Here is a 72,089-nt window from a genome sequence, read left to right as displayed (position 1 = left end):
TCTTTCTCCCGGTAGGCATCTCAGCTAAAGACCTTACTAAGATATGTGAAATCGAACTTCCAGAGGCCCTAGGTATTTCAGCCCGCTGTAAAGTGGAAAGAGCCCACAGAGTGGGTCAAAACTTCCCCCCAGCTGCTATCCCCAAGCAAAAAAAGCATGATGCAGCATCGCCTCGGAGCAATAGACCGAGGCAAGTTATTGTGAAATATCTGAAATATGCGGATAAAGCAGCTATACTGAGAGCCTTGGTACGTAACCACTGGATTCTTATCTTTGGGGACTTCTCCGCGGAAGTTACACACCGTAGAAGAGCCTTTGCCCCAATTTGCACCGTGTTTTTTAAAGAGCAAGTCCGCTTTACCCTACTATACCCGGCCATCCTAAAAATCTTCCGCCCAGATGGATCGTCTACATCCTTTACAGACCCAGCGGAGGCTACTCGTATCCTGAAGAACTCGGGACAACGGGACAAACAATTGCCAGCTCTCACTTACCCCAGGGACCTGCCAAGACCAAGTGCCTCCGACACACAAGAGGCAGGCTGAACAAAGAATAAAGTATCAGCGGGAGAGATAAGTAACTAACTTCTCAACTATTCGTTTAATACGTTATCATCTTATGTTGTTACCCGACAGGGAAACTAAAGATCGTGGGGTATGCCCCAGCCCAGGAAGATATATATTTATTTTTTATCTTGACAATATTGGTGCATTATGTCGTAACGATGTTTTCCTGCCAAAAAGACTCCGGCAAAGATGGTGGAGGCACCGAGCTCCCGCCGGCGGGAGAATTGGGCTGGATGTTCGCCTACCAGTGTACAGAGCAGTGCGAACAAAGCGGTGTACACGCTTACACATAATCAAGGTTTTCTCTTTCTCTCTTCCTCCTATTACACTATAACAGCCTGTACTCAGTGCTTTAAGTGGCTACCTGTGCTCAGGGTACTCCGCAAGCCTAATGGGCATCAGTACATAAGCATGATATCTTATATTATACTGTGCTTTATTATCTTTGCCCGTTATCACACGTGTTAATATGTGTTAACTCATGCTCAATGTGGCCCGCGGGCCAAGGAGGCATGCGTACTCCCACTTGATCCTCCCATAGAAGACCACCTGGGCTGAATTGAGAGTTCAGTAAATCTTTATTTTTTTGTTTTACAATTTGCAGCTGTTGGGGAGTGTTCTATCCCCAGCTGTTTCCTGCAACCACAGTTAGGGTTTTGGGTTAATATAGAGGTTTCTAGAAGGGGAAGAAGTTACGGTGCTATCCTCAACATGATAGTCAGGCTTAATAAATCTCATGACCCAATGGCTAACTCTCTGAAAGTCATATCTTGTAATGTGAAGGGACTCAGGTCTCCAAGTAAGCGAATGATGGTTTTGAAAGACTTTAAGAGATTGGGCGCAGATATTGCTCTATTGCAAGAGACGCATCTGACACTGGCAGATTTCCACCGCATGAAGCACCTATGGGTAGGGGAGGTATACGGCTCGGAAGCCGCTGGGAAAAAGGCAGGTGTCCTCACTTTATTAAAGAAAGGGCTTCCCTACTCGATAGTAGCACATAATCATGATGATAAGGTACGCTTGTCACACTTACATCTCTCATCCCCAAGGGGAGAGATCAGTCTCTATAATGTGTATGGTCCGAATGATCCTGATGTGGAATTCTTTACAGCTCTTGGTCAGCGTATAGCACACAACCCTCTTGAACTGAGAATAGTAGGGGGAGACATGAATTCTGTTGTTAGCCGGGAAGAAGATAGGAGAAGGGAAGTGAAGACACTTGATAAACAGGGCCCTGGGGAAAATAGATTATCACTCGTCATGAGGGACGCAAATCTTCTTGATACATGGAGATTGTTCAATCCTGAGGGTAGAAAATTCACTAATTTTTCACATGCGCACCGAGCTTGGTCGCGTATTGATTATATAATGGTCAATAGAGGGGGCATAGGTCGCTTTACAGACCCCAAAATCGAAGATAAGGGAATTTCTGACCACGCTCCGGTGACCATTTTACTACATAAGAAGATACCCAGGGGCACTGATTTTGTGTGGCGCTTCCCCTCAGGCATGTTAAAAGATGAAAACTTTAGAGACCTGCTCCGTGGCTGGTGGAATATAAACAAAAAAATGAGGATTCAGCAGACCCCCAGTTATTGTGAGACGCGGGAAAAGCAGTTCTTAGGGGTATTATCATGGCGTATATGTATAATAAGAAACGTACGGCTAAATTAAAGCTTAATCACCTTAGTAACGCTCTGAGGGCGGCCTATACAGCCTTTCAAAACAACCCAACCACTCTTTTACAAAAAAAAAAATGCCAGCAAACCAAAACAGAATATGAAACATGGCTCCTGACCTGGGAGAATTTAGCGCAATCAAAATAGGAGGCTCACTTGTTTACATACGGTAATAAAGCAGGTAGCCTCTTGGCTAGACTGGCGAGAGGCCAGAGACCCCTGACTACCATCCCAACCCTCGAGGATGAAAGGGGCGAGGCAAGCTCCCACCCAAAAGTAATCAATAAGATACTGAGGGATTACTATGCCAAACTATATGAAAAACCGAGATGTAGCACAACAGAAAGACAGAAGTGGTTGGGGGATAATATATTACCCTCATTATCAGACCAGGATAAGGATGCACTTAATGCCCCAAAACTAAAGAAGAGGTCCGTACTACAATAACAAAATATAGCCTTGGGAAAGGCACCAGGACCGGATGGATTCCCGGGAGAATTCTTCCAAATCCTAGCTCAGGAGATTGCCCCAACACTCTCATAAATATATACTAGCTACATGCAGGATTCAAATATACCTTTACAAACTAATACAGCACACATCAAAGTGTTAGCGAAACCAGGTAAAAACCCTATAATGGCTTCTTTTTACCGCCCGATCTCACTGATTAACCTAGACCTTAAGATAGCCTCAAAGATTCTAGCTGACAGACTGACACACATATTCCCAAAATTTATATCCCAAGCGCAGGTGAGGTTCGTGCAGGGAAGAGCGGCGGTCACAAACATCCGCAAGGTGTTGGCGGTGCTGGAGGAGATGAGGGCACATCCTACGGCTCATTCATCCCCAGCCATAGTGACAACAGATGCAGAAAAAGTATTTGACAATGTTGACTGGGGATGGATGGGCTCAGTACTGGACAGTATGGGATTTGAAAGCCCTTTTAGGAACTATCTCACAGCTCTATATACGGGTCCACAGGCTAGAATACACACCCCAGCTTTTCTCTCGGTCCCTTTTAGTCTACACAAGGGTACCAGGCAGGGGTGTCCCCTCTCGCCACTTCTATTCAATCTAGCGTTAGAGCCCCTATCCCGCTAATTAGCCTTAAGCAGCAATATTGAAGGCATCAAGATAAGTAACACAAATAAATCATGCACTTTTTGCGGATGATTTATTGCTATTTTTGGACAACCCGCATAGGGACTTAAAGCACCTGTTAAAGCTTTTAGCTGACTTTGGCAAGGTATCAGGATTTAAAGTTAATGCTGCCAAATCTAGGTTGTTGTTCTTAAATAGCGGACTTACAAGAGATAATATCCAACAGTTAGATGTCCCCATTCAAATTGCACCCGCTTCCATAAAATACCTGGGTATACATCTAGGTAGACATCCTGAGTCATTATAACACGCTAAACTATCCACTATTGTTCAAAAATATATTAACAGATATAGAGATGGATGAATTATCCTCTGTCATTTGGAGGTAGGTGTCAGCTTTTAAAGATGATGTGTGTCTCGAAACTTTTGTATCCATTACAAACCATTCCCCTACTTCTCAGGCACTCTGATTTAGCTAAATTGGATTCAGCATTTGAATCTTTCCTCTGGGCAGGGAAAAGGCCCAGAATAGCACTGACCAAGTTACAATTACCCAAACCTAGGGGGATCTAGCCTTCCCAAATCTCCGCCTCTATAATTTAGCCAGCTTAATGAGGCATTGTATTGATTGGGTATTGGAAACACATTTTTACTCTAACAGGGCTCTTGAGTCTCAGTTGGTTCACCCATGGTCACTAGGGTCACTACTACACACCAAACTGGCAATGATCCCCTCCTCAATAAAGTATAGCTTATTAGTGAGGGACACACTTGCTACATGGAAGGAGGTACACAAAATATTCAATCTCCCTTTCATGATCTCAAAAACAGATGCACGTTTGGGGGCACCCAGAATTCCCAGCGGGGATTGAGTCTCAGCACTTTGTAACATGGAGGGAGAGGGGCATTGTCAGAGTTAGGGATTTATGGAATCCACAGTAAAAACGCTTCTATTCCCACACCGAAATGCAAGAGAAATATAATCTTAGACACGCACAGCACCTTTTCGCTTATATCCAACTTATGGGGTTCCTGATGAACAAAGTACAGAACCCGGGTATGATTCTATCTCCTAACGACATTGACCATTTATTGGGTCATGGAGGGGGGAAGAGATCTCTTTCGGAACTCTACCAAAGGATTAGGCAGTTCAAGCAGAAAGGTGTGGTGCGGACTCTCTTCTCGAAATGGAAGAAGGATTTTCCTCTTCTAGATATTCAACAAATAGTTCCACAGGGATGGGACAGGGTACAAAAAGTTGTCTCAAATGAAGGATGGAGAGAAACTCATTTTCGAATGATCCATAGAGCCATATACGGGTTCCAATACTCCACTAACAACCAGGATCAATCAAGATTAACTGGATGCCCAAAATGTTGTCTTAGAGGATCTGATATGCTCCACGGGGTTTGGTCATGCCCGGAATCAAAAAAGTTCTGGAAACAGATAAAAGCCCAAATCCGTACACATTTAAAAATATCCATACCACTGGCTCCGGAGCTTATCCTGTTCCATGTCCCTCCAGGGGGGAAATATTTACCACCGGTAATACATATATCTATATTAGCAGCAAAACGCTGCCTTTTTCGTGAGTGGCTCCAACTTCGAGTCCCCTCAGTGAAGGGAGGTTTTTCACCACATCAAAAGGTGCATTGATATGGAAAGAATTGAAACTGAACAAACCAAAGGAAAACATGTCAAAGCATTTTTTCTTTCAAATTTATTTTTATTAAACAGGGTTAAGTGAGTACAGGGTAGCTGTATGAGACACGCAGTGCCCCAGTTCAGGAAGTAACATTATATTACATTCTCGCAAACTTGTAATTAGTTGACATAACTTTCGAATAATTGATATAGACGAAACAATGATAGCATAGTTTGTCTCAGTTATGACATATTTTGACAGCTCTACTAAGCATAATGATGAAATATGCAAGTTTTGCTGATGATAACAGAAGACTTAACCGTAATTAGGAAGAAGGATATGGGAGGAAGGAAGATTGGATAAGGCGGGGGGGAGGTGAGGGGAAGGAGAGAGCTACCCGAATCATCCTCGGACACAGCTTCCCAATTATCTGAGTAGTCTGAGCAAAGAATAGAAAAATGTGGGCTGACATGGCGTTCATCTTTGGACGATCTACATCTGTCACGTGACTATTTCTCTCTTAACGTGGAAACTCTATCTACAGCTTAAGAAAGCTAGTTGTCTTTGTGTTGTTCGCCTCTTCAGGGGTCATTGGTGTTTCCAGTGGTCCTATAATTTTAGGAATTTACTATGATCCCTGTTTTCCCAGTTTGCTAGCTCCTCCAGGCGGCAAATCTGGTCAACCTTGCCTTTCCATTGTTCTATTGTGGGAGCCTCCTGGTTTAGCCATTTCAGCGGAACCAAGAGTCTCGCTGCTTGAATTAAGTGAGTGGTCAAATCTCTTTTTGATGGTTGCCAATCTGGCGTAGGCAACCAAAGGAGGGCACTCTCTGGAGTTATGACTGTGGTGCAGGCTGTTATCCTGTTGATGACTCTTGAGATCTCATCCCAATATGGTTGTATTTTGGGGCAGAACCAAAAGATGTGACTAAGAGTACCCACACTGGTTGCACATCTCTAGCAACTATCCGAGTTTTGGAGACCTCTCATATACAGCTGTTTGTTTGTTTTTTGTACCAATGTGTCATTACCTTATAAGAGTGTTCCTGTATCCGAGTGCATCATGAGAACCCGTGAGAATGGGAATGGATGCGAAGGATATCAATTTCTGTAAAATCTCTACCCAATTCGTTGGTCCATTCATTAATGTATTGGGGTAATGCTTTGTCTTTAGGAGCCAGCAGGAAGAGGTAGAGTTGTGATATTAACTTTTTTGGTATGGCCTCATTATACATAAGCTTCTCAAACCCTGTTTTTTCTCTTTTTCCCCCTAGTCTTTTATGTAGTAACTTCCTGGTAGTATCAAGTTCTGAAAGGTCCATAAAGTTGCTTTGCCTGAGGGTGAGTGAATTAGGATGTGTGCCTTCCTTTGTGTTCAGGGAGTCTGCCAGAAAGGCTTCTACTGTGAGTGTCCTAAAGCTATCCCATATTGAGTAGGGATCACGCCAGTTCCTAAGGAGACCACATCTCCCTAATGGTTTTTTTCAGGCCTCACTGGTAGTTCCACTTGAGCTATGTGGTATTCTAATTAGGTTTGGGCAGTTTGGGATTTATTACTACCTTGTTTAGTATCTCACTACTTTTCTTGTCAGGAAACCCCCTTCCCCTTCCCTTCTTTTCCCTACGTGTCCTTGTCTTAGTCATGTGTCCTTGTGTGTGTAGTATACATCAGGGCTCCATTGCCTCTATATACCTGTTATCGAGATTTTGGTATATCATTTAAATGGAAGATGTAATAATCACTTGATATATTTCTCTATTTATTTTATTCATGGTCATCTGATTGTATACATATATATGTACACAGCCTCGACTTGTAATCAGGTTGTTTTTGATGTATTGTTCTTTTCTTGGCTCTTCCTAATAAAATAATTTGAACAATAAAGCTATCCCATATTGGCGCTAAGTCAGAAATACCTGTCCAGATAGCAAAAGGGGTAAGATCAGCTGACATGGCCAGTGATGGTTTGTTAAGAAGGTTATATTCTTTTTTTTTTATATTTTATGCATACCTGAAGGCTGTTTTTCCTCACATTTAGCAAATAAATGCTAATTATACACTAGGCATTGATATGTCGAAACTGTTATGAATCTGTAATAGACCTATTGCATGTTCCTTGGAACTTGTATATGCACTACCTTAGAGATCACTTATGTTTAGGTGATTCACTGTTTTCTCTCATAATACTAATGTCTAATTTTCTTTGTTTGGAAAAATGTATAGAAGAGGCATTACTCTTGTATGTTTCTTTACAAATACTTTAATAAAAAGACAATTAAAAAAAAAAAAAGGTTATATTCTTTGTTCAGGTTTCTAATCACTGATACGGTTCCTCTCAGGAGTGGGTGATTGTCTAGTGAAGCAGCAGTTAGGTCCCAAAGTCCTGCTCTTTGTTCTGAGGTTAGGGATATTAACTCTATTTCATTGGCCAGGGCCCTGTATTGGGGAATCTGAATTTGGAGCCAACGTTTCAGGTGTATTGCTCTGTAATATGTGAGGGCATCTGGAAGACCGAATCCTCCATGCTCCTTTCTCAGTATTAATCTGTGATAGGCAATTCTGGATCTCTTTCCATCCCACAAAAAGTTTGAGAAGATTCTCTGAATTTGAGAGAAGAAGGTTCTGGGCAAGAAAATAGGCAGCATTTGTAGGACATATAGCAATTTGGGCATTATAAAGGTTTTTAAGAGGTTTTTCCTCCCCATCCACGAGATGTACAGTACTTTTAGGGCTTTTAAGTGTGTCTGGATATCTTTGAGCAGGGAATATAGTTGAGGGAAAACCGTTTCCCAGGTTGTGGGGGGATTTTGATTCCCAGGTAGCTCATATGGGATTTTTGCCAGTTAAATGGGGTGGTTGTTTTAAGGGACTGTACCATTGTATCGGGCGCTGAGATGTTCATTGCTTCGGTTTTGGAGTGATTAACTTTAAAGTTAAAGAGCCTTCCATATAACTCTAATAGGTCAAGTAGGTGTGGGAAGGCCTTGACAGGGTTTATTACCATGATTAGCAGATCATCTGCAAATGCTACGTTTGTGTATCTAGATTCTTTATTGTCTACCAGTAGACTGTGAATGTTTGGATGTTCTCTAATGGCTTGTAGGAGAGTCTCCATAACAAAAAGTAGAGGGAGGGTGATAAGGGACACCCCTGCCTTGTGCCATTCTTGATGAGAAAGGGAGAGGACAGGGTCCCGTTTACTCTGACTTTAGCACTGGATTCACTATAAAGGGTCATTATTGCTTGTTGGAACTTTTCTGGGATTCCAAACTTTAATAATACGTTCTGCATAAAGTCCTGATTGACCCTGTCGAAGGCCTTCTCCGCATCAAGACCCAATAACAGCAGACCTGTCTTTTTAGCTACTTCAATTGCTGTCATGAGTCTACAGGAGTTTTGATTCCCTTCTCTACCTGGGATAAAACCCACTTGCTCCGGGTGTATAAGCTTGGGGAGTTTAACCTTGTAGCAAATAATTTGGCCCATATTTTTACATCGACATTAAGAAGGGAGATGGGCCTATAGCTCCCACAAAGCAAAGGATCCTTCCCCTCTTTCGGAAGTATAGTGACTGTCGCCTCCACTAATTGCTTGTGAAGGGGATTGCCTGACATAAGAGAGTTGCACCAGTTAGTAATTTGTGGTAGTAAAATGGGCATAAACTTTTTAAAATAACCGAAAGGGAAGCCATCAGGTCCAGGGCATTTCCCTGATGGCATGGAATTAATAATTTTCCCCACTTCCTCCTCGGTAACAAGTCTAAGCAAGGTTTCTATTTCATCTATAGTTAAGCATGTAAGGTGTAGTTTGTTTAAGAATCTATCTATGTCTTCTTTTGTATCTATTGTGTGTGGTGAACTTAAATCTCTGAGTCCGGAGAGATCTTTATAGAACTCCCGGAACTCTTCCGCAATCTCTTTGGTCTTTGTGACCATAGCACCCTGTTTGGATTTAATTGCGTTAATGAATGTGCTGTCTTTCCTTTGTTTCATAAGTTTGGACATTAATTTAGTCCCTTTGTCACCATGGGCATAAAAACTGTATTTGGAGTATTAGTATGCTTTTGCGTGGCATGTATTGAGGTGATCCTTCAACTCCCTTCTCAATCGCATCAACTCAGTATGTGCTTGTACTGCTTTTGATCTTTTGTGTATAGATTTTATGGCTGCTATCTGAGAAATAAGAGTGTAGATGTTTCTGCCTATCTTTTTTAATTTTGCTACCCAAGGCAATCAATTCTCCTCTAATTACTAATTTATGTGTTTCCCATACTGTTGCCAATGAGGTATCTGCCGGGACGTTTTCTTGAAAATAAAATTGTAGTTTCTCTTGCAACGATTTCATATCTTGTCCCCTATCCAGTAAAGTCTTGTTTAACCTCCACGCCCATTGTCTTTGAGGTAGATTGCTGAAGGACACAGAAGCCAGTACTGGGGCATGGTCTGAGACCGTGATGGGGTCAATGTTGGCTTGCTGTAGTGACTCTGTGTGTTTGTCCGAGATTAAAATATAATCTAGGCGCTGAAAAGCGTTGTGCGGGACTGAAAAGAAAGTATAGTCTCGCTCAGTAGGGTTCAGTGTCTTCCAAGCGTCTACTAGGCGTGCTTCAGAGAGAGCTTTGTTAATGCGACCCAGTGAGGCTTGTGAGAGGGCTGAGGTACCCCCTGAGGTGTCTAGTGCCGGAGATAGAGCCACATTAAGGTCTGCTCCAAAATTCCATTTTGGTTGGTCCCTATTAGGACCATATAAGCTGACCAATGTATAGTGTCCTTCAGGGTCTGTCTGTGTGAGCATGTGTGTAAATGGAACGTGTCTGGCTATAGCTATACCCACGCCACGTGCTGCTTTCACATATGGACCATGGTACCAGGAATGGAAGTGAGTACGAGGCATAGTGGGTATTTTGCCCATTTTAAAATGCGTCTCCTGAAGAAAGCAAATGTCAGCTCGGGTCTTCCTCAGGAGGCGCATTACTTGAGATCTCTTCTGAGGGGTGTTTAAGCCCCTAAAATTAAACGTTACACATCTGATTGATGCCATTTTGGTATGTTGTAGAGAGTTATGATCTTACATCTATTTGGAGCGTGTCTCCAGAGAGTAGCTAAAGAGGGTTGTGAGGGAGGGGAAAGGAAGGGTAAAGAGAACTATTTAAATACAGTAGGAACAAGAAACTGAGCACTCTCTCGACATTGAAATGAGCTGACAATGAGGAGATAGGTGTCAGCTGAATGAGACATGACCACATCCGTTGGTAATGATGCGAGTCCCATATCTCATGGGGAGGGATATTGTTTGGGTGAACCAATTGGCCTGACATGTAATGGCAGACTCTGCAGGTGACTATGAAATTGACGCATGGTGACAAGGGCAGCGCTTTAACTTATTCAGTTCCTTGGTTAGATTACTGATACCTTGGACATATGAACAGTAAAGATATATTCAACTCAACCAGAAAGTCATTAACTGTCAGAGAGACAGACATTGAACGGTAAACAGAAACTAAAACTGTCCCCGGTAGAGTCAAGGACCGTTAAGACCGACAAGTGTCCTGAAACATAGTGACCTCTGGTCATAATGTGGAAAGAACCTCCACTTTTGAGGTGCCCATTACTTACGGACAAGGTGAGATACTTAGCTACTGGTTGGCTAGTGTCTTATGGTGTGGTTTCTTCTTCTGCGGCGCTTTGTCCCAGCGGCCAGAGTCAGGCAAATCTGGGAGAGGCATATGGAGGGCCGCGATTGTATCCACGAGGGGATCTTCATCGGTTTGGCCTGGAGAAGCGACCATGCAGCAGGTAAGTCTCCTGGGGTGCGGATTGTGCATCTTCTGCCTTTATAGGTGAAGGTGAGACCGAAGGGAAAGAACCAGTTGAAGGGAATGCGACTTGATTTCAGCAGGTCCGTTAGAGGACGAAGTATGTTCATTGAAGGAGCCGCTGCAGCCGCTGAAGGAATGGCTAGGTATGCTAAGGTGAAAACGGACGAAGATATAGAGATTATGCAGAGGACAAGCCAGGCTTTTTCTGACTTCCTTCTGGAAAAAGCACAACAGAAGCTGTTCTTTAGAAGACAAAAATATTTTTCAGATGCAGGTCGTCCTGGGAAGATGCTGGCTAGAGTAATAGCAAGCCAGGATCCAAAGAAAGAGATCCGTAGTATATGTATGCCTGATGGCACTATTGTGGAAGATCAGGAGGGAATATTAGAAGTATTTATAAAATATTTCAGTGAATTGTATGAGTCAGAGAGTGTCCTCTCAGAGGCAGCGATTGACTCGTACTTGGACTCTATTTCTCTTCCGGTTCTTACAGATGGGCAAAAGGAACTTTTGGAGATGGATTTGTCTCCCCAGGAGATAGAAGATGCAATGAAGGCCTGTTCTGGATGGATGCAATGAAGGCCTGGATTGGATGGACTCCTGTACGAGTTCTATCATAAATACGGGGAGATAGTGTTCTCCCCAAGTGGGGAAAAACAATCTGACTCAATAAAAGAGTCCACAATGACGCCCTTAGACAAATTATTATTTCCCAAGGATAGTCCTCTGAACACTCTGAAAATTGCCGACTCCTTTGAGTATCTCGGCATTACAGTCTCCCCTAGGGTGGAAGATTTCATTCCGCTTAACTTGATGCCATTAATAAAAAGGTAAAGGTTAAAAATAACAACATGGCTTTGTTTATCTCTATCAAAGGCTTATAGAATATCTTTAGTTAAGATGGTGATTCTCCCTCAGTTACTCTATCTCTTTAGGAATTCTCCAGTTTGGATCCCGGATAGGTATTTTAAGGTGATTGAAAGAATTATTAATGATCTACTCTGGGGTAGGAAGTGGGTTAGACTTAAATTAAATTAGAGCATTGGTATAAGCCCTTGGAGAGTGGAGGAGTCAACCTCCCCTGTTTCAAGTGATATTTTTTAGCTGCACAGTTTTGTTTTCTCCGTGAATGGAAAGATAGCCCACTTTGCAGGGACTTAGTTAACAGATCTCCATATGATAATTTTTTTACTCTTCTGGAGTCTTGTCAATTGACCCACTCCGATAGGGAATTTAGATTAGCCAGGAATCTTTTTGTGAAGTCATGGCAGGCTATTAGATTATGGTGTGGAGTGAAAGGCTCACTAGGATGTACTCCTTTATGGTATAATCAGCATTTCAAAACTTTAGATGCACTAGCTAAGGAACAATACTGGCAAAAAAGTAATATTGTATATTTGACACAGGTAGTAAATAATGGAGATATTATTTATTTTGTAGAATTATCACAGAGAGAAAAAGCACAGAAATTATTATAAAATATAGTGGGGCACTCTCTATAGTAATGCAACCAGTAGAATATAATAATAATACATAAAAGAAATAGATAAAATCTGAGTGGTAGCTTATACAGTGTTATGATAGCAACAATAATAATACATATTGGTGATTGTAAATCTCATACATAGTCCATCAAAAGAATCCAAAGAAAGCTAGGTGGGAGGATGATCAACCAAACCTGCAGTAATATAAATGTTCACAATAAAAATCGTATCAAATTCGATAAATAATCGCCAAATGTCCTCTAAAATCCGAATCCCTATACCAGGCAGTCTCCAATCTTAAGCGCAATCAAGCGCTGACACTGAACAGAGCGGCGTCCCTCTTACTTGTCTACAACAGCGGCGTCCCGCTGTATCTCCCAAATAATGCGATCGCTTATTTAGACAAACTGTAACAGTCTTACCGGGAGGACTTGCGTGGATTCTTTTCGCCCTCGACACGGTATACCTGTAGTTGTGGGTTCCGGTCTAAAAGGGCTACCAGTCGTCAGGAAATCTCTCGCCAACGCTGCTTGTACACGTGGCCCCACACTGGATGAGAATTTCCTTTATATGGCAAGTGTTACATGCACGACTTGATGTTTCTTTGAATAATGGATTCCACTCCTCCTCAGGTAATCGATCTGTACTTTGTCTTGATTCCAATGTGTGAAAAACGCACAAAGAGGAACATGCTGCAATTTTCACGCAACGCACAAGTGATGCGTGAAAATCACCGCTCATGTGCACAGCCCCATAGAAATGAATGGGTCCGGATTCAGGGCGGGTGCAATGCGTTCACCTCACGCCCGTGTGAAATTCCGCCCGTGTGAAAGGGGCCTAACTTTCCCAGGTGCGATGTCCCTGAAGCGGACTATCTGCACATGTTTTGGTCCTGTGCAGAGCTGAAACAGTACTGGGGAGCTATTCATAAATACATTGAGGGGAAACTGAAGGTGCGGATCCCTTTTTCCGCTGAATGTTGGGTACTGGGTGAGCTGGCCAAGGTGAGCTGTCAGCAACATAAAAAAAATCTGTTATTCAAGATAATGTTTTTGGCACGTCTTTTGATAGCACGCTCTTGGTTTTCACGAAAGAGTCCTACTATGAATACATGGTTAAATCTGGTGAACACTACTAAGAGATATGAATATATTCTGTACAAGCAGAGAAACACAGAGAAAAAATGGATTGGAATTTGGGGAGACTGGAATTCATAGAACTTCCGATCCTCACTTGTCACCATTCTCCTCGGTCTTAGAACCGAGGAGTGGTGGTGAATGAAGACGCATCGCAGAGGGGGAGGTTGTGGGGGGGGGGGGGGGGGGGTTAAAAGAAAAATATGATGATAAATGTTAGTAATGATATTTTTATATAACGTGTATTGTTGGATGACTGATAAAATTTTCTTAAAATTAAAAAAAGAGCACATCCCTCCTCTCCCGCTCTGAGGAGGGCTGCGGTGTCCGTGTAGCTTAAAAGACCACCTATAACGTCCCTCGGTTGTTCACCTTCCCGGGGTCTGGGTCTAAGAGCTCTAAGGATCCGCTCTATTGTAATTGTAGAGGCTCTCTCCTTACCCAGGAGCTCAGTAAAAATGGTGTCTGCTGCTGCAGGGAGAGACTCATGTAAGATGCCTTCCGGAATGCCTCTTATCCTTATGTTCTTGCGCCGTCTCCGGTTCTCTTGATCTTCTATTAATGTGATTTGGGCAGTGCAGTTTTTACTTAGGGCTTTACTGTGCATCAGGTTGGCAGTTTGATTATCTTCAAGTGTTTCAACTCTGTGCCCGATTTGCCTTATGTCGATTTTAATCTCAGCAAGTTCTTGTAGCACTGGGGCAAGTGCTTTTGACAAAGAATCAGACAGGCTTTGCTGTAAAAATTGGCGAGATATCAGATTTGGGTGATCTGAAGTGGACTCTGAATCAGAGGCTTGTTTTTCTATGGCTACCGCCTCTTCAAGCAGTTCCCGCTCTGGACAATCCCCCTGCACCATCTTATTGCTCCATGGAGTTCTTCTTGTGGAGATATTTCTCCAGGTCAGAGGGATTCTGGACGCATCCTGTCGGGTCAGGCTTGTCTTTAGAAGAGCCCTTGCCTATTTGAACCATCGCTGGGTCGTTATGTTAGCAAAATAAATCAGCCTGCAGAGAAGTGTTCAGAGGAGCTCACCGACACACTTCCACCATGCTGAGCAGTCAGGCTCCGCTCCGTCAAAGCATTTTTTGTGAGATGGGAGAGTTTTATTAATGCAGTGTACTCAGATGCAGATATGAAGGTCCTAATGGAGCCCTTTGTGTCTTCTAAATGGTACCTAAAAAAGAAAATAGCAGGCACATTGGGGAGACTCCAGGTAGATTTAGGTTTTTATTACATATTCGCATCCTGACAACTGATTTGTTCCGTTTTGTTTCTGTTTATGATGTATCTAATCTTTATGCGAATCTCTGGGTGATATTTAACCCTAACTTCCAATACACCTATATACACAATAATAATGCCTTAATGCATGGATTATCCTTACATCATGTTAATGTACATTATCTGTGTAAAATCTCAATAAAGATTAGATTTCAAAAAACAGTACCGCGGTTTTAAGCAGGATGTTGTTAGACGGAAGTGGCCACTGAGCTTAGAGTGTCACCAGCAGGTTGCAACAGAGATATAGAGACTAGAAGAGTAAGACCTCCTGCACACGACCGTATGGCTTTTTCAGTGCTTTGCAGTCCGTTTTTCATGGATCCGTTGTTCCGTTTTTTGTTTCCGTTGTGTTTCCGTTTCTCCGTTCAGCATATACAGTATACAGCAATTACATAGATAAAATTGGGCTGGGCTGGGCATAACATTTTCAATAGATGGTTCCGCAAAAAACGGAACGTAAACGGAAGACATACGGATGCATTTCCGTATGTGTTCCGTTTTTTTGCGGACCCATTGACTTGAATGGAGCCACGGAACGTGATTTGTGGACAATAATAGGACATGTTCTATCTTTAAACGGAACGGAAATACGGAAACGGAATGCATACGGAGTACATTCAGTTTTTTTTGTGGAACAATTGAAATGAATGGTTCCGTATACGGAACGCAAAAACGGCCAGTAAACGAGGGAAAAAAATGGTCGTGTGCAGGAGGCCTAACAGAAGGGCATAGAAGTGGATGTAATTTGGTCACATCCCACACTGATGACCACTTTATTGTGAGGAATGGCCTGCGGAACCAGCTGATTAATGCCACACAACTCCAGGCACATTTAAGAGAGGTGAGAAGTACCCAAGCGTCACGTCAGACCATTTGAAACTCTTACATCAGCGCGGTCTCCGTGCTAGATTTTACCCCTATAACCTAAACATATGCTCATGTCCAGAGTAATAAGAAGAATCCTAAGCTGGCCTTATTAAACTTCACTGTGGCTCTATTTGCCCAAAAAAATGGTTTTTATAACCTGTCACTCAATTACTTAAGGTGCCCAAGGGGAGTTCCGTTAATACAGGTTGCATGGCTGCACCCCTCGCTGTCCGGTGCCCAGCACCTCCTTCCCTGTCTTCTGCGCCGCCTTCTACAGCTCAGCGCCGACTCCGCAATCCTACCCGTCCCTCTGCCAGATCCTGCGCCTGCGCACTAGGCTCAGCCTGATGCGCCGCGGACTCCTGGCAGCGGCTTCGTTGAGCAAAGTGCGCATGCGCATCAGGCCGGCCACCTTAAGTGAGTGATTGATAGGTTATAAAAACCTGTTTTTTGGGCAAATAGAGCCACAGTGAAGTTTAATAAGGCCAGCTTAGGATTCTTCTTATTACTCCGGACATGAGCATATGTTTAGGTTATATGGGTAAAATCTCATGTCAGAATCCCTTTAATGACCTGAGGTCCGTCCTTCAAGAAGAGTGGGATGCCATGCCTCAGCACACAATAAGTCAACTTAGCCTGAGACGTCGTTGTCAAGCTGTAATTGATGCCACATGACACGTTTTTGCGACACTGACATTTTTGTGGGGATATACCCACCAGTGTTGTTTGATTTTGTTTCAATAAATTGTTTGAGATGAGGAAATCACCATTGTTGCTTCTACTGTACTTAAATGCTCTACTTTCATGATATAATATCACTGTAGCGTGAACTTTTTACATTTTCCATACATTTCAACCTAAAGCCAAATATCCCAAACTTTTTGTGAGTAGTGTATTTATAATAAAGTAATATTTAAGTAATTACATTTTCTTAATTCCTGGAGAACCCCTTTAACACTTTCAAGACACAAAAGGAAAATGCTCGAAGGGGAAGGGCCCCACTTAACTTGTGTACAAGATCATTCTCAACTATACATAAATGTCTAATCCTCATTAGATAAACTCTCCATGCTGCCCCATTGAAGACAATAATGCATGAACAGCGCATGATTACCTACTGGTCTTCTTTAGTAAACATATCCCAAACATCTGATATTCTTTACCAAACCATCTTTGTCCTGTTCATTCTAATTTATAGCCCCTCATCCAAGTAAGTGCCACCGCCACCTTTTGGAATGTCTACATATGTGCAGCACTTGGGAATGTAATATCTGGTATAAAAAACGGCATTATACTTATATTTTTAATTTCTCCTTCAGACCTACCGCAATCACCTGAAAAGAAGATTGTGTTTGACATTTCTGTACAATAATTAGACAAAAGATCATCTGTTCAAAGTAAACTTGTTTGTGGACAATAGCTCTTTCTACATGAAGGAACAGTCCTAGAAACACTGTTCGTTATTTGCCCGGTGTCACTGAACATGTATTACCAGACTTGAATGATTGTAACGACCAATACGGAAAAAAAATGTGTATGTCTGCATGCGCAAAATGATCCTTCACCAGACAATCGTTCGTTCACGGTTTGACCACCTTAAAGACAGGAAAATCTCTGTACAGTGCTGCGGAATATGTCGGTGCTACACCAGCAGCAGGAAATAAAGGTATATGAGCTGACATACACCGGACTTGTCTCTGTATATCTCAGTGACAGACTACTCTTGCTCTAGGGAATCAATACAAAGCGGCAGAAGTCTTTAGTTTGCCGGATCATTTACACCATGCATCGAGATGGTATCTTGTTGTTAGCTAATGGAGCTCACTGGACGAATACTGTGCCATCCAGTCAGTAAAACAGCTTTATTACCAACCTCACCCAAGTGTGCGATACTTAGCTGCCCGGGAGACAAGACTGGTCAAGTAACTGCCTCCAGTTACCATTTAATGTATAAAATACAGATCTCCCTGTTTTTTCACCTGCTGCCTTGACTGCATCGATTGTCCAATACGTTGGTTACTGATTATTTATGTAATTTATTTTAACCAAAATGATAAATGCAGTTATAATAAAACACTCATTTGAAGACAGAAGAATATTTGTCTTCACATTAGCAAACAAAAAAGTATATTTGGTGGAATAACCATGGCCTCCAACAGGGATGTCTGATATAGTGGCTCCTTCCACACACTACTCTCCACATAACAGGCTTCCTATCAAATGCCGTTTTCCCTACGGAGCAGCTCCTATTATGCCAAGGGTGCCCTCTTATAAACCCTGGTGGTACACAGTGAAACAGTGATTAAAAAAAAAAGAAATGCATAAAGCATTAATATAACAGTAATTGATGTATACAGTATATATACACATAGATAACTCCTATATACCTTGCCACCGTAGGCCACTGGGGATTATAGCACGCTGGTCATGATAAGAGCTGTTCACAAGAAGTTCGCCTGACGCCTGCAGTTAGTTGGATAGTTTACATAAAGTGTCATGCACTATAAAGCATTTTAAAGAAAATTTATGTTTAGAAAATTATTTTAGTCGGGGCTAACAATTTTTTTATGAAAACTCTACAGGGGCATTTTTTATTTTAGATTTAAGAAAGGGTTTCCTATGCTAGTATTAAACAAGCTCTTCACAATAAAGCATGACAAATTTTGTAAGAGGTACACATGACTTTCATATGGTGTGCACCAAATTTGCAACTATTCTGCTTATACCATAAAACTGGTGCGAATCACTTATAATAAATTCCCCCCATAATGATATCTGGGTAATAAATCCTCTGTAGCCTATTACATAAACATATTGAAGTCGAAGTGTGGGTTCACATCAAGTTTTATGCCTCTGTTTGACGCATACAGTACAAAAAAAAAAAAGGATACAAAAAAGCAGCACACCACGTTCTTGTATCTTGCACAGTCCAATAATTTTTTTTTTACAATGGAACTCTATGGTGAACAGATGCCACTGTATGACATCAGTCTGAAGAGTCCGTTTAATGTATATATTTTTTGTATAAGTTAAACGGATAGGAAAAACGTGATGTGAACGCAGCTTAAGGGAAAAGATGCGATAAAAATACCATAACTAGAGCATTCTGCTTTTGAAAAAAACAACAAATGACCTCAAAAAACATTTATGTGTAAAGACAGTGATATGTTCTTATAGACTAACAGCAAACATCTGACAGCAACTTTTTGGCAAATAAAAAGCGCGAAAAAAGCTTCCGGGTTTAAGGGGTACATTACTGTGTTGATGAAATGTCAGAGGACATTGAATAACTTATACTACTCCTCATGCATGCTCAGTGCCCTCCATAAGGAGAAATAGTACGCCAGCCAAGCACTCTCAGCAATCAAATATTCTTTACTCAGCTCTGTTAAATGGTAGTTACCCAGAAAGAGCTGGATTTTTGCTATGAGACACTCTGTTTTCCTTTCCTTTTTAAAAAGAAGACTAAGGCTACATTCACACGACCGTATGTGTTTTGCGGTCCGCAAAAAAAAACAGATGGCGTTCCGTATGGCATCCGTTTTTTTGCGGATCCATTGTAACAATGCCTATCCTTGTCTGCAAAACGGACAAGAATAGGACATGTTCTATTTTTTTTGTGGGGCTACGGAATGGATAGCACACGGTGTGCTGTCCGCATTTTTTGCGGACCCATTGAAATGAATGGGTCTGCATCCTACCCGCAAAAAAAACGGAATGGACACAGAAACAAAATACGTTCGTGTGAATGTAGCCTAACTTGCATGTCCAGAGAAACATTATGTAGCTACTTAAGCACAACAATAGATTAAAAATAAATATTATGAGAAAGTTTTAGGCTACCACCAGGGAAAGATCTTATTATGAAAAAACACTGAATATTCATACTGGAGATGGGCAAATTTTTAATTTGTCCTGGTTTTTATTGTAATTTGTGTTGGGAGACTCAAGAGAGAGATCTTCATGTGAAAAACGTGCAATTTAGCACATGAACGGTATAGAGACAGGTTTAGAGTTAGGTACCCACCTGTATTGAGGGCACCTTGTTGGTGGATGGGCACAGATATTTTTTGATCATGCATATTTGTTTTACCCTGCAGGATCTACTGACTAATTCTGCGTCTGTTTTTTGAGTTTGCAGCCTCCATGTTTATTGCTATTATTGACCCATCCTCCTCACAAGCTATTTTAATTAGAGTCAGGTGTATAGCAGGGGTATTAAACTGCTCAAAGAAGGGTGTGGACACAGAGTGACACAACAAGTCATAGTCTGCTCACCCAGAGGGGTAGCAGTTGTCGTAGTCACAGTGTTTTTATGGGTTCCACTCTCCACGAATTTTAGATGTACTTCCATGTACTTCGTTATACCATAAAAAAAATCTGATAAAAAGTAGCTAGAATTCCCCACCCCCCTTCTTTATCCCCTGTCTCTGTCTGTTCATCAATTTATTGTTGGTTTATCCAGCTCAGCTGAATACGCTTCCAATTTTGTACTAAGCTATAACTTGCAGGTTATAGTATAGGTTTGTCTAATCACCCAGACCATCACCAATTATGAGAACTGGATCTCGACGTGGTACTCCTTGGTTAAATCCATCTGTTCCTTGTCCTACTTACCATTGTGATAGTCCCCTCTTGCAGCATATTAAATACTTTATGTTATTGTGGGTTGACGTCCTTGCATTGGATTTGCTTACCTGTATTGGCTTCCACTCATTGTATTGGAACATTCGAATGATCAATGTACAAAATTGGTCTTGTATACCATGTTTGTATTATTTTATACATGTCATAAAATTTATAAAAAGATTTTAAAAAGAAAGAAAAAGTAGCTAGAAAACCAAAATTTGTTTCAGTATCATAATTGTCCATGACCGTGTTGTTCTGTTTCAGTTATGCCCTATACAGCATCTAGCTTAGATAATTTACAGAAATCCCTTAAAGGGGTTGTCCTACCATTAATTAAAAAATAAATAAAAGTAATATATCTCACTAATCCTCCGATAGTCTCTGTACTGCTTGGTCCCTCTTGACACAGAGATATTACTGCTCAACCAATCGCTGGCTGTAGTGAGTCACTGCAGTGGCTACTGTCACATTTCTGCATTGAGAGGTACCAGGAGGTACAGAGACCAGGGAAGGACCAGTGAAAAGTCTAAAGGGGGGTCAGAAGATGAGTAAATATTAATTAAAGTATGCTTAGCCTTTTTTTTTATTACACTGGTTTGACAATTCCTTTAACAGAAAACACCTTTATCTGACTTTCATTTTATGAACCAATTTTTTGACAGCAGAAAGACCGTAGTAACATAAGGAATATCAAACATATCACATTTAAAATTCCTGTAAACACACTGACAATGAATGGGGACAAAACAGAAGTGTTTTACCTCGCTATTGCGATCCTATGACGGATCATAATAGCGGAAAGGGAAAACGCAGATGTGAAAGTAGCCTTACATACCTGCTACTATGGGAGAAGTTTAATTGAATTAAGCAGCAAGTGTTTAATACCCCTGCAGCGCCACCACAGGAAAATCGAAGAATTACACAGTCTCTGTTGAAATCAGTAGGCTGCGAGTATAAGGACAACCAAGATTTTCCCTGGGGGAGAGACGCTCTTTGTAAGTGTTCTCTGCTCTGGTTAATACTTGAGGTTCCTGTCTGGAGAATTCCCTAAAATAGTTTTTAAAATGGAGTTTAGTAAACCAGGCAGCCGCCTCAAGTTTGTGTGTCTTTTGCATAGTCTTCCATTGATCTGAGATGCATAGATTGGAGATGCTCTTCAATGGCTTCTTTATGATGAAGAGCCATCTTTGCTGCATAAATGACATGGAGGGATCAAAATATCACTGCTTCATGATTAAAAAAAAAATGGCTCTGCAGGGTTAAGAAAATACAAAAGGGACTTTTTCCTTTTAGCCAGGGAAGGAAGTTCCCTGTGACCTGACTAATTCTCTTAGGTTTTGCTGGAACACATACAACTTTTCTATGTCTTGTGGAACTCACTGAGCAACTCCCCATATTATTATTTATTATTAAAGCGCTGTTAATTCCATGGCGCTGTACATATGATAAGATTTATACATACATAATACAAAACAATTACAATAAACAAGACAAGTTACAAACTGGTACAGAAGAAGAGAGGACCCTGCCTGCGAGGGCTTACAATCTACAAGGTATGGGGGAAGGATGCAGTAGGGTAAAGCTGGTCATACAGGGGCAGCAGGATTACTGTAGGTTGAAGGCTTGTCTGAAAAGGAGGGTTTTCAGGTTTCTTTTAAAAGTTTTCACTATAGGTGAGAGTCTGATATGTTGGGGTACAGAGTTCCTCAGTATAGGGGATGCACAGGAGAAATCCTGGAGGCGATTCTAGGAAGAGGTGATAAGAGGAGAGGAGAGAAGGAGGTATATCTGGACTTCTCCAAAGCATTTGACGCTGTACCACACAAAAGGTTAGTATATAAAATGAGAATGCTCGGACTGGGAGAAAACATCTGTATGTGGGTAAGTAACTGGCTGAGTGATAGAAAACAGAGGGTGGTTATTAGTGGTACACACTCAGATTGGGTCACTGTCACTAGTGGGGTACCTCAGGGGTCAGTATTGGGCCCTATTCTCTTCAAAATATTTATCAATGATCTTGTAGAAGGCTTGCACAGTAAAATATCAATTTTTGCAGATGACACTAAACTGTGTAAAGTAATTAACACTGAAGAGGACAGTATACTACTACAGAGGGATCTGGATAGATTGCAGGCTTGGGCAGAGAAGTAGGAGATGAGGTTTAACACTGACAAATGTCAGGTTATGCACATGGGAAGGAATAATGCAAGTCACCCGTACATGCTAAATGGTAAAAAACTGGGTAACACTGACATGGAAAAGGAATTTTAGTGAACAGCAAACTAAGCTGTAGAATCCAGTGTCAGGCAGCTGCTGCCAAGGCCAATAAGATAATGGGTTGTATCAAAAGGGGCATAGATGCCCGTGAAGAGAACATAGCCCTGCCACTTTACAAATCACTAGTCAGACCACACATGGAGTACTGTGTACAGTTCTGGGCTCCTGTGAACAAGGCAGACATGGCAGATTTGGAGAGGGATCAGAGGAGGGCAACTAAAGTAATAACTGGAATGGGGGGACTACAGTACCCTGAAATTAGGGCTAGTCACTTTAGAAAAAAGACGACTGAGGGGAGATCTAATTACTATGTATAAATATATCAGGGGTCAGTACAAAGATCTATCCCATCATCTATTTATCCCCGTGACTGTGACGAGGGGACATCCTCTGCGTCTGGAGGAAATAAGGTTTGTACACAAACATAGAAGAGGATTCTTTACGGTAAGAGCAGTGAGACTATGGAACTCTCTGCCTGAGGAGGTGGTGATGGTGAGTGCAATAAAGGAATTCAAGAGGGGCCTGGATGTATTTCTGGAGCGTAATAATATTACAGGCTATAGCTACTAGAGGGGTCGTTGATCCAGGGAGTTATTCTGATTGCCTGATTGGAGTCGGGAAGGAATTTTTTTCCCCTTAAGTGGGAAAAATTGGCTTCTACCTCACAGTTTTTTTTTGCCTTCTTCTGGATCAACTTGCCGGATAACAGGCCGAACTGGATGGACAGATGTCTTTTTTCGGCTTTATAAAACTATGTTATGTAACTATGTTATGTCTTGTGAGGACCGGAGATTACATGTGGGGGTGCATCAGGAGATCAGGTCACAGATGTATGGAGCGGACAGGTTGTGGACAGCCTTAAAGGGGTTATCCGAGACTACAAAATGCTCCCCCATATGCTGGGCCCCTCCCACTGAATATACTTACCTGGCACCCCGCGCCGCTTCTGGTCCCCTGCTGCTTCTCCCTGTGCACAGATAAAATCATCCTAGTGTCATCTGCGATGCTAGGGAGGCTAGTCCCCGTCCGCGCCTGCCATTGGCTGCTCCCCCCCCCCTTCCCGACATAGGATGTCTTAATCCGCCCACGGATAGAAGCTGCAGCGGCGGTGCGGGAACGGGGAGTCAGGTAAAGGTATTCAGTGTGAGGGCCCCAGGCAGGCATATGGGGGCAATTTTTAGTTTCAGACAACCCCTTTAAACGTATTTGTTAGTATTTTAAACGGATTTTGCTGGGTGATGGGAAGCCAGTGAATGCTAACCTGGGGAGAGGAGGATTAGTCGGGCAGCAGAGTTGAGGATGGATTGGAGAGGTGCAAGATGGAAGGCCACAGAGTAGGATGTTACAGTAGTCTAACCGAGAGATGATGAGGGCGGATCCAAGAGATATTTTTAAGTTGGAGGCGGCAGGAGGTGGAAAGGGCTTAGATGTCTGGTTTGAAGGACAGGTGAGAATCAAAGGTTACTCCACGGCAGCAGACTTTGTTGACTGGGGAGGGTGTGCAGCTATTACCCGTGATAGATAGGTCTGTTGTGGGGGAAGGGTTGAGTGGGGGAAAGATGATAAATTCTTTTTAATCCATGTTAAAGGGGTTATCCTGGAAATAGTACTGATGACCTATCCTCAGGATAAGTCATTAATATCAGATCAACGGGGTCCAACTCAAGGGAGCCTCGAAGATCACCTGAGAAATCCGGTGCTCCGTGAGTGCCACAGCTTCTTCATAGGCCATGAGACGTCACCGTACATCAGATAGGTCATCACCATCATTTTCTGGATCACCCCTTTAAGTTTTAGAAAGAGGGCGGAGGATATAGCAGACAGGAATTGCGAAATTCTGGATAGTAAGGAGGTGATATCTGGATCAGAGAGCTAAATTTGCATGTCATCAGTATATAAGTGATAGTGAATAGCATGGGACTCTTATGAGCTGTCCTAGGCCGAAGGTGTAGAATGAGAATAGCAGGAATCCTAGGACAGAGCCTTGTAGGACAAAAACAGAGATGGAATGAGACGAGGAGGTGGTGTAGCAGGAAGAGAGGTAGGAAGACCGTTCAAAGTGGACCTGTTGTTTAAGGAGCTTGGAGGTATATGGGGTTAATTATATGGGGCAATATCTAGACAAAGAAGATTGGTCAAGGGAAGGCTTTTTGAGGATGGGTGTGATGGTAGCATGTTTAAAACAGGATGGGAAGACACCAGGGGTTATTTATAGGTTAAAGAGGTCAGGTTAGGATGAGGTGGCATAGTATCAGGTCATACGATCGGGTGGCGAGATGTAATCTGCAAAGTAGGGTAGAAAGCTTTTCCACTGTAATAGTGGGATAGCAGGTTTTGGGGGGAGGGGAATAAATAGTTGTGCAGAGGGGCTGTGGGGACTGCAGGATGAAGCTCTCTCTGATGTGGTCCTTCGCCCTGTGCAGTCCTTCCTGCCGAAGGTGGTGTCGGCATTCCATCTAAATGAGGAGATTATGCTCCCTTCATTTTGTTCGGACCAGTCTCATCTTCTGGAGCAGTCGCTCCATACCCTGGATTTGGTACGAGCTTTTCGGATCTATCTGTCGCAGACGGCATCTTTCCGGCGAACGGATTCCCTGTTCGTGATTTCAGAGGGACCGAGACGAGGGCTGGCAGCATCAAAGACTTCCATTTCCTGATGGATTTGTTTGGCTATTGTGGAAGTGTACCGCATTAAGGACCGGGCCCCGCCCTTCCGGGTGACTGCAGATTCGGCTCAGGCAGTGGGGGCTTCTTGGGCGGTGCATCACGGGGCTTCGGCCCTTCAGGTGTGCAAGGCGGCTACTTGGTCGTCTTTGCATACTTTTTCCAAGTTTTATAGAGTGCACACCTTAGCGTCTGCTGATGCGTCTCTGGGGCGTAGAGTTTAGCAGACGGCAGTTCTCCGATTGACGGGAGGGTTGCTTGTTATGCCCACCCTTGGGGACTGCTCTGTAACGTTCCCATGGTCAAAGCTTGTGTCCCCCAATGAGACGGATGAGAAAACTAGATTTTTGGACTTAAAATCTGTTTCTCTTCCGATCATTGGGGCACACAGCTCCCACCCATTCTTTTGTTTAAATGCCTTTTTGGGCCTGTGTGGTTCTGGGTTTGTACATTGTGTGATTTTCTGCTTTTGGACCAACTGATTTAGCTTGGTCCCTGTAGGAAGGATATAGCTGAAGAGGGAGGAGCTTACACTTTGTGTGCTTAGTGTCCGCCTCCTAGCGACAACAGCTATACCCATGCCTGTGTCCTCTAATGAACGGAAGAGAAACAGATTTTACGGTAAGTACAAAAATCTAGTTTTAACACTTTTAACTCTCTTCTCAATCCTCCCTAACCTTTTATCACAGTTGAGGACTTCCCCACATACTTCAAATAAAAGATTAACAACATCAGAGAGAGCTTCATCCTGCAGTCCCCACAGCTCCTCTGCACAACTATTTAGTCCCCTCCCCCCAAAATCTGCTATTCCACTATTACAGTGGAAAAGCTTTCTACCCTACTTTGCAGAGAACATCTCGCCACCCGATCACATGACGGATGAGAAATAGTTGTTTTGGGGGAGGGGGCATTAAGAGGAGACAGCAAGGGTATGATGGAGGGTGTAGTGGGCAGAGTTTTTGGAACAGGGAAGGGTGTGGTAGTTTACATTTCTGGCTCATCTTGCAGCACACAGCAATAGGGGAAGTGTTGTGGTTAGGTTTTTACATGACACCTAGGGCTTTTTATTAAAGTTTTTTAGATAATTTTTTTTTCATTTTTTAGGTTTATTTTGAGAAAATTACTATCAATTTTAAGAAAAAAAATTATAAAATTTATAAAAAGTTCATTTTGTTTGCAAACTATAGCTTTTATTCTTTAAATATGCAAACTGACACCAAGACCCAGTTACAGGGCTAAACAGCCCCCTGTGGGTGCACTGTATAAGGCCTCTTGCACACAAACGTTTTGTTTTTTTCTGGTTACGGACCGTTTTTTGCGTTCCGTATATGGAACCATTCATTTCAATGGTTCTGCAAAAAAAACGCTATGTGTTCCGTATGCATTCCATTTTCGTTTTTCCGTTCTGTCGAAAGATAGAACATGTCCTATTATTGCCCGCAAATCACGTTCCGTGGCTCAATTCAAGTCAATGAGTCCACAAAAAAAAAAAAAACGGAACACATACGGAATGCATTCCGTATACGTTCCGTTTTTGCTGAACCATCTATTGAAAATTTTTACGCCCAGCCCAATTTTTTCTATGTAATTACTGTATATGCCATATGGAAAAACGGAACGGAACCAATACTGAAAAAAAATGGAAAAACGCATCTGGGAAAAACGGCCCGCAGAATACTGAAAAAGACATACGGTTGTGTGCAGGAGGCCTAAGGCAGAGCTATTCAGGGTCTGCTAAGACCCTGCAGCTCTGCTGGTTCACGAGACACCCGGCTATCACATGATCACCAGTCCAATAGAGGAAGTGGCATGGCTGCTTCCTCTATTCAATGCATAGTAGTCATTTAGTGCTATGCACTGAGCAGAGGAAAAGGCAGAAGTGGTAATAAAACGCTTATGTCTTCTGCTTGGGGCCCACAGCTGTCACTAACAGCAGGGGACCTGACGATAGCCGTGTTCTGGATTAAAGCCCAGCTCCAAGCACCATACATGTACAGCGCTTGGTGATGCTGAAATTAAACAGTAATGTCTGTCAGTTTTTTAGTTCCCCTTCTTCAGTGTCTTTATTTTCCAGTCTCTGTGCAGCTTGCTTGAGATCTTCAACAATTAAATCCACATCTTCTATTGAAGTGTCTCGGCCCACACTCAAGCGTATGGCAACACGTGCTGCCTCAGGGGGCACACCGCTACTCAGTAGCACATGAGAGGGGCTGTGGGAGAAACAATGGATTTTACACTAAGATATAAAAAATGTCAACTTCAAGAAAAAAAATTCACATTGCTCATGTTATGATTGTTTCAATACATTTAAAATAATAAAATGAAGTTGCCATGAAGACCTATGTGCCTGTATAGAAACTGTGAATAGATTACAAACAATTCCTGTGTAGCCTGAACCAGCATTAAAGAGGACCTTTCACCGCTCCTGACATGCCTGTTTTAATAGCTTTCTGCATTCCCCATGTAACAATTCTGGAGCATATATTCCTATGGCTCTATGTTGTGCCATTCCTTTATTATTTCTACTAGTAGTTATGAATGAATTGCTAGCGGTCCGCAGTAAGGGTACAGAGGGGAGGTATCAAGTTGGGGGTGTACCTGTACAGTCTGACAATGGCAGCACTGATTGGATAGTGAGCCTGTACAGGTACACACCCCCAACTGGTTACCTCCCCTCTGTACCCTTACTGCAGACTGCTAGCAATTCATTCATAACTTCTAGTAGAAATTATAAAGGAATGGCACAACAGAGCCATAGGAATAGATGCTCCAGAATTGTTACATGGGGAATGCATGAAGCTATTAAAACAGGTATATCAGGAGTGGTTAACACTACTTTCCATTCCCTTATTTCTTTCTGTCATCAGTGGTGACTGGCAGCAGCTTTCTCCCCTTGCCCCATTCAGAACACATGCACGCTCAGCTATGGGGGATTCAAGAGAAATAGCAGTTGGCCCGAACTAGTATTTGGCTGACAGTTATCAAAGGTGTATGGGCAGCTTTACATTCTGGAGTACATTACAATGCAAACATAGTACATTCACTCATTGACTGCATCCTGCAGTCCAACAATATAACCTTCCCACTTACTACAGATGATACCATGACTCTTTCAGAATGATTTCCTTTGTTCTCTTCACACAATTGATAAGATATCAATGAAGTAATACAGGTTAAGTTTTATATTGATCTGTAGTTAATGGAAAGATGATATTACTGGACTGCTTGCTAGATGCAGTCTATGAGTAAATATACCACACATTTTAGACCTCCCCTACAGTTTCGTTACCCATGGAGGACATTACAAAGAAGTACTGACCTGTATGGATGTACAGATAGCACTAGGGCTGAGAAAAAACTTCCTATTTAGCTGCAGCAGTCGCCTTTGTGTCTCAGGTGGAGTCTTGTCTCACTCAACTCCTGCTAACTCCTCTCCCTCCATAAATTTATATTGGATGATGTAATCTGATCCTTTAATGATCAGTTGGCTCTTCATGACAAAGTCATTTTAGAAAAAGAGCGGGAGCAGCTGATAACTCTAGAAGAAGGCATTTTTTTATGATGACATATATTACAAAGTTTCCTATGGTCGCTTGAACTACTGATTTATGCAAAGTTACGTGAAAAGTTAGTGACCATCTCTGTGTTACTGTTGGGCATTGTGAGTAAGCTTGTCATCTCTTGGCACTCATCTTGAAATACCTCGAACAATGGGAAAAGGTAACCTGTAGTGTGCTGGCCTGATGCTATATATTCTGTACAATATTCGCACACTATACTAAATTACACAGTATCTTCTATAGAAAATACAGAATGTTGGCCGTAAACTGTATATTATTTATTTTATGCACTTATATACTGACATATTCTGCAGTGCTTTACAGACATTAGCATCATGCTGTGCCCAATGGGAGAAAACAGGAGTACCCGGAGGAAACCCACGCAAACACAGGGAGAACATACAAACTCCATGCAGATGTTGCCCTTGGACGGATTCAAACCTAGGATCCCAGCGCTGCAAGCCACCAGTGCTAACCACTGAGCCACCGTGCTGCCTATATCAAATAAGTGAGAGAGTGATACCATAAGGTCCTGTCAGGACGATGACAATACAGACTGCCAGGAGGAGGAACAGTGGGTGAAAACAACATTATGGAAGAAACGCCCACCCTCATTTACACTCTCTCCTTTCGCAAAAAGCATTATTAAAAAAGCCCTTTATAACTATTAGTAAATTTTTCTGCTTACCGGTCACCTCTGTCTGAGTGACATGCTGCTCCAACACTCGCCAAAAGATAATCACAGTGTGAAAGCCACTCACGGCCTGCAAAGAACATCCACCATAACATAAAATGTCTCTGAGAGCTCGGCTGTTTAATCGCATTAACTTTACACTGATTTTTACTTACAATATGTGTCCTCCCATACCTTTTGGCTTGAGATATCCCGCAATGAGTGGCGCAGGATTACCAGTTTAAAGGGAGTCTGTCACCACATTTTGACGGATTAAAGAAGTTTTGGTGCCCTGTAGGTGACAATCACACTACCACAAACATACCTTTTGGTCCCTATGTTCATTTTCCTAGCTCCCGAAAACGACTTCTGAGTCTTATGCAAATTAGTTGAAAAGAGCCCAAGTGGTGGTTCCCAGGGCTAACGGGGCTATATACATGGAACCCCTCTGCCTCCCTTGGCGTTTTTTCTCCACGCCCTCCAGCTCTCTTTTTCAGCACGTCCTCATTAAATCCTGTACAGGCACACTGCTGGTCTTCTCTCGCACCTTGGGACCACCTTTTGGGCTCTTTTCAACTAATTTGCATAATGGTCAAAAGACATTTTTCTGGAGCGAGGAAAATGAACAAAGGGACCAAAAGGTATGACTGATAGTGTGACTTACAGGGCTCCAGGACATCTTTAATGTGTCAAAATGCTTCAATAGCAGCGGCGTACTGCCAATAGAGGCAGACCACGCAGTTGCTATGGGGCCCGTGGGGGGGTGAAAAGCTTGTAGGAGGGGGCAGTACTGAGTTTTGATTTCTATGTAGCCCCTGTTCAATAGACTCAGTTTAAAAAAAAAAAAAAAAAAACATTTGCATTACTCAATGTGAGTAATGCTAACGTTTTTTTTTTCAAAGCTGACAGTTCTTACAAAACTCATCTCAGAATAACTTGCGTCAAGAGGAAAGATAAGGAAAGACACATCTGAACTAGCAGACTATGCCAATATACCTCACCCAGAAGTCTGGGGACCAAGTGCTCCCGGCTGTTACATAGTGACTCATGTCCGGGCGATCACTTGTCTAAATTAGGGTTGATTGCCAACACAACAGTAGGCATAGGACTGTGTAGCCATGCTCCTGGCAGTAATTGCACGTGTCCATGTATAAAAGTACATAAGACTGCCATAACTATGTTACAGCCTTGACTATCCTTACACAAAGGTGTGCGAAGGGAACTACAGCAAGAGGTGTATAGTGAGGAAAGTCTGGTTATGTCATTTTTATCTTCATACTAACTTGCATTTAGATGCTGTGCTCTGTCAAACCAGCAGTCAAATGCATTGAAAGGACTCCACATCTTATACACATAAAGGAGAGGACTCAAAGAGGAGTCCTCTCAATGTATTTTAATGCTAGTTTGTTAGAACACTGTGTTGAAATAGTGTATTTGAGTAGGAAGATAAAAAATTACATAATCAGACTCATAACCACTTACACTATAAACCGCTTACTCCAGTTTATGGGGTTCTTAGGAGCGGAGAGGTTTCCTTTAAAAAAAAAAAAAAAACAACACTAGGAAAAGACTGACACATATTTACCAAGGACTGCAGGTCTAAGCAATGACACATTGCAGGTGTTAGGAAGACGTTCAGTCCCAGAGAAGTGGGAATTAAACCGGATCTTATTGCCAAACGCGGTCTATAACACAGCAGAAAATCATATTGCAGCTTTGCATCACTAATGGGATATAGCAGGGCAAAGACCAGTTACAAAGTCACTTGTTCTAATACATAGAAACAGGCTCATGCTCTATGTTCGGCAGGAAAGTGACCTTTATACAATGATCCTGATGCAAACGTCCAGTCCGACCACTGGACTTTATCTGGTTGAACGGTTCTACATCACTACAAGATTCCTGTACTAAAGCTGAACAGATATGTGAAGCTTCTCCCCTGATTTGACAAGCATTTCAATAGTTTTCACTGTTGGGATATTTATTGAGAAACGGGCACACATGCAAAGCTATCTGTCAGCGTGGTGATAATGAAGTAAACACTACAGTGATCACTACTAAAAACTGTTAACAATGCCGCTTCCCTTTCTTAAAGTGGTTCTCTGGGAATGGACTAATAAAGCCCCTTACAATGTGACTAGGGTGGGTTACCTTCACTTCTACAGCTCTTTGTTGGGGTCAGTGGGAGGGGTCCTTGCTACACTGATTTCTGGCACTGCATTGACTTCACACTATTGAGATATACTGATGTATGCTGTCAGGCTGCTCAGCCTGACGACATATCATGTTTAATTGCTCAAAAAAGAAAAAAAGTAGCAGCACTTGCGAATCTATAGCAAAAAGTCTCTATGGTGGTGGTGCCCAGTCTGTAGCATCCCCAAATCATCCAGAATACATAAAAAATAAAACTGCAGCACTCGCCGGTCTTCAATTCATGCTGGTTTAGTCACCAAAAATTTAAATTTTTAGTGAATAAACCAGCATGAATTGAAGACTGGCGAGTGCTGCAGTTTTATCATGTTTAATTGCTCCATTACTATCTATTATACAGCAAGAACTATAATCTACAGTAGAGAATAATACTGCAATCCTCTATCATGGCAGAGCAGCCTGACAGGAGAGGGTAGGATCGCATCTCTCCTCCTCATTCCTGTCAGGCTACTCAGCCATGACATAGGATCAGCTCTATATACCGTAGAGCAGAGTTCTTGTTCTACAGTGGACAGCAATGGAGCAATTGAACACAAGATAAAGAATACTGCTCAGGCTGAGCAGACTGACAGCACATCTCGCCAGCGTGAAGTGAATGCAGCACCAGCACTTGGTGTAGCAAGACCCCCCTCATCACCCTCCCTCCACTAAGCAGCTGTACAAGTAGAGGCAATGCCACCCTTGTCACGTTATAGGATGGATTCCTGGAGGATATTATTCCATTCCTGGGGAACCCCTTTAAGGCTTTGTCTCATGAAGCCAACCCCTGTACATATGATGTATTTTAAAAGCAAAGAGTGGAGAGATATTAATTTGAACGACTGCCAGCTAATACTACAATGTATGGCTAGCCACAGCTTCCCCTCCAGTATCGGGTGTTTGACAGGAGTGCGGGGGCTGGAGACACAACCAATCAGCTGATTGCTGTGGGGCTCTAAACAAGACAACCCCTTTAAATGGTTTCGGTCGGTAAAATGGTCAGTTTTTCTGTTGGACAATAAGTCCACTATATTATATTTCATTTTAACAACCTTGTTTATGAAAACCTTCTCACCTGTAACCTTTCCTCCATATAGTCCCGCACATTTCTCATGTGATTCTCATAAGCAGGACAGTGCAGGCTCACTAACTCTGCAGCCTGCAAGGAAAACAAGCCCCTGCTTAAATTCATAGAAAACCAACAGAGGAAAGAGAGCTGAGAATAGACTAAAACCAGGTTTATATCAAATCATTCTCTGAAAATAAGGAACGAAAGGTGATTTTGTATACTGAATACCAGGCTTGAGTCAAACTGGGATATGTATGTACATCAGTATTATAGGCCCAATCTACACTGCATTTTAGTAGTTACAGGCCATGCTGTTTAATGTACATTATGCAATTTTATAAGCTACATTTACTTTCTCATGGCAGGAAATAAGTTGCTAGTAGAAGTGAAGAACCACCTTGCGTTTTTTTATTTTGTCATAAAGAGTCATATACTCCTAAATGTCTGTGGAGATGAGCAGGATTTTCACTTTCATTATGTGCTGCACATACTGTACATGTCCATACACGGGGCCGGACAAAGGATGTGCATGTGCCTGCTGGAGCCATTCTTCATGAATAAACAATGAAAGGGGGACAGAGCTCGGGCATGCTGTACCTTACCTGCCAATGTTTAGTCGCAGAAAATCTCTTTACGACACTACTAGATTTATTGATGAACCCTTTTAAGAAAACTTGGCAGATACATACAAAACATTTAAACCTTACCTTTCCAAGTCCTGCAATCATAGGTGTATTCTCTGTCCTGGAGAAATAACAACATCTTTACAAATCAGTATAAATCCACAAAGTGTTATACGGTAATCTAACTATACATGCTGTGTATTAACTCTTAATTGCTGGACTCCACCTATACTTAATGCAAAACCACAAGTACAGGTAAATGTCACGGACATTCCCGTGGCAGGTACCAGGAGATCGGAGAGATTGGCAACTCGTGGGTTAAATTGACAAGTTCCCTCTGGATCTTATTGTGTCTGTGTTTTGGTGAATGCCACACCCCTTGCTTCAGGTGTTGCTCGTTGGTAAATCACCTTTCCCATAAGTAGCAGCTTCTCACTCTTGGAGGTGCGGTTTATAGATTTTCTTCCTGACTTCTAACTAGCTAGTTGGTTGTACTCTGTGGTGCTTCTGGAGTTGCCAGTTTTCTACTTTCAGCTAAATTTGTTTGTTTTTTTATTGTATTGTGTTTGTTAAATTCCCTGTTGTTTGTATCTAGGCCTGAGACAAAGACTTCCATTCGTCCATCTGGGGAGGAATGGGTTGTTTCTGCTCCTAACCTCATTCCAGGGCCTTATAGGGATATAAGGGCCTAGGTATCCAACATATGAATATTCCTACCTTCAGGGTCTGTTCATATTGATAGGTAGTTAGGGCCCGGATTAGGGTCGTTTAGGAGGTGACCTGTTCCTTCCCTTGTTTCCAGGCCCAGTTACTGTTCCCCTTCCCTCCGGTGTTTAGTGTGGAGTTTACCGCCCACACTGATCGTGACAGTAAAGCACTGCAATTAGTGGCAATCTGAATGAGGTTACCATGGCCCGGCCACAGCGTGAGATTGAACCCTTAGAACCTTAATCAGAAGGGTTTTCAATAAACATTTATCATCTACTCACAGTACAGGGGATAAATGTAGGATTGCTGGGGGTCTTACAGCTGGTCCCTGATCTCAATGCAGCAGTGGTGCACACGTGTGACCACCACTTTATTCACTTCTATGGAAGTGACAGAGATGGCTGTACTCGGTAGTCCCATCTCACTGGCCTTTGCTTACCAGTCTTGAGTGATGCCGTGTTAACATGGACATGTGTCCACTGCAGCCAATCACTGGAGCGGAGGGAGATTGGTAAGGTGAGTATTACTAAGTTTATTATTTTATAGAACTAACCTTCTGGCAAAAAAAAAAATCAAAAAATCAAGAGGCTGGACAACCCTGGTAAGTAATGCTAATAAATCATTTTCTTCCACTGATCTGGATAGTGAATTGATAAGACTACAGTTTATAATCTACTGATCATCTGCAACTTTTTGGCATTCAGACTTTTCACATCTGCATCAAGGTTTTTACTTCAGTCTGCTCAGTGGTGGATTCCCTTTAATCACAGATCAAAAATGGAAGTGATCCCACTGATTATCTCTGGTAGAACAGCACAGTAGGTTATGATCTTCCAGATGAGAAACAGCCAAGTTGTTGGGCGAGTTTGGGCTGAGTTGTCACAATTTATTTCCACAGTTTGTAGTAAATATATTTGATTACCCTGGTCGGTAATTACGCTCCTGTCCTCCGCCATGTAACATCGGTAGTAGTGGAGTTTTGTGCTCTATTCCATGAACGTACAGAGCCCCAATACGAGGCCCATAAAACTGCAAAAAACATATCAATAAAATAAACTGCATATAATGGAAGACGATGATAAAAGTATCAGAGAGACAGCACATATGAGCTCCCAAGACAGGATACAATATATGATATTAGGCAGCAATGGGTTGGCGACAGGGACTGGAGCAGTGGTGGAAAAACAGAGTGAGATGAGCAATGCTTTTTTTTTTTTTTAAAACCCCTTCTGCCTCCTTTAAAAAAAAAAAAAAAAAAACTGGGTTTAGAAAAGGAACCTGTGAGGAGAGTCATGCCTTTAACACCGGCATCATGAAAGCCTGACAGGCTCCACATTACAGACAGCCAAGTTTGACTGTGGCATTTTAGAGATCCCATAGTTTAGAAACAATCCAGGCATGGAAAGAATAAGTATCGAGTGGCTACGTGGCTTGGCAGATGTCTGCCTATCTGTGTATAGGAAGAGACCTGTCAATCAAGTCAGGAGGGGAGAAGAGGGCAGAGAGCTGCCCAGATAATTATCCTCCATATTCCGCTCTCCTTTTTATACTAGGCTTTCCATAACATGCCACAATGCTTCAGAGTAAAACATTGCCGTCATGTACAACCCTATTTAGTTCTCATGCTGCCCGTGGCGTGAACAGCATGAATCTCCCGACAGGTAATATGCTGCATATGGATAAACAGAAAGACGGCTTTTCATATAATAATTAAATGTCTAATATTGTAGACTATGACAAGTTCTACCTACCTTGTGTCCTACAATGGTCAAATAATGGACTCCCAACTCTTGCACATCCACACTGACCTTCCCCAGAGCCTGTGCAGCATCGGTGTGTAAGAGAACGGAGGGAAGACCTTGGGCCTTTCGCTCTTTAGAAATGGGTGCCAAGCGATGTGATAACTTACTAATAGGCTGCAAGGAAGAGTCAGGTAAGAGAGTTAATATCCACAAATACAAATTAATTAAAATGAGCGTAGATGACAGGACATGGATTATTTCTAAAACAATAAAAAAATAATTAACAATTTGCTGACTGCCCGTAGACTATGAACGTCCAGTTTGTCCACAACGATGTCTTAAAACGTCCAACAGAATTCAACTTTACAAAAAGGCAGATATTTTTGCAGCATATAAATATTAATTACCAATACCATGAGCTATTTATCTGTCGATAAATAGTTGCCAGTTTTAGGGTAGAGCCACATGAAAAAGGCAAAGTGGCTTGGTGACATAGGTGAATAAATGCAATGATACTGGAGATCCAGCAGTTTTGGGATGTCCGATTAGGCCTATGTGGTTTATACAAGTAAAATATTCCAAATTTATGGCAAGATGTGGAGGGGATTTTTTTTTTGTTTTTGTATTTTTTTCCTTCTTTAGGTTAAAAAAGTAAACTATATATTGCAAAATATGGAAGTCTTATGTATTTGGAGACAAGAGAGAATAAAACATGAATAAAAGAAGAATTTAATATTAAATTGGTATATGGCTAAAACTTGAAAATGTGCCTGCTCAGGAATGGAGTAAAGCTTCTGGCCAGAAAATGGTTGATCAAGTTTGAGCTAAACACCTAATAAAAGGGAAGGAAAATTGCAGTAAAACCCACAGCTTCCAATGTGAATCATCATCAATCGTCATTATAGACTTGTCTCTGTTTTAGGCCTCTTTCACACGGGCGTAGCGGGAAAAGGTGCGGGTACGTTGCGGGAACATGTGCGATTTTTCAGCGCGAGTGCAAAACATTGTAATGCGTTTTGCACTCGCGTGAGAAAAATTGCGCATGTTTGGTACCCAAACCCGAACTTCTTCACAGACGTTCGGCCTTGGGATCGGTGTTCTGTAGATTGTATTATTTTCCCTTATAACATGGTTATAAGGGAAAATAATAGCATTCTGAATACAGAATGCATAGTAAAATAGGGCTGGAGGGGTTAAAAAAATATATATATATTAAACTCACCTTCGTCCACTTGATCGCGCAGCCCGGCTTCTCTTCTGTCTCCTTCTTTGTTGATTGCAGGAAAAGGACCTGTGGTGACTTCACTCCGGTCATCACATGATCCATCACCATGGTAAAAGATCATGTGATGACCGGAGTGACGTCACCACAGGTCCTATTGCTGCACACAGCAAAGAAGACAGAAGAGAAGCTGGGCTGCGCGATCAAGTGGATTAAGGTGAGTTTAATATAATTTTTTTAACCACTCCAGCGCTATCTTACTATGCATTCTGTATTCAGAATGCTATTATTTTCGCTTATAACCATGTTATAAGGGAAAATAATAATGATTGGGTCTCCATCCCTATCGTCTCCTAGCAACCGTGCGTGAAAATCGCACCGCATCCGCACTTGCTTGCGATTTTCACGCAACCCCATTCATTTCTATGGGGCCCGCGTTACGTGAAAAACGCACAAAGAGGAGCATGATGCAATTTTCACGCAACGCACAAGTGATGCGTGAAAATCACAGCTCGTGTGCACAGCCCCATAGAAATAAATGGGTCATGATTCAGTGCTTGTGCAATGCGTTCACCTCACGCATCGCATCCGCGCGGAATACTCGCCCGTGTGAAAGGGGCCTTAGTATACTGAATTATAAAAAAAATCTGAGTAAAACAACAACCCAGGATGCACTGGTTTTCAGCGTGTTAGTTTTGTGTATTTTGTGCTTGGGTAATCTCCTCCAAGCTTCCTACTGATGATGTAAGGCTATGGTCAGCCAGTAATCTTGGCCCCCCACTCCCATTGCTCTTGCTGGTCATTGTGTGCTTTGCTGCAGTGACAATCTGCTGTACATGAACTGCTTGCAACCATTCATTGGCCTCAGTGGTGATGCCTGCATGTACAGTACAAGTCCGCTGAGGTCACTGATTGGCTGTGGAGGTCATATGGATGTATGTGACATCATCGCTGCTGTACAAGTAAGCAAAACACAACAGAGCGACAGCACTGGAACAGTGGAGGATTCATCAGGAGAGTATCGGTTATTTTCCCTGCTTATTTTTTTGAAGTCCTCGACAACCCCTTTAAAGGGTTTCTGTCACCCCACAAAACTATTTTTTTTTTTTTTGGATAGCTATATTCCTTATAGCGCGATATAGGAGAATATAATAGTCTTACTTACTTTCATGCGGCCGATTCTTTAGAAAACGAAGTTTTATAATATGTAAATCAGGGCTCTACCAGCAAGTAGGGCGTCTACTTGCTGGTAGCCGCAGCAGAAAACCGCCCCCTCGCCGTGTTGATTGACAGGGCCAGCCGTGATCTCCTCCTCCGGCCGGCCCTGTCAGTATTTCAAAAATCGCGCGCCTCTGTTCATTCGGCGCAGGCGCTCTGAGATGAGGAGGCTCGTCTCCTCAGAACTCCCTCAGTGCGCCTGCGCCGATGACATCACCGAAAGAGAAGACGTCATCGGCGCAGGCGCACTGAGGGAGTTCTGAGGAGACGAGCCTCCCCATCTCAGAGCGCCTGCGCCGAATGACCAGAGGCGCGCGATTTTTGAAATACTGACAGGGCCGGCCGGCCGGAGGAGATCACGGCTGGCCCTGTCAATCAACACGGCGAGGGGGCGGTTTTCTGCTGCGGCTACCAGCAAGTAGACGCCCTACTTGCTGGTAGAGCCCTCATTTACATATTATAAAACTTCGTTTTCTAAAGAATCGGCCGCATGAAAGTAAGTAAGACTATTATATTCTCCTATATCGCGCTATAAGGAATATAACTATCCAAAAAAAAAAATATGAGTTTTGTGGGGTGACAGAAACCCTTTAATATGGTTTACAGATAATTGAAGAAGAACTCGTTCCCATTATAGAAGAGGAAGTGAAGGGACAAAGATTATGATGGGTTAAATTAAATCGAAACAGGCTGAGTTGTAAGGAAAATTAGGTCAATAGGTGTCATTTTCAGTAATGAACCAGTATCTCCTAGTATTTTTGGCTAATGCCTGTGATCTGGCACATACTCACTCACCATGATGACGCCAGTCTCATTATTTGCCAACATTATTGAAACGAGACAAGTGTTTGGACGAAGAGCTGCAACAACGTCATCAACCTCCACACACCCCGTCCTTGTAGAGACGGGCACAAAGGTTACCTCTAGATTAAAAAAATAAAATAAAAATAAAAAGTTGTAAATTACCGTAAAATACAAAAGCAACATAGTGACATTATAATGTTGTTTAACATCACAAGTAATGAACGTTAATTCATACAAAAAATATACACACAGTCCTGTGAAAAAAAAAGCATTTCCTGGAGTTAACAATTGGTGCTCGCTTAGCACATTGAATGGTTTTGACGAGGTTTTCTGGTTTTAGGTAATTAATGTTTAATCACAATATACATGAAAAGTGATACAACTTTCAAATCTACTTTTGTGCTCTTTATAAAGTAATGCCTCCACACGGTAACAGCCCTCTTTTGTATTTCCATATAGCAATGTGTTTTGTGCAGCCCCCTCATCAACAGAACCCCCCTAAAAATAAAAAGTGAAACCTCAAACTCACCTAACCCCATTCCTATCAGTAGGGTCCTCTTCGTGTCTCAGCAGTCCATGTCCTCAGCAAGCTCCCGACCATAGGCATAAAGCAGCCTGTGGCTTACAAGAGATGCACACGACCCATTCATTTCTGCCAGGTCCGCAAAAAAATAAAAATAAAAAAAAATAAAAAAATAACTATGCTCGCCTGGCGATTTGGGGCATGTGCTCTGGATGCCCAGTGGCAGCGATGCACTGGTGGGCTCACTGGCCGCCGAGAAGCCCTGGTCTAGGCAATGCGACATCAGCAGCAGCTGCTTACATCTCACTGATTTCTATCAGGCAGGAGCCCCGGCTATATTTTCCTACACTCGATACATCATTTTGTATTTACCGCTCCAATGCAGACTTAGGCTACTTTCACACTGGCGTTTCTGGGTCCGCTTGCGAGATCCGTTTCAGAGATCTCACAAACGGTTCAAAGCGGATCAGTTCTGCCCCAATGCATTCTGAATAGATAAGGATTCGCTCAGAATGCATCAGTTTGCCTCCGGTTCCGTCTCCATTGTGCTCTGCAGGCTGCTTGCAGCGTTTTGATGTCCGTCTGACGAAACTGAGCCAAACGGATCCGTCCTGACTTACAATGTAAGTCAATGGGTGACGGATCCGTTTTCACTGACACAATATGGTGCAATTAAAAACGGATCCGCCTCCCATTGACTTTCAGTGTAAGTCAAAACGGATCCGTTTGCATTATCATGAACAAAAAAAAAAAAATTATATATATTTTTTTTTTGTTCATGGTAATGCAAACAAATCCCCTCTGAACGGATACAAGCGTTTGCAAAAGGCCTCTTTCACACTACCGTATGGCTATTTCAGTGTTTTGCGGTCTGTTTTTCACGGATCCGTTGTTCTGTTTTTTTGTTTCCGTTCCGTTTTTCCGTATGGCATATACAGTAATTACATAGAAAAAATTGGGCTGGGCATAACATTTTCAATAGATGGTTCCGCAAAAACGGAAGACATACGGATACATTTCCGTACGTGTTACGTTTTTTTTTGCGGACCCATTGACTTGAATGGAGCCACGGAACGTGATTTGTGGGCAATAATAGGACATGTTCTATCTTTCAACGGAACGGAAAAACAGAAACGGAATGAATACTGAGTACATTTAGTTTTTTTTTGCGGAACCATTAAAATGAATGGTTCCGCATACGGAACGCAAAAAACAAAATGGTAGTGTGAAAGAGGCCTAAACCCCATGTGAACTGATCCTGCAGTCATACTCCCTCCAATTTGGAAGATGTGCAAGTAAGGCCTCATGCACACGACCGTTGTTGTGTTCCGTTCCGCAAAATGGGGTTCCGTTGTTCCGTGATCCGTTTTTGTTTCCATGTGTCTTCCTTTATTTTTGGAGGATCACCAGACATGAAGGAAAGTAAAAAAAAAACTAAGTCAAGTTTGCCATGCAAATGATAGGAAAAAAACGGACGCGGATGACAATCTTGTGTGCCTCCGGGTTTTTTCACAGTCCCATTGACTTGAATGGGTCCGCGAACCGTTTTCCGTGAAAAAAAATAGGACAGGTTATATTTTTTGGACGGACTGGAACCACGGATCACGGATGCGGATGACAAACGGTGCATTAGCCGAGTTTTCAACGGACCCATTGAAAGTCAATGGGTCCGCAGAAAATCACGAAAAACGGAACAACGGACACGGAATAAAACAACGGTCGTGTGCATGAGGCCTAAGGGACATATAGACGGCAATATGAATGCAGGATCAGACTATATACAGATTGTCTGCACACATATACGGCTGCATAGGACCCGCAAACATAAAAGAAAGGAGATTACTAATTGCACTAAATTGCTTCCTTTTTCGTTTAAGATGTGCTTGGGAAATAAAGAGGTTGTAAAGGTGGACTTTCCATTGAAAGCTGGTTTAACAAAAATATGTCTTTGCCGTCTGTAAAATCCGCACCATTTGCACAGTGCCACATGTAAGCGCCTAATACTCCATAGAAAAACAATGCAGCCACATAATAGCAGAATGCTCAGGAAGTTACTGAGAGTAAACCATTTACACACAGAACTGCTGGTGCTGAGTTTAGAAATCAAGTCACATAGAAAGTTTTAACATTTTGCATCATAAGAATTAACAATCAGTCACCCAGATGGGCAGAACAAGACTTACCGGCTCGATGTGCCCTCTGCAGGTGTTTAAGGGGCAGTACTATGGAGTCATGCTCCACGTTCGAGGTAATGATGTGTGGTAATGCCATGTCTAGAGGGCTGCTTTGTTCTTTCTTGATGCTCATGTTGAAATAATCCACAGCTGAAAACAATACCATGTTGTTTGCCTGCAAGAGGAATATTTCAAAAGAACTGTTAGGCCCCTTGCAGATGAGCGTTCCTCCCGCAGCGAGTCAGCATCGCCCGCTGCCGGGAGTCACACAGCATTATATTGATTTATGATGCTATGTAACCCTTAGGCTGGGTTCACACGGGCGTTGCGGGAAAATGTGCGGGTGCGTTACGGGAACACCCGCGATTTTTCCGCGCGAGTGCAAAACATTGTAATGTGTTTTGCACTCGCGTGAGAAAAATCGCGCATGTTTGGTACCCAAACCCGAACTTCTTCACAGAAGTTCAGGCTTGGGATCGGTGTTCTGTAGATTGTATTATTTCCCCTTATAACATAGTTATAAGGGAAAATAATAGCATTCTGAATACAGACTGCATAGTAAACTAGCGTTTGAGGGGTTAAAAAAAAAAAAAAATAATAATAATAATAATAATAATAATAATTATTTAACTCACCTTAGTCCACTTGATCGCGGCCCGGCATCTCCTTCTGTCTCCTTTGCTGAACAGGACCTGTGGTGAGCATTAATTACAGGTAAAGGACCTTTGGTGACGTCACTCCGGTCATCACATGATCTATCACCATGGTAAAAGATCATGTGATGGATCATGTGATGACCGGAGTGACGTCACCAAAGGTCCTTTACCTGTAATTAATGCTTACCACAGGTCCTGTTCAGCAAAGGAGACAGAAGGAGATGCCGGGCCGCGATCAAGTGGACTAAGGTGAGTTAAATTATTTTTATTATTTTTTTTAACCCCTCCAGCGCTGTTTTACTATGCATTCTGTATTCAGAATGCTATTATTTTCCCTTATAACCATGTTATAAGAGAAAATAATAATGATCGGGTCTCCATCCCGATCGTCTCCTAGCAACCGTGCGTGAAAATCGCACCGCATCCGCACTTGCTTGCGGATGCTTGCGATTTTCACGCAGCCCCATTCACTTCTATGGGGCCTGCGTTGCGCGAAAAACGCAGAATATAGAGCATGCTGCGATTTTCACGCAACGCACAAGTGATGCGTGAAAATCACTGCTCATGTGAACAGCCCCATAGAAATGAATGGGTCGGTATTCAGTGCGGGTGCAATGCGTTCACCTCACGCATCGCATCCGCGCGGAATACTCACCCGTGTGAAAGGGGCCTTACAGTTCTGGAATGTACTGGATATCAGTGTTAGGCCTAGTTCACACGACTGTATGGCTTTTTCAGTGTTTTGCGGTCCGTTTTTCACGGATCCGTTGTTCTGTTTTTTGTTTCCGTTTCTGTTCCGTTTTTCCGTATGGCATATACAGTATACAGTAATTACATAGATAAAATTGGGCTGGGCATAACATTTTCAATAGATGGTTCCGCAAAAAACGGAACGGAAACGGAAGACATACGGATACATTTCCGTATGTGTTCCGTTTTTTTGCGGACCCATTGACTTGAATGGAGCCACGGAACGTGATTTGCAGGCAATAATAGGACATGTTCTATCTTTAAATGGAACAGAAAAACGGAAATACGGGAACAGAATGCATACGGAGTACATTCATTTTTTTTTGCAGAACCATTGAAATGAATGGTTCCGTATACGGACCGCGAAAAACGGCCAGTTAACAGGGAAAAAAAAACGGTTGTGTGCAGGAGGCCTAAGGGTTACATAGCATCATAAATCAATATAATGCTGTGTGACCCCCGTCAGTGATGGGAGGTCAAGCCGGGTGCTGCGATTTGGACTCGCTGCGGGAGGAACGCTCGTCTGCAAGGCGCCTTAGGTATTGTTCACAAGTAGAGGATACACAGCGGATTTGCCAATGTGGATTTTTGTGTGGCAGATCTGCAGCATTGTACAGTACCAGCAAAGTGGATAAGATGCTAAGAAATATCATCCACACGCTGCGTTCAAAATCTGCAGTGTAAATTGACCTGCAGTGAGGATTACAACTCTGCATCATGTCAATTTAAGGGCCCATTCACACGCTTGTAAGGACTCGGTGCAAGATACGGGCAAAGATAGGGCATGTCCTATCTTTTGTAGAACGGAGATATGGATGGGAAGCACTACGAAGCATTTCCGTGGGCTCTTCGGGTCTGTGCCTTCGCACGGCAAAAGATATGACATGTCCTATCTTTGCCTGTATCTTGTGGATTGCGGACCCATTCATGGAAAATTTGCGGTCCGCAGCATGGGCATGGAGCCCTTACGTTCATCTGAAAAAGCCCTACAGCCAATTCTGTGGAAGTTTTTGTTGCGGCGACATTTCCACTGTATTTTCCATCCTGCTTGGACGAACTGTGGCCGAAATCCTGTGAATTTTCCAAACAGATTTCTGTGCAAATAATCATCAGCATTTTGCAGTAGCAGCATAGTGGGTGAGACTGCAGGAACAGAAAAGTTATGTTTGTTGCATGTAAACCTGGAAAACACATAAGTATCTGCTGCTGTAAAAGCCTTAGAGTACGGCCACACGGTCAGTTCTGGAATCCAAAATCAATGTGGGCGTCACAAGCCTCCGAGGTCTCATTTAGAGATTTCTGTTATAATGAGCAGGCTCAAAGTGTGAGTATAAAGGTGGACAGATGTACGGCACCTTTGTGGCATATATCTGGCACAGATTCTGTCATACACCATGTTGTGGCAGAAGCTGTGACTTCTTCCCTGCTCACGTCAGGTCTAAAAAAGGGGGCGTCTCATTCATAATTTTCTATGCCTGGTTTAAGCCTAGAAAATGGTCTAAATGTAAGACAGTAAGGAAGCTCTCTTATATTTAGAATCAACGGTGGATACGCTGAAGTTATGTAGAGGCCGGCACCTCTACAAAACTTCGGCTATCCACCACCAGTGCAAGGCTTTATTAAGACTGGCATCTAAAACGCCCGTCTTAATAAATGTGCCCCAAAGTGAGCATGGATGTGTTATAAGTTCTTTTAATTGTTTTTTCCTGTCTATAGAATTTAGGCTTTGCTCACACCAACATCATGGCTTCCATACAGAACAGAGCAATACCAGCTATGACAGAGCGCTTTTCAGACAACCCCAGCTCACTGACTTATATGGGGAGTGTCGGGCTTCTGTCAAGGTTCTAGTGTATTTGACAGCAAGAACAGGCATGCAGACTGTGCAACTGCTGCTGTCAAAAATAACAGAAACTCTGGCTAATAAAGAAAACTTAATGTGTGAACACAGCCCTTTACCTTGAAAATGCATACATAAAATTCTATACAAAAGCAATCCAAATTGGAGCAGCACATTCTTAAATAAGCTGTCCAACACATGACATTGGCTGCAGTGGTCACATATCGTGACGATAGGTCATCGCTAGAGCAAGACAAATGGAGACAGGCAAGGGATCAGGGAAGTGGTAAAGAATTACTCCTTTTGGGGTTTTTTACAATGCTGTCATGTGTTTTTTTTTGTTGTTGTTTTTTTTCATTGGTTGGTATCCTTTTAAAAGTTGTCCAGGTCGATATTGCAGTAAGTAGTGTTTTGTCTTTCTTGCCTGTCACTGTACTACCATAAAACTCACTTCTGTCCCTCCAGAGGTGAAGATGACATCTTCGGGCTTTCCTCTCACCATCCTGGCTATCTGTGCCCGTGCCGTGTCTATTAGTTCTTTGGCCTTGCTTCCTGCAAAAGAAGAAAACACGATGAAAAACGCCACTTTGCTACATCTGAAGATAACAATGAAGATTCCCCTCAGCTCCTAATGACTCCATTGTGGGACCACAGTTAACAGAAGTGATAATATTTGGTTGTTCTCCCCATCGTCCAACGTTCTTTAGGCCTGCAGCAATAACTGGAGCAGTGGTTAGCTAACAAAGTATTTAAAGGGCTGTACATCTGTAAAACACAGCGAGAGACAACTGACTACTTTAGCAGGATTACTTTTTAAACTTTAAACACTTCCACTTGGTAGACTACACGTGAAGCAAATGTCCCTGTAGAGACAAAGCATGTTAATGTGATAGGCCCAAGACACAACACCTATGGCCTGCATTAACAATGCATTACAGATAGAAAGGCATGAGAGCGCTAATCCGACCGAGAGGGAGAATGCTTGCTTCATCTATATTCATGATCTTCTTATTTTTTTTCCATGATTAACTTTACTTTTCTCTATTCAATGTCATTAAAGGAAGAGGGTCAGAAAGATCTAACATATAACCCATGAATCAAACTTCTAACAATTGAATGCTGCTGTCCATGCATGACATTCCGTATACAGTAATATGGAAGCTAGTGAAGGGTACTGGGCAAAACCTAACTGGGCTCCCTGTTACCTATTCCTGGCAGAAAAGAAACAGAATCACTCAAAGTAAGCGGACAAATAATAAAGACCTACAGTCGGCATATTACAGTGCTATGTAGAAATGAAATAAGACCATTGTATTGTGCCCAAATTGATCAATAGCTCAACGAGGCACTGAAATCATTCACATCACCTTTCGTTCCTACATTTGGAGTACATGCTGAATGTATATGCTAAAAATGTGGAGAAAAAGATGTAAAAAAAGCAGACATGACATACATGTTAAAAGTATGGGCAGGCATCTTTATACTTTTTTTTTTTTTTAACACATGTATACTATTAATGTTAGTAAACTTTTTTTTTTCTCCTACAAAAAGAATAAAAAATGTAAATGTATATATATATCTAATATATGCATATGTAAACCATTGCACTTGATTATGTCACCCATTGATATCAATGTGAGAAAAACGTTGCACCACATATACTGGAGGAGACAATAGCATAGTAAACTATGCTACATTGTCCTACAAAAAACGTAAAGGATATTAAACGTAGGACTGTGTTTTTACCACTAAAGTTTATGGGTACACCATGGAATCGGTCTTTTAGCTTTTATTCAGAATGAGACATCTATGCTTGATGTGGAGCAAGCAGGTCTATAAAGTCATACAAGGGGGACATTTATCAAGACTGGTATCTTCTTCGCCGGTCTTGAATCCCCCCGAGCAGCCGGAGGATCCGTCTAATTTACGCCGAGGTGCAGGCCCTGGTGTAGATTTGACGCATCCTCCAGCAGGCCGTGTAGCAGACTGAAATCTATGGCAGCCCCCTAGCTGTTGTTTTCATTTATCTCAGAAAACTGGTGTGAGTGAAGGTATATGTGCCAGGCCTGCTGGCCCTGCTCTTGGAAAGTGTTTTGTCACAGTGGCATTTAAAAAGTCGCAAACTCAGGGGTTTGTGAATTGTTTAAGCCAGAAAACTGGCATGGAAGGTGTGTGTGATAAATTACTGCCAGAGTGTGTAAAATACCGTACTAAACAACATCCAAATCCGCAATCATGTTACAGAGCTAGAGAAATGGAGTCTGTAATATTGGGAAAGCTTGGACTAATCATTACAATAATCTGGGCCTGAGCACACGGGGGAGGGGAAGGATTTACTAAGCTAAATATGCCAGAATTCTGTCTAAATTGCACCCAAAACGGACCTACATGCTTCACATTTAGGCTACATGCACACGACCGTATGCGTTTTGCGGTCCGTATGGCATCCGTTTTTTTTCTGCGGATCCGTTTTTTTGGCGGATCAATTGTAATGCCTATGCTTGTCCGCAAACGAGAAAAAAAATAGGACATCCGTTTTTGCAGACCGCAAAACACAAACGGTCGTGTGTATGTAGCCTTAGAGACACGTTTTGTGCCTTGCATGACAAGGGGCATGGCTTAAAAGGAAGGGGCACGATTTACACAGCAAAATATATCAACGCAAACCAATAGGTGGTGTAAATTTATCATCCAGCATGTGCCACTAGACTGACCAAATATTAGACAGGATTAATAAATCTGCCCCAATATTCTCTCTCTTGTTTACCGTGTCATAAATAAAGCCTCACCTGCGCTGTAACTGCTGCTGGGGTTCCCCCAAGCCTCTTGCAGGGCCTCTGTGATAACATCCACCACTTCTGCTGCGGGAGGAGTAGTTGCATTGTAGTCCAAGTAGACTTTACTGTTCAAAGAAGAGGACAAAGTATGTTAATTAAGATTTGAAAAAAATGGAGGGAAAGAAAAAAAACTCTGGGTCAGCTTTAGGGCGCCTTCACATGCAGCAGATTTCATGGCAGAAATTTCTGAGACTGACAATCCGTTCCATTCACCTGAATGGGGCTTACAAAACCATGTTCTTGCCGCTAAGACATTCCCATTGAGATTAATGGAATCGGTTTTCAGTCGCATACATGTTTGAAACAAAATCTGCTGCACGTGAAGGCTCCCTTACTTATCCTGCCTAATAGTTAGACCAGGGCAGTCTAAATGTACCTTCAGACACTGCGGATTTTTTTGCAGAAATTTCCGCAATTGAAAATCAGTTCTGTTCATTTGAATGGGGCAGCAAGCATATGGAGATCTGCAAGCTGCCGTCAGGTGAATGGAACTGGTTTTCTGTCGTGGAAATATCTGAAACAAAATCCACAGACTGTCAGTGTCTATGCAGTACCCCAGTACAACTGGGGGTATCTGCAAACGGTTTGTACTGTTCGTAATGGTAAAGTATTGCACCTTGTACTCAGTATGTTCCACCATGAGCTAGGCATGGGCAGAGTTAATGGGGTATTACGGTTTTAAGTTATCCCCCTGGGACCCTCACCGATCACAAGGGTGGCCCAGTACCCACAGCAGCCCATCCTGAAATGAACGGAACGGCCAGTCTCACATGCAACTGGCCTCTCTATTCATTTCTATGGGAGTTCCGGAGATAGCGGAGTACGGCTATCTCCAGAATTCCCATAGAAATAAATGGAGCAGACGCACGCATGCTCAACCGGCCACTCCGTTTATTTCGATCTAACGATCTAATAGTCATCCCCTATCCTGTGGATAGGGGATAACTTCGAACAACAGGAATACCCCTTTAGGGGTCCCAGAGATCCCAGAGAAGAAGTAATTAGATGGCTACCGATACAAACTGATTGCTCAGCTCATGCTTGGACATCCAGGTGGAATTTGCACAGATAATTGTTGGATGTACTACAACTCCTATTTGGTTCACAGTAAAAGAGAGACTTTTGTTAAGTTCCCTCTGACTCTCCTAACACGCTACACTGGCCATTGCATCACTTTCAAGCCCTGCTTTGCACCCACATGGACATTTAAAGGGGTTGTCTCATTATAGACAATGGGGGCATATCGCTAGGATATGCCCTCATTGTCTTATAGGTGTGGGTCCCACCTCTGGGACCCGCACCTATATAGAGAACAGAGCCCCGAAAGTGAAGGAGGGCGCACTGCGCATGTGTAGCCGCCCTCTATTCATTTTCTATGGGGCCGGCGAAAATAGCCGAGCGCTGGCTCGGCTATTTCTGTCGAGCCCGTAGAAGTGAATAGGAGCGGTGGCCGGTCCTGTGTGGTGCTCTCCCATTAACTTCTATGGACAGCCAGCTTGGTGGTGGCCGGACCGGAGTCCTCCAGCCACCACCTTGTGGGGCGACCCGCACCTATAAGACAATGGGGGAATATCCTAGCAATATGCTCCCATTGTCTATGATGAGACAACCCCTTTAACCACCTCCGGACCGCCTAACGCAGGATCGCGTTCCGGAGGTGGCAGCCCTGCGCACAGTCACGCATATACGCGTCATCTCGCGAGACGCGAGACTTCCTGTGAACGCGCGCACACAGGAACGGAAGGTAAGAGAGTTGATCTCCAGCCTGCCAGCAGCGATCGTTCACTGGCAGGCTGGAGATGTGTTTTTTTTAACCCCTAACAGGTATATTAGACGCTGTTTTGATAACAGCGTCTAATATACCTGCTACCTGGTCCTCTGGTGGTCCCCTTTGTTTGGATCGACCACCAGAGGACACAGGTAGCTCAGTAAAGTAGCACCAAGCACCACTACACTACACTACACCCCCCCCCCGTCACTTATTAACCCCTTATTAGCCCCTGATCACCCCTGATCACCCCATATAGACTCCCTGATCACCCCCCTGTGATTGATTACCCCCCTGTCATTGATTACCCCCCTGTAAAGCTCCATTCAGACGTCCGCATGATTTTTACGGATGCACTGATAGATGGATCGGATCCGCAAAACGCATCCGGACGTCTGAATGAAGCCTTACAGGGGCGTGATCAATGACTGTGGTGATCACCCCATATAGACTCCCTGATCACCCCCCTGTCATTGATTACCCCCCTGTCATTGATTACCCCCCTGTAAAGCTCCATTCAGATGTCCGCATGATTTTTACGGATGCACTGATAGATGGATCGGATCCGCAAAACGCATCCGGACGTCTGAATGAAGCCTTACACGGGCGTGATCAATGACTGTGGTTATCACCCCATATAGACTCCCTGATCACCCCCCTGTCATTGATCAACCCCCCTGTCATTGATCAACCCCCCTGTCATTGATCAACCCCCCTGTCATTGATCACCCCCCTGTCAGGCTCCATTCAGATATTTTTTTGGCCCAAGTTAGCGGAATTTATTTTTTTTTTTCTTACAAAGTCTCATATTCCACTAACTTGTGTCAAAAAATAAAATCTCACATGAACTCACCATACCCCTCACGGAATCCAAATGCGTAAAAATTTTTAGACATTTATATTCCAGACTTCTTCTCACGCTTTAGGGCCCCTAGAATGCCAGGGCAGTATAAATACCCCACATGTGACCCCATTTCGGAAAGAAGACACCCCCAGGTATTCCGTGAGGGGCATATTGAGTCCATGAAAGATTGAAATTTTTGTCCCAAGTTAGCGGAACGGGAGACTTTGTGAGAAAAAAATTAAAAATATCAATTTCCGCTAACTTGTGCCAAAAAAAAATAATTTCTATGAACTCGCCATGCCCCTCATTGAATACCTTGGGGTGTCTTCTTTCCAAAATGGGGTCACATGTGGGGTATTTATACTGCCCTGGCATTCTAGGGGCCCCAAAGCGTGAGAAGAAGTCTGGTATCCAAATGTCTAAAAATGCCCTCCTAAAAGGAATTTGGGCACCTTTGCGCATCTAGGCTGCAAAAAAGTGTCACACATCTGGTATCGCCGTACTCAGGAGAAGTTGGGGAATGTGTTTTGGGGTGTCATTTTACATATACCCATGCTGGGTGAGAGAAATATCTTGGTCAAATGCCAACTTTGTATAAAAAAAATGGGAAAAGTTGTCTTTTGCCAAGATATTTCTCTCACCCAGCATGGGTATATGTAAAATGACACCCCAAAACACATTCCCTAACTTCTCCTGAATACGGCGATACCACATGTGTGACACTTTTTTGCAGCCTAGGTGGGCAAAGGGGCCCATATTCCAAAGAGCACCTTTAGGATTTCACAGGTCATTTACCTACTTACCACACATTAGGGCCCCTGGAAAATGCCAGGGCAGTATAACTACCCCACAAGTGACCCCATTTTGGAAAGAAGACACCCCAAGGTATTCCGTGAGGGGCATGGCGAGTTCCTAGAATTTTTTATTTTTTGTCACAAGTTAGTGGAAAATGCTTATTTTATTTTTTTATTTTTTTTTCATACAAAGTCTCATATTCCACTAACTTGTGACAAAAAATAAAAAGTTCCATGAACTCACTATGCCCATCAGCGAATACCTTGGGGTCTCTTCTTTCCAAAATGGGGTCACTTGTGGGGTAGTTATACTGCCCTGGCATTCTAGGGGCCCAAATGTGTGGTAAGGAGTTTGAAATCAAATTCTGTAAAAAATGACCTGTGAAATCCGAAAGGTGCTCTTTTGAATATGGGCCCCTTTGCCCACCTAGGCTGCAAAAAAGTGTCACACATCTGGTATCTCCGTAATCGGGAGAAGTTGGGGAATGTGTTTTGGGGTGTCATTTTACATATACCCATGCTGGGTGAGAGAAATATCTTGGCAAAAGACAACTTTTCCCATTTTTTTATACAAAGTTGGCATTTGACCAAGATATTTATCTCACCCAGCATGGGTATATGTAAAAAGACACCCCAAAACACATTCCTCAACTTCTCCTGAATACAGCGATACCAGATGTGTGACACTTTTTTGCAGCCTAGGTGGGCAAAGGGGCCCACATTCCAAAGAGCACCTTTCGGATTTCACAAGTCATTTACCTACTTACCACACATTTGGGCCCCTAGAATGCCAGGGCAGTATAACTACCCCACAAGTGACCCCATTTTGGAAAGAAGAGACCCCAAGGTATTCGCTGATGGGCATAGTGAGTTCATGGAAGTTTTTATTTTTTGTCACAAGTTTGTGGAATATGAGACTTTGTATGAAAAAAAAAAAAAAAAAAAACAATCATTTTCCACTAACTTGTGACAAAAAATAAAAAAATTCTAGGAACTCGCCATGCCCCTCACGGAATACCTTGGGGTGTCTTCTTTCCAAAATGGGGTCACTTGTGGGGTAGTTATACTGCCCTGGTATTCTAGGGGCCCAAATGTGTGGTAAGGAGTTTGAAATCAAATTCAGGAAAAAATGAGGAGTGAAATCCGAAAGGTGCTCTTTGGAATATGGGCCCCTTTGCCCACCTAGGCTGCAAAAAAGTGTCACACATCTGGTATCTCCGTACTCAGGAGAAGGTGGGGAATGTGTTTTGGGGTGTCATTTTACATATACCCATGCTGGGTGAGATAAATATCTTGGTCAAATGACAACTTTGTATAAAAAAATGGGAAAAGTTGTCTTTTGCCAAGATATTTCTCTCACCCAGCATGGGTATATATAAAATGACACCCCAAAACACATTCCCCACCTTCTCCTGAGTACGGAGATACCAGATGTGTGACACTTATTTGCAGCCTAGGTGGGCAAAGGGGCCCATATTCCAAAGAGCACCTTTCGGATTTCACTGGTCATTTTTTACAGAATTTGATTTCAAACTCCTTACCACACATTTGGGCCCCTAGAATGCCAGGGCAGTATAACTACCCCACAAGTGACCCCATTTTGGAAAGAAGAGACCCCAAGGTATTCGCTGATGGGCATAGTGAGTTCATAGAACTTTTTATTTTTTGTCACAAGTTAGTGGAATATGAGACTTTGTAAGAAAAAAAAATCAAAAAAAAAAATCATCATTTTCCGCTAACTTGTGACAAAAAATAAAAAGTTCTATGAACTCACTATGCCCATCAGCGAATACCTTAGGGTGTGTACTTTCAGAAATGGGGTCATTTGTAGGGTGTTTGTACTGTCTGGGCATTGTAGAACCTCAGGAAACATGACAGGTGCTCAGAAAGTCAGAGCTGCTTCAAAAAGCGGAAATTCACATTTTTGTACCATAGTTTGTAAACGCTATAACTTTTACCCAAACCATTTTTTTTTTTACCCAAACATTTTTTTTTAATCAAAGACATGTAGAACTATAAATTTAGAGCAAAATTTCTATATGGATGTCGTCTTTTTTGCAAAATTTTACAACTGAAAGTGAAAAATGTCATTTTTTTGCAAAAAAATCGTTAAATTTCGATTAATAACAAAAAAAGTAAAAATGTCAGCAGCAATGAAATACCACCAAATGAAAGCTCTATTAGTGAGAAGAAAAGGAGGTAAAATTCATTTGGGTGGTAAGTTGCATGACCGAGCAATAAACGGTGAAAGTAGTGTAGGTCAGAAGTGTAAAAAGTGGCCTGGTCTTTCAGGGTGTTTAAGCACTGGGGGCTGAGGTGGTTAAAATCAAGGGCACCCCCCCTTCCCCAAACTACCATCAAGCAGGGAGCCCACAGCTGCAGTGAGTGCTCCGAGGGAATCCTGATCCCAGGAAGCAACAGCCTGAGGGAGGTACAACGTGACATATCATCATCAGGGCCACTACCACTCCCATCCTCTGCACCGGCTTCACAAGGGGCTTACTGCATCTAACTATATATGACCTATTAGTTAGCTTAGGTTGCACAAAAATGTGAATGCAAAATTTTGGAACATGTTGTCAAATGATAAGCCTTGTCCTCCTTCCTCTAAGCCACGTCCTTTGGTGTGGTGCAAAAAATCTCTAAAGTACAAAATAAGTGTGGTGCGAGGCATATATGCTAATGTTTCAGTGTAAAGGGAGCTTGGATTCTGGTGCCTTTGGCTTAGTAAATCTTCCCTACTATTTTGTGGTAGTAAGTATTAGGATGGAGAGGCTCATACAGCTCACCTTTTAGCTGATGTTTCTATCTTTTCAGCCATTGCTTGTCTTTTGCTGTTCTGTAATGTGCAGAAGGCTGAAAAAAATCAAACAGAAATCTTAGAGTTTCAGAACAGAGGTGATATTCTCTACAAAAGATGTGCAAGCAGAAGCAAGAAGACTCCCCTCTCCAGGGCAGTCCTTCTGCCTCCACTTATACTGATCGTCTGATGTCTCATTGAGGTCTACAAGAAGATAGGACCAGAGCCATGATCTGGTACCTGAACCGATTACTAGAACAAGATTCAGCCATAGTACAGCTGCCCTGTAATGTTCCTATTACAGATGTAATACTTAGGAAACCCCCCACCACCACAATTCTACTCACTAAATGTAGATCATTCAGACACGAGCAAGATTCAACTTGTCCATGCACCGGCACACAGACTGACAGTCCACGTAATAAAAGGCCTCACTCGCACGTCTGTGGTATGTCCATGATGGCACGGTCCGTGTTTTATCTATGACACGGTGTGTGATCCATCTGTGGTTCTGTGAGTTTTCAGTCCACGTGTAATTCATGTTTCACATACATTGCTGGACTAAAAATTAGATGCCAGGGCATCCTCTAGCTACGATCCGTGAAAACCACGGAGCATGGATAGCGTCCGCGTTGTGTACATGGCTTTCACGGACCCATAGACTATAACACGCGTATGGGATCTGAAATTATGGACAAAATAGGACATACTTCTGATGGGTGAATAACGCACATTAAAGTCAAAGGTTAAGTGAGCGGTTCGTGGAGACATGTAAAAGAGGCCTAATGGGTCAGTAGTCCGTCAGGAGGGGGGTCGTTTACAAGGACCGGTGTTTTACCGGTGCTTGGCGGAAGACGGGGAGCCAGAAAACCGAACGTCTGGCCACCCTAAGTGTAAAGTGCGAGATCTGCAGCATACGCGGACGTGCTGTAATGCTAAAAGAGTTGCCTCAACTCGCAGGCAGGGCCCTCTCTCCTTCTGTACCGGTCTGTAACTCGTCTTGTTCATGCTTGGTGCAATTGTCTGTATTATGTATGTATACCGCTTATCGTATGTACAGTGCTATGGAATGAATGGCGCTTTAATAATAAATAATAATTCAGCAAACGGCATTTATCATGTAAATAAAGTTAATACAAGGCAGTTACTAATGTCCTGTGATTGTCCATATTGCCTCCTTTGCTGGCTTGATCCAATTTTCCCATCACGTTATACACTGCTCGTTTCCATGGTTACGACCACCCTGCAGTGCAGCAATGGTCGAGCTTGCACACTATAGAAAAAAGCGCTGGCCTCTGGTGGCCAGGAGGGCGAGTGCACAAAGTCCAGCACTTTTTCCTATAGTATGCAAGCCCGACCACCTCTGCTCGATTACCGAGCGGTCGTAACCATGGATACGAGCAGTGTATAATGTAAAGAAAAAATGAATCTAGCCTGCAGAGGAAGCAATATGGACAATCACAATACATTAGTAAGTGCCTTGTAGTAACTTTCTCTACATGATAAATGTTATTTGCTGAAGTGAGACAGACGGTCAATGCATTCTACAGCCTTTTTACAGTGTGGGTGAGATATTATTAAAACCTCATCCGTTTAGCTGGTACTGTACAAAGCTGCAGATGTGCCGCACGGAAATCCACAGCGGCCGACCTGCAGCATTTACGCCCCGCGTAGCTGCACCCTATAGGGGTTACCCCATGACAAACATTCATCACCTATACACAAAGATACTGTCCATTAAAATGAGCTGCACATCCCATGGCCTCACTGCAGGGGGCGCTTATGTTCTATTTTCACACGCTGGGGAGTATTCAGACCAACAGACACTGCAGAACGCTGAAGAGGCTATATGCAGCCGTGTCCTCCAGACAAGTACTACACAGCAGTCATGCGATTTTACTGCGGCATCCACATGCGATATCACTGCGGCATCCACAGGACAAGAAACCCCAGTACATGTACTTACACAGGTGCTGAGGGAGTCTGGAGGAGAAAGAGCCATAGAGAGCGCGCCGCAGAGCGTTCCACGACCATAGAGCTGAAGGGATAGAGCGGCTCTAGTGACACAAGCGGCGGGCGGGCTGGGGGTGTCAGGGTTGTGTGCGGGAGGTCTCGTGTAGCCTTCATCTTCTCTAATGCTTTATTAAGGATAATGATGGCTCTTTGTACTGGATTTCTCTCATAAATAAAGTACGTGATCTCAGTGAGGCGTCACAGCGCCCCCTAGTGTTAGTAGGCAGATCAGTCAGTGAGACGTGTGAGTGGCTGTAATGGCGGCCATACTGTCTCCAGCCCGTGCTGAGAGCACTGGAGCTGCTTCCACTGAAGGGAACCCGTCATCCACTGGTGGCAGCCTGTTCTAGTAATGGGTTGTAGAGCACTTACTGTATAAGGGACTGTTCACACTGTGGTCATGATGTAAGGGGAGGAACACCAGAAGGAAAATGACCAGGAACTAGGCCTCAAGGCTAGGGAAACGGTAACCACCTATGAAAACCCTGACTCCTGTCAGTATGAATAGACCCTGAAGGTGGGAATATTCATACACCGGAAACCTAGGCCCTAGTAACCCTGAAAAGCCCTAGGATTAGTGACAGGGTCTGAGACCACTGGTTCCTTCCCAGATGAACGAACCAGCGTCTCCCTGAGGTCTAGGAAACAACGAGCAAATGGGAACAACAAAATACAAAGGGGAATACACTTATCTTCAATAGAAAATGGAGGAGCAGGAACTCAGATGAGGACAACACACCAGCTCTTCCAACTCCAGGCAGAGAATATCAACCACATGGTGTGAAGTGTGAGTCCAGACTAAATAGAGGAGCAGTAATGACCACAAGCTGCACCTGAGACAAGAGGGGTGGTCATTACCAACAACAAGACTGCAACAAGTGAAAACAGATAACTTGGCGTGCAGCCAGTCTCTCAGATCTTCTACCCTTTGTCATGGGAGGGATCGTGACAGTATATTGTACTGTACTATACAAATCACCACAGTTTCTGCTGCAGTTGATCACTTAGGATGCGGCTGACTAGCCTGCAGTCTAGCCCCACTGAATGGAGCCAAATTGCAAGAGGATAGCCACAACAGCGCCCTTCTTGTGCACGGCTTCGGCTTTAAACCACCGGCTTGTAAACTGCGGCACTGCCTCCTATTGAAAACAATGGGAAGCAGATACCGTGTCGGGGGCCCAGAGATATGCCACCAATGTCTGCGATTATAAAACCTCATTCACACTATATGGTGTACCAGTTAGTATGGAACGAGCTCACACGCTGCGTTACATGCATTTAGCCCAAATGTTTCACATTGCCCATTTACCATATGCATACGTGTAAGCTGGACTTACCAATGTTAAAGGAGCGCCCCTTGGCTGTCTGTACATGGGAGACGGACAGTACTCGTGGCCATTGCTTGGGTCTATGTAACGGGAGCTTTCCCAATGTGATAAATGTAAAATGGGTAGGGAGACCACATAGTATTAGGTGTCACATTATTATGACCAGCTAATATCCAGAGGGACAGCAGCTGGATGAGCTGGGAGTGATAGGTATCACCATACTGACTGCATCCCACAGCTGCTGGAGGATGCCAGGGAGGATACATACAGTGAACACAACGATCGAGGTGGTCCCACAGATGCTAAATTGGATTCAAGTCAGAGGAATTAGGGGCCCGGGTAGTACTTGGACGTCTTGGTCTTGCTGTTCCAACCAAGGTCAGACATTTCTGGCTGTGTGACATGTCGCATTGTGTTGCTAAAAGAGCCCATCCGCCCTAGGGGAGACAATCAGCATGTAGAGGTATACGTGATCTGCAAGGATGGATTCATACCCAAATCAGTTCAGAGTATCTTCCACATGGATGAGCGGGCCCAGAGAATTCCAGGAAATATTCCCTGCCTAGACCTTAACACTGCCACCACCAGCTTGTGCTCTTCCAGCAATGGTTGCAGGGTGTTTGTTCTCTGATGTTTCTTGCCTGACACACCAACGTCCATCTGTTCCATGAAGCAGTCTACCCTTTGCCAATTAGCGGAGGTCCAATTCCGATACTGCTTCAAAAATTGAAGCCTTTTCTGGCGATGCAACTTCATTATCAGAGGTCCAGTGACCATCTATCTGCTTCAGAGCCCCATACGCAGTAGGGTTCACTGAACTGTTGTACTAGACACATGTCTGGTAGCCCCTGGTTCATTTTGGAGGTGAGCTGCTCTGCTATATGTTGGTCTGCCCTCACACAGATTCAGTAAAACTTGTAATTTATTAATTTAAATTCCAGCGCATTCTGGGCTTTGAAGACAAGGAGGCAGTCCTCAAGGCCACCGCTGCTCTGTTCACCTTCCATTGTATCCTTCTTTCCAGCAGGCCTGGCCACCAGGCTTGCTCTGTCCCTTCAAGCAGGCTGTGTGTGCTCCCTCCAACTATTAAAGATGCAGCGGGCGGATCCTAATTTTCTCCAGCCTATGGCTGCCCACCTTGGGGTACTTCCTCATTGGGTGCTTGAGCAATAGGTCTTCTAGCGTGCTAGTAGCCTGGAAAGGTGTCTGTTCTGTTGTCTGCCTTTGTACTGACTTCCTACCTGTTTACTGGATTCTGACCCTCTGCTGCCTGACTTGTACCTGTCTGTGACCACCATATTGACCCTTCAATGCCTACCATGACCCCAGACAGTTTACCATATAGCACGTACTTCACCTGTCCTGACCTTGGCCTGTCCTTGATTATGAATGCACCTGATCCCTTTGGTGTTTTGTACCTATGTCTCTGACCCCCATGAGTCAACTGTCAATCATACACAGACTATTCCAAGAGGTAACCTGGTGGTTCCCCTGCAGCAAAGTCCAGATCCCTGTACAGGGGTTAAAGGGTAAAAACTACGGTACTGCAAGAATAATGCCCTTAGGAGTAACCTAGGGGCTCATGCACACAAACGTATTTTCTTTCAGTGTCCATTCCGTTTTTTGTGTGGACCGTATACGGAAGTTACTCTGTGTGGATTCTGTTTCAGTATGTCCGTATTTCTGTTCCGCAAAAAAATAGAACATGTCCTATTTTTGGCCGCATTACGGACAAGCATAGTACTGTTTTATTTAGGGGCCAGATGTTCTGTTCCCCAAAATACGGAAGTCACACAGACGTGATCCGTATTTTTTGTGGACCGTAAAATACATACGGTCGTGTGCATGAGCCCTAAGTCAAATCTTTTGGTTAACACAGTGGTTCCACACCTACTTTATTATGGGGGCAAACAGTCATTGATACAATAATTCATCCACATAGAAATGTTATTTCTTAGTACTATATCCTCTGTTTTTGTCTTTAACCCCTTAAAGAGGACCTTTCACCTGTATAAACTATGTGAACTGAGTATGCTGCCATATAGAGCAGCGCCCGGGGATCTCACTGCACTTACTATTATCCCCGGGCGCCGCTCCGTTCTCCCGGTATAGGCTCCGGTATCTTCGCTCAGTAAGTTATAGTAGGCGGTGTCTGCCCTTGTTCTGTGGGCGTCTCCTTCTCCTAGGCTGTAGTGCTGGCCAATCGCAGCGCACAGCTCACAGCCTGGGAGAAAAAACCTCCCAGGCTGTGAGCTGTGCGCTGCGATTGGCCAGCGCTGCAGCCTAGGAGAAGGAGACGCCCACAGGACAAGGGAAGACCCGCCTTCTATAACTTAAAAAGCAAAGGTACCGGAGCCTATAACGGGAGAACGGAGCGGCGCCCGGGGATAATAGTAAGTGCAGTGAGATCCCCGGGCGCCGCTCTATATGGCAGCATACTCAGTTACCATAGTTTATACAGGTGAAAGGTCCTCTTTAAGGACTCGGCCCTATTTCACCTTAAGGACTTGGCCATTTTTTGCAAATCTGACCAGTGTCACTTTAAGTGGTAATAACTTTAAAACGCTTTGACTTATCCAGACCATTCTGAGATTGTTTTTACGTCACATATTGTACTTCATGACACTGGTAAAATGGAGTAAAAAAAAATTCTTTTTTATTTATAAAAAAAATACCAAATTTACCAAAAATTTGTAAAAAAATTGCAAATTTCCAAGTTTCAATTTCTCTACTTCTATAATACATAGTAATACCTCCAAAAATAGTTATTACTTTACATTCCCCATATGTCTACTTCATGTTTGGATCATTTTGGGAATGATATTTTATTTTTTGGGGATGTTACAAGGCTTAGAAGTTTAGAAGCAAATCTTGAAATTTCTCAGAAATTTTCAAAACTGATTTTACAAACTTTGTTAACCCTTTAGGTGTTCCACAAGAATTAATGGAAAATAGAGATACAATTTCAAAATTTCACTTTTTTGGCAGATTTTCCATTTTAATAATTTTTTTCCAGTTACAAAGCAAGGGTTAAGAGCCAAACCAAACTCAATATTTATGGCCCTGATTCTGTAGTTTACAGAAACACCCCATATGTGGTCGTAAACTACTGTACAGGCACACGGCAGGGCGCAGAAGGAAAGGAATGCCATACGGTTTTTGGAAGGCAGATTTTGCTAGACTGTTTTTTTTGACACCATGTCCCATTTGAAGCCCCCCTGATGCACCCCTAGAGTAGAAACTCCATAAAAGTGACCCCATTTAAGAAACTACACCCCTCAAGGTATTCAAAACTGATTTTACAAACGTCGTTAACCCTTTAGGTGTTCCACAAGAATTAATGGAAAATAGAGATACAATTAAAAAATTTCACTTTTTTGGCAGATTTTCCATTTTAATATTTTTTTTCCAGTTACAAAGCAAGGGTTAACAGCCAAACCAAACTCAATATTTATGGCTCTGATTCTGTAGTTTACAGAAACACCCCATATGTGGTCGTAAACTACTGTACGGGCACACGGCAGGGTGCAGAAGGAAAGGAATGCCATGCGGTTTTTGGAAGGCAGATTTTGCTGGACTGGTTTTTTTGACACCATGTCCCATTTGAAGCCCCCCTGATGCACCCCTAGAGTAGAAACTACATAAAAGTGACCCATCTAAGAAACTACACCCCTCAAGCTATTCAAAACAGATTTTACAAACGTCGTTAACCCTTTAGGTGTTCCACAAGTTATTGGCAAATGGAGATGAAATTTCAGAATTTCAATTTTTTTGCAAATTTTCCATTTTAATCAATTTTTCCCAGTAACAAAGCAAGGGTTAACAGCCAAACAAAACTCAATATTTATGTCCCTGATACTGTAGTTTACAGAAACACCCCATATGTGGTCGTAAACAGCTATACGGGCACACGGCAGGGCGCAGAAGGAAAGGAATGCCATACGGTTTTTGGAAGGCAGATTTTGCTGGACTGGTTTTTTTGACACCATGTCCCATTTGAAGCCCCCCTGATGCACCCCTAGAGTAGAAACTCCAGAAAAGTGGCCCCATTTTAGAAACTACGTTATAGGGTGGCAGTATTGTTGGTACTAGTTTAGGGTACATATGATTTTTGGTTGCTCTATATTACACTTTTTGTGAGGCAAGATAACAAGAAATAGCTGTTTTGGCACCGTTTTAATTTTTTGTTACTTACAACATTCATCTGACAGGTTAGATCATGTGATATTTTTATAGTCCAGGTTGTCACGGATGCGGCGATACCTAATATGTATACTTTTTTATTTATTTATGTAAGTTTTACACAATGATTTCATTTTTAAAGCAAAAAAATCATGTTTTAGTGTTTCCATAGTCTGAGAGCCATAATTTTTTCAGTTTTTGGGCGATTACCTTGGGTAGGGTATGATTTTTGCGGGAGGAGATGACGGCTAATTGGCACTATTTTCGGGTGCGTGTGACTTTTTGATCGCTTGCTATTACATTTTTTGTGATGTAAGGTGACAAAAAATGGTTTATTTAGCACAGTTTTTATTTTTTACGGTGTTCATCTGAGGGGTTAGGTCCGATGTTATAGAGCAGATGGAGCTGAGCAGATTGATATATGGCTTTGTGGAATAGGATTCAATACAATTGTCACGTACCGTCTTAGCACGTGACGTGGGCTTGAGTGCAAGGGGTTAATTTTCTCCATTCAATCTTTCAGTCAGGCTGCAAACTGAGCATAAATCACACCCCAATACATGCTGCCACCACCTACTGAATTCCAGGCCAATAGAGACCCTAACATGTATTCACCGCTTTCCAGCAATGAGACAGCAAGACACACTTTACAAGGAAATGGATCCATAGAGTATACAGGGACTAACTTTAAGCAAACACTATAATACCAATGCTTGCAAACAAAAGTACAAAAAAGAGAAGGTAATATGGCATAAAACAAGCAAAACTGTTATAAAATAAATGGGAGAAAAACCTAATTTACAAGCCTATAGTCCTAAATCCTTAGGAAGAAATATGGAAAGACACTTAGATCTTGGCTGACCCCCGCCTGTGTTACACTGTTCATGTGGTCAACCCATGTTTTATCATTTCAGCCCTTGGCTCGTGTTTCAGAGCCGCCCTTTTGAATCAGTATTCAAATCCCTTATTGGTGACTGGGCAGCAGATTAATAGAGGGGCAAGTCCCAGGAATATTAATTTGTATATGGCTTAATCCTCGCCCCTTGTGTAGTGTGGGGTGCTCATCTGGGATGTCCATTCTTTGTTGCTTCTACAAGCCCGGATCTATCTTCTGCATGGGCTTCAGCCCAGATTCCTACTAGCAATTAAAATTCCCCTGAGCAGTTCAACGGGTGTGTTCACAAAGTCAGATTTAAAGGGGTTATCCCATGATTAATGTTAAAAATGAAAATCAGACATCATAGTGTACATGACAATTTCCAACAAACTTAGATCCAGTCCTGTACCTCCAGGATCCAGAGATCTCCCTATCACTGCTCCAATTGCTCTGCTAGATCTTTTTCAAGATAGCAGCAGCCTAGGGGAACGTGTCCTTTCTACTGCAGCTGCTGGCAGTTCATGGATGGAACTGAGGATGTGCTTCCATCTCCGTGAGCAGGACAGAGAAATTAGAAAAAGAGCAAACAGCAGGTGGCGCTATACAGATAGATGTTTTTGAATAATTCAGTGGCAATACAAAATCTTTAATTACATTCAATTATAAAAATATTCAGATCCAGCTAGTTTAAAAAATGTAGAATATTTTTTTGTGAGACAACCCCTTTAACACATCTGGACATCATCTATAAAAGATTTCCCTGACAAATACATCCATCCATGTCACCTTTTCATGACAACAATGTGTAATTTTTTTTTTTCATCTTTATCCTGCTCATCTGGGTTCAGGAGTCCAGTAGGCGGTCTCAGCAGTGATTATTTAGTTTTCCATGCATACTTTTACAAGGAAGGCTGTCAGTCACCAGTGATGGTCAGTTCGCAGTGTTCGCCAGCGAACACATGCAGGCTGCCATCTTTAGTAAGGTAGACTCACCCGTCCGGCGATGCACAGGTAAGACCTTACATGCGCCTGTGCCGCTCTGAAATCAAATGCAGTCACCGGGAGCAGGCAGTTCGAGAACAGCCGCCGGAGGGCCTTCATCGGGCTGTTTTTGGTACTGCCTGCTCCCGGTGACTGCGTTTGAATTCAGACCGGCACAGATAAGAGCTTACCTGTGCATCGCTGGACGGGTGAGTCTACCTTACTAAAGATGGAAGCCCGCATGTGTTCGCTGGCGAACACTGCAAACTGACCATCACTGTCAATCACTAATAAGACTACCTACTACTAGACTCTGAAACCCAGACATTAAATGAACGCGTTCCAAATTTTATTTGGTCCGCAATACACGGGGCACTGGCATGTGCATTCTGCATGAATGGGTCCGCAAATCCGGAGATGCGGAACGGAAGCACTACGGAGTGCTTCCGTGGGGTTCCATTCCGTGCTACATTTGCATATATTAAAACATAATTTTGCAGACACATTCGAACACGGGACCAACACAGATGTCTTCATCTGCCAAGCGCACATGTAACAGGTCAGCCGGTGTCATAGGTACAAATCTGCTGACAGATGGCCTTTAATGCACCTCATAGTTCAGCATGTTATATTTATTCATTAGGTATGAGGCGTAGACCATGGCTTCTGGAAAGTCCTTGGTTTTACACAGGGAGGTGAAGAACAGATAGCAGATATCTGGTTACATCGGGCGGAGATGGGTAAGAAAAACAGCTCATATGTCAGATATTCCAGGCACTAAATACAATGATGGATAGACCTCAGTATGGACTGTACTACGCACACCAATGGCATATTATACCAGAGGTATATACTGTATACTCCTATAACTATCTACATTACAGAGGTATATACTGTATACTCCTATAACTATCTACATTACAGAGGTATATACTGTATACTCCTATAACTATCTACATTACAGAGGTATATACAGTATACTCCTATAACTATCTACATTACAGAGGTATATACTGTATACTCCTATAACTACATACATTACAGAGGTATATACTGTATACTCCTATAACTACAGTACAGAGGTATATACTGTATACTCCTATAACTATCTACATTACAGAGGTATATACAGTATACTCCTATAACTACATACATTACTGGGGTATATACTGTATACTCCTATAACTATATACATTACAGGGGTATATACTATATACTCCTATAACTACATACATTACAGAGGTATATACTGTATACTTCTATAACTATATACATTACAGAGGTATATACTGTATACTCCTATAACTATCTACATTACAGAGGTATATACAGTATACTCCTATAACTACATACCTTACAGAGGTATATACTGTATACTTCTATAACTATATACATTACAGAGGTATATACTGTATACTCCTATAACTATCTACATTACAGAGGTATATACAGTATACTCCTATAACTACATACCTTACAGAGGTATATACAGTATACTCCTATAACTACATACCTTACAGAGGTATATACTGTATACTTCTATAACTATATACATTACAGAGGTATATACTGTATACTCCTATAACTATCTACATTACAGAGATATATACAGTATACTCCTATAACTACATACATTACAGAGGTATATACTGTATACTTCTATAACTATATACATTACAGAGGTATATACTATATACTCCTATAACTATATACATTACAGGGGTATATACTGTATACTCCTATAACTATATACATTACAGAGGTATATACTGTATACTCCTATAACTATCTACATTACAGGGGTATATACTGTATACTCCTATAACTATCTACATTACAGGGGTATATACTGTATACTCCTATAACTATCTACATTACAGAGGTATATACTGTATACTCCTATAACTACATACATTACAGAGATATATACAGTATACTCCTATAACTACATACATTACAGAGGTATATACTGTATACTCCTATAACTACATACATTACAGAGGTATATACTGTATACTCCTATAACTACATACATTACAGAGGTATATACTGTATACTCCTATAACTACATACATTACAGAGGTATATACTGTATACTCCTATAACTACATACATTACAGAGGTATATACTGTATACTCCTATAACTACATACCTTACAGAGGTATATACTGTATACTTCTATAACTACATACATTACAGAGGTATATACTGTATACTCCTATAACTACATACATTACAGAGGTATATACTGTATACTCCTATAACTATCTATATTACAGAGGCATATACTATATACTCCTATAACTATATACATTACAGGGGTATATACTGTATACTCCTATAACTACATTACAGGGGTATATACTGTATACTCCTATAACTGCATACATTACAGGGGTATATACTGTATACTCCTATAACTGCATACATTACAGAGGTATATACTGTATACTCCTATAACTGCATACATTACAGAGGTGTATACTGATATAACTATCTACATTACAGGGGTATATACTCCTATAACTATCTACATTACAGGGGTATATACTGTATACTCCTATAACTATCTACATTACAGAGGTATATACTGTATACTCCTATAACTATCTACATTACAGGGGTATATACTGTATACTCCTATAACTATCTACATTACAGGGGTATATACTATATACTCCTATAACTGCATACATTACAGAGGTATATACTGTATACTCCTATAACTGCATACATTACAGAGGTGTATACTGTATACTCCTATAACTATCTACATTACAGGGGTATATACTGTATACTCCTATAACTATCTACATTACAGGGGTATATACTGTATACTCCTATAACTATCTACATTACAGGGGTATATACTGTATACTCCTATAACTATATACATTACAGTGATATATATACTGTATACTCCTATAACTATCTACATTACAGAGGTATATACTGTATACTCCTATAACTATCTACATTACAGAGGTATATACTGTATACTGATATAACTATCTACATTACAGGGGTATATACTGTATACTCCTATAACTATATACATTACAGAGGTATATACTGTATACTCCTATAACTATTTACTTTACAGAGGTATATACTGTATACTCCTGTAACTACATACATTACAGAAGTATATACTGTATACTCCTATAACTATTTACATTATAGAGATATATACTGTATACTCCTATTACTATCTACATTACAGAGATATATACTGTAAACTCATATAACTATCTACATTACAGAGGTATATACTGTATACTCCTATAACTATTTACATTACAGATGTATATACTGTATACTCCTATAACTATCTACATTACAGAGGTATATACTGTATACTCCTATAACTATATGCATTACAGAGATATATACTGTATACTACTATAACTATATACATTACAGGGGTATATACTGTATACTCCTATAACTACATTACAGGGGTATATACTGTATACTACTATAACTACATTACAGGGGTATATACTGTATACTCCTATAACTATCTACATTACAGGGGTATATACAGTATACTCCTATAACTATCTACATTACAGAGGTATATACTGTATACTACTATAACTATATACATTACAGGGGTATATACTGTATACTCCTATAACTATATGCATTACAGGGGTATATACTGTATACTCCTATAACTATCTACATTACTGGGGTATATACTGTATACTCCTATAACTATATACATTACAGAGGTATATACTGTATACTTCTATAACTATATACATTACAGAGGTATATACTGTATACTCCTATAACTACATACATTACAGAGGTATATACTGTATACTCCTATAACTACATACATTACAGAGGTATATACTGTATACTCCTATAACTACATACCTTACAGAGGTATATACTGTATACTCCTATAACTACATACCTTACAGAGGTATATACTGTATACTTCTATAACTATATACATTACAGAGGTATATACTGTATACTCCTATAACTATCTACATTACAGAGGTATATACTGTATACTCCTATAACTACATACATTACAGAGGTATATACAGTATACTCCTATAACTACATACATTACAGAGGTATATACTGTATACTCCTATAACTATCTATATTACAGAGGCATATACTATATACTCCTATAACTATATACATTACAGGGGTATATACTGTATACTCCTATAACTACAGACATTACAGAGGTATATACTGTATACTCCTATAACTACATACATTACAGAGGTATATACTGTATACTCCTATAACTACATACATTACAGAGGTATATACTGTATACTCCTATAACTATCTATATTACAGAGGCATATACTATATACTCCTATAACTATATACATTACAGGGGTATATACTGTATACTCCTATAACTACATTACAGGGGTATATACTGTATACTCCTATAACTGCATACATTACAGGGGTATATACTGTATACTCCTATAACTGCATACATTACAGAGGTATATACTGTATACTCCTATAACTGCATACATTACAGAGGTGTATACTGATATAACTATCTACATTACAGGGGTATATACTCCTATAACTATCTACATTACAGGGGTATATACTGTATACTCCTATAACTATCTACATTACAGAGGTATATACTGTATACTCCTATAACTATCTACATTACAGGGGTATATACTGTATACTCCTATAACTATCTACATTACAGGGGTATATACTATATACTCCTATAACTGCATACATTACAGAGGTATATACTGTATACTCCTATAACTGCATACATTACAGAGGTGTATACTGATATAACTATCTACATTACAGGGGTATATACTGTATACTCCTATAACTATATACATTACAGAGATATATATACTGTATACTCCTATAACTATTTACATTACAGATGTATATACTGTATACTCCTATAACTATCTACATTACAGAGGTATATACTGTATACTCCTATAACTATATGCATTACAGAGATATATACTGTATACTACTATAACTATATACATTACAGGGGTATATACTGTATACTCCTATAACTATATGCATTACAGGGGTATATACTGTATACTCCTATAACTATCTACATTACTGGGGTATATACTGTATACTCCTATAACTATATACATTACAGAGGTATATACTGTATACTCCTATAACTACATACATTACTGGGGTATATACTGTATACTCCTGTAACTACATACATTACAGAGGTATATACAGTATACTCCTATAACTATCTACATTACAGAGGTATATACTGTATACTCCTATAACTATCTACATTACAGGGGTATATACTGTATACTCCTATAACTATCTACATTACAGAGGTATATACAGTATACTCCTATAACTATCTACATTACAGGGGTATATACTGTATACTGATATAACTATCTACATTACAGAGGTATATACTGTATACTCCTATAACTATCTACATTACAGAGGTATATTTACAAATGTAGTAATGGACCTATGAAGATTAGACTTTTATCACCTATCCCCAGCACTTCTGCAAAGTTGGTGTCTGAAAAAAGTGGCCTAAACGGGTGGAAATGCTCCAAACCCAGACACTGTAGCGCGTCTATAACCGGGGGAGCAACTCCTCCGCATGCGGTCCGCAGATAACGGCAATCCCCAGCAAAAAATGCGTACAATGGAGGACGCCGGGCGGACCGCATGCACCACAAGGACATCTTACACAAAATGATACATTGTGCAGATGAAAAAATATATACATACAAAAATCACTGCAAAAAAAATGCACCAGAATGATACGCAACTGACAATACTAGCTAATTCCTCAGGCCGATGTTAAAAGCTGAGAACTTTGCCAATATATTCCAGTCAGGAACATATCTGAGCCCCTCATGCACCACGTCACGGTGTCTCAGGAAGCATGGGGTCCTACAACTCAACTATCCGTGGTGTGTGAACAGGGTCTGAACAGTGCTAGAAACCAACTCACAGCCAGGCTCTCACATGCCTCCATAGTGGTATCACCAATGCACTGTGAGGTAGGATAAAGCTGTGAGCCGCAGCCACAACAGACCATGTGACACAGAAGCCACCAGGTGCAAAAAAACGTTACCAGCAATATAAAGTGGCACATTCCATACACATAAAGACTGAAAAAAGTCGGCTAAATGGGTGGAAATGCTCCAAACCCAGACACTGTAGCACGTCTATAAACGGGGGAGCAATTCCTCCGCATGCGGTCCGCAGAACGGCTCCGATATGTTCCTGACTGGAGAAGTTGGTGTCTGCCCTGCATTATTATTGGAAGGGCTGAAAGGCCTGCAGGGACATTATGGTAACATGACCACAAGTGTACAGGTCCTGCACACAGTGTTCACCTACAGCAACAGGAGTTTTTAGGCTGCCTGAGAGACGGTAAGTCTATCAAACTATTCCTCACGGGCAGCAACATTTTCCCCACCTCTCTTTCAGTGGCAGCAGCAGTCCATCCTCCCACCTCTCCCACACTGGCTTCAGTATTCTCCACCTATCAAAGTCCCTCACTGGCTGCAGCATTTCCTCAGCCCCCCCGGCTACATCATTCCTCCCCTTTCCACTAGCAGTAGCATTCTACCCACTACTTCCTCATCAGCAGCTATATTCAGTCCCTTCCCACCTCTCCCCTACTGAAGAAGGATTCTCCCTTGCCTACTTCCCCACTGGCGGCAGCATCTTTATCCTCCCACTTCCTCACTGTCAGCAGCATGTCCTCCATTCCTACTGGCAACAGCAATCTACCCCACCCAATTCCCCTCTGGCAGCAGCTTGCTCTGCCTTCCTCCACAGTTGGCAACAGTATTATCCTCCAAAACACTCCTTTCCCGTAAGGCAGCATTCTCCAGCTCTATATTTTTCCCCTGCTATCAACAGCAAACTCTGCAGTCGTCATGGACTGAGCCAGATGTAGAACTTAAGAAAAGGGAACAATTCCAATCAGAGAAGAAATCTGTGAGTCACTGTATGTAAAAGTAATAAGCACCAGGTTTGTGCCTTCCCCCAGGCTGAGATTGGGGAAGGCGTTCCGTTGTAGTACTAGGCCTGAGCCTGTACAAGGCTTCCAGGCAGATTACTAGTATATTTCAATGCTGGCACTGCATTGGAATATCCTGATTCATGTATCAGAATACAAGTGGCAATCTAATGATTGCATGTTAAACTCACCTAGGGTGACTTAGGCTACTTTCACACTAGCGTTCTGCTGTCCGCTCGTGAGCTCCGTTTGAAGGGGCTCACGAGCGGAGCAGAACGCTTCCGTCCAGCCCTGATGCAGTCTGAATGGATGCGGATCCGCTAAAGACTGCATCAGTCTGGCGGCGTTCAGCCTCCGCTCCGCTCGCCTCCGCACGGCCAGGCGGACAGCTGAACGCTGCTTGCAGCGTTCGGGTGTCCGCCTGGCCGTGCGGAGGCGTGCGGATCCGTCCAGACTTACAATGTAAGTCAATGGGAACGGATTTGCTTGAAGATGACACCATATGGCTCAATCTTCAAGCGGATCCGTCCCCCATTGACTTTACATTGAAAGTCTGAACGGATCCGCTCAGGCTACTTTCGCACTTAGAAATTTTTCTAAGTTATTAATGCAGACGGATCCGTACTGAACGGAGCCTCCGTCTGCATTAATATGATCGGATCCGTTCAGAACGGATCCGATCAAGCGCAAGTGTGAAAGTAGCCTTAGAAAAAGGGAACGGAAAGGAAAGACTTAAACAACACAATGTAACTCCAAGTCAATCACACTTCTGTGAAATCAAACTGTCCACTTATGAAGCAATACTGATTGTGAATCTATTTCTTCTGCTGTTGTGCAAATTGAACAGACAACAGGTAGAAATGATAGGCAATTAGCAACACAACCACTATAAGGTCTCTTTCAGACGAGCGAGTTTTCCGCGCGGGTGCAATGCTGAGGTGAACGCATAGCACCCACACTGAATCCTGACCCAATCATTTCAATGGGTCTGTGCACATGAGCGTTGGTTTTTGCGCATCAGTTCTGCGTTGTGTAAAAAATGCAGAGTGTTCTATATTCTGCATTTTTCACGCAGCCCTGGCCCCATAGAAGTGAATAGGGCTGCGCGAAAAACACATTGCATCCGGATGCAATGCGTTGCATTTTAAACTAAAGTAACTTAGCAACAGTGAAGGGATTTTCAACAGGAAGTAGTGTTTCTCTGCATGTGGCTCCAGGTAGTGGAGTGAGAAAAGTCTGTTTGGAGAGGTTCCTGCCCTCGCAGAGCAAATGTCAGAATGCCGAATGCCCCAAAATCCATGGATGTGGAGAAGCTGATTGTCCTAGTCCAGGAGAGGCCCTGCATTTGGGACACAAGGTCTGGAAAATATCACGACTGCTACAAAAAAGATGCTGCATGGTTGGAAATTACCCAGGAGTTGTTTGCAAGTGTATGGGCCAAAACATAAGACCAGAGTCGCCAGAGTTTGGGTAAGTGGCCAATCTATACATGTGTGATCCTTACTGTCCTCCCCAGCATAGCACATGTCATACGCTGTCCTCCCTAGCATAGCACATGTCATAAGCTGTCCTCCCTAGCATAGCACATGCCATATGTTGTCCTCCCTAGCATAGCACATGTCATACGTTGTCCTCCCTAGCATAGCACATGTCATAAGCTATCCTCCCTAGCATAGCACATGCCATATGTTGTCCTCCCTAGCATAGCACATGTCATACGCTGTCCTCCCTAGCATATTACAT

At 42.3% G+C, this 72,089-nt stretch overlaps 1 protein-coding gene across 3 annotated transcripts; it reads right to left on the bottom strand.

Moving 5' to 3' along the window:
- Positions 1 to 26,685: 26,685 nt before the first annotated feature.
- SCLY (selenocysteine lyase) lies at positions 26,686 to 69,816 on the bottom strand. Of its 3 annotated transcripts, none has more exons than XM_040427909.1 (13): positions 69,798 to 69,816; positions 53,939 to 54,005; positions 47,696 to 47,808; positions 45,358 to 45,458; positions 41,670 to 41,835; positions 38,955 to 39,082; positions 35,729 to 35,893; positions 34,900 to 35,006; positions 33,354 to 33,390; positions 32,653 to 32,736; positions 30,973 to 31,072; positions 29,403 to 29,478; positions 26,686 to 27,364 (listed from the first exon to the last, which is right to left on the bottom strand). In XM_040427909.1, the coding sequence occupies exons 2-13, from the start codon at positions 53,968 to 53,970 to the stop codon at positions 27,187 to 27,189; spliced, it is 1,287 nt and encodes a 428-aa protein (XP_040283843.1). In that variant the 5' UTR covers positions 53,971 to 54,005; positions 69,798 to 69,816; the 3' UTR covers positions 26,686 to 27,186. The 3 variants fall into 3 exon arrangements, with proteins under 3 accessions (XP_040283843.1, XP_040283841.1, XP_040283842.1); XM_040427907.1 differs by lacking the exon at positions 69,798 to 69,816 and adding an exon at positions 55,916 to 56,270; XM_040427908.1 differs by lacking the exon at positions 69,798 to 69,816 and having other exon boundaries at positions 53,939 to 54,211.
- Positions 69,817 to 72,089: the final 2,273 nt, after the last annotated feature.

The sequence above is a fragment of the Bufo bufo genome, chromosome 4, assembly GCF_905171765.1.
Source record: "Bufo bufo chromosome 4, aBufBuf1.1, whole genome shotgun sequence".
Lineage (NCBI taxonomy): Eukaryota > Metazoa > Chordata > Amphibia > Anura > Bufonidae > Bufo > Bufo bufo.
Note: the sequence above shows the minus strand (reverse complement) of the source record. Positions and strands in the feature narration are given on the sequence as shown.

Excerpts from the sequence above, each read along its gene's own strand:
- SCLY (XM_040427909.1), bottom strand. The coding sequence starts at position 53,970 with ATGGCTGAAAAGATAGAAACATCAGCTAAAAG. Across the intron at positions 41,836-45,357 it reads TCACCTCTGGAGGGACAGAA|GCAAACAACATGGTATTGTT; the intron begins GTGAGTTTTATG and ends TTCCTCTTGCAG. Across the intron at positions 29,479-30,972 it reads GCTTAGACCTGCAGTCCTTG|GCCGTGAGTGGCTTTCACAC; the intron begins GTAAATATGTGT and ends TGTTCTTTGCAG.